The sequence below is a fragment of the Carassius gibelio genome, chromosome A18 (assembly GCF_023724105.1).
Source record: "Carassius gibelio isolate Cgi1373 ecotype wild population from Czech Republic chromosome A18, carGib1.2-hapl.c, whole genome shotgun sequence".
Classification (NCBI taxonomy): domain Eukaryota; kingdom Metazoa; phylum Chordata; class Actinopteri; order Cypriniformes; family Cyprinidae; genus Carassius; species Carassius gibelio.
This window is the reverse complement of record NC_068388.1, coordinates 24,803,263-24,864,210: the sequence shown is the minus strand read 5'-3', so window position 1 is coordinate 24,864,210 and position 60,948 is coordinate 24,803,263. Positions and strand designations below refer to the sequence as shown.

The following is a 60,948-nucleotide window of genomic DNA, read 5'->3' as shown; positions in this document are numbered from 1 at the left end:
AACAGCTCACATCATGTGTGTACTAGACATTATTAGATCATCATATGTGCCTAAAGCTGTCAAAAGTCTCTTATAGTAAAATATCAGGAGAATTTACCTTTAATTACATTCAAAAAGACATAATATTTGTCTAATAAATGAATGAATAAACAACAACAACAACAACAAAATATCTAATGATTTCTTACTTTTTTCTAATTATTTGATATACTACTAGTATTATTATTATTTCAAATATATCAAGTTCCAAAATTTAATCTTTATATTTGTTGTTTATGTTGTTATGTTTAAATGCACTATAAATGTAGTAGTTTTACGTTTTAGTCCATTTAAAAATAACAACATAAACAACAAATTTAAAGATTACATTTTGGAACTTGATATATTTGAAATAATAATAATAATAATAATAATAATAATAATAATAATAATAATAATAATAATAATAATAATAATAATAATTGAGTTGAATTTTTTTTTTTTAAATAAATAAAAAATAAATAAACACACACATATATATAAGAGCATATGTATCGCTGCACACTTGTTAGACGTGGAGAGTCCTGAAAGGTTTTGGAGGGGCGCAGTGATTGGAGAGGGTGGGACTCCAGCAAGTGCGCTTTATCCTTCCTCTCCAGAGACGAGCCAGGTACAAACAGCAGCTGACAGCCCACCGCCGCCAGACTCCAGCGACTCCAGCAGACCACGGTAAGAACAAAGATCGTCTCTCTCCTCTGAGCGCGTGAGCTGCACAGAAACTGAAGTTACTCTCGGGATCAGGATGAATCGAGGAGCGCGAGGAACCTCAGTGTGACGAGAGAGAGAGAGAGAGAGAGAGAGAGATGATAGCGACGGGCAACAATCGAACTTTTCATGATGAGTTGATTTTGGAATATTTCGCAACTTTATCGCTTTAATATGACTTTTAAATCCATCCTTCTGTTTTTTTTTTCTTCTTTTTTTCCCCCGTAAACTATTTGTAAAAGAAGAAGAAGAAAAAAAAAGCTTTTAAAATGTTTTCGGTTTTACATTCTGCATTATGTGAGATCAAAATAACTACGTCAGATTAATAAACAAAGACAAATGTATATAGTTTGTAGAAAACAGAAAAGCAGATTATGCTAATTATGATTATTATTAATAGTATCCTATTAGTTGAATTGTGTTCTTACGTGCTGTTCGGAATGGTGAAGTGCATTGTGCTGGATATGAGAGTGTTGTGATAACCTCTGGAAGATCTGTCTGTGACAGTCACCTCAACCTTTGACTCAGAGGAACATCAGATGCCACTCTCTCTAAGCACTTCAAGATGTTCTCTCTCTCTCTCTCTCTCTCTCTCACACACACACACACACACACACACACTGCTGTTTTAGGTGAATCCTCAGTTGTTGGTCAGCTTGTCCATGTGTACATCATGAAGTCGCTCCAGAGACAGAATCCTCACAGCTGGGCTCCAGCTCTCTCTCTCTCTCTCTCTCTCTCTCTCTCTCTCTCTCTCTCTCTAATGCCTGCTCTAGTAAACAATGATTAAGGGATGGCAGTAAGAATGAGAGGGAAGGGTGGAAAAGGAGGAGTAAGAGACAGACGCCAGACTCTGGACTGTTTCTGAAGAGATCAAACTTTATTGCTCTGTATTTTTTTAGTTTAATATTCTTAGCTTAGTACTACTACTATTTAAATAATAATTAATTGAATTGCATTGATTAAATTCTAAGCGTAAAATAAATCCTCCAAAATCTGCCTTCATTCACTTCTATTGAAATTGCCTCACTGTCTCTCATGCTCACTGATGAAGCAGTATCAGCTGACTACTATATTTAATAAAGTGTTCTTATTTCACAGAAGTAAACAATGAGAGTCAAAATCATGCCATTGATCTGATCAGCACCCAGTCCGGTTGATTAAGACACACTTAAACGATATAACACTGCAACAGATGAATGCTCTATCGCTTCTCCATCAGTTCATGCCAGCTTTAGCTCTGAGTGGCAGGTTATTACTAATCCAGGACGGTGGAGCCTCGTCTCTGGAATAAACAGTGTGTGATTGATCGAGGTCCTCACCTCTCGTGTGTGTGTGTGTGTGTGTGTGTGTGTGTCTGCAGGCCTCCATCGCTGCAGCTCCAGCTCGTAGAATGAGTTACTACTTGGATCCAGTTTCCTCCTGTCAGGCTCTTCAACCGCCTGACTGTCTGGGTGTAATGGTAAGACCTCCACCTTCCACTGTAAATCACTCTGAGCTGCCCACACTAGCCATGTGTAAGAAACAAGTGAACACACAGCCATGAGTGCTGCAGCATCAACATCAACGGCATTTGTGGCATAATGTTGATCAATACAGAAATGAATGGGACAAAGGGCTAATAAAAAAAAGCATATATTGAATGCATTATAAGTCGCTTTGGATAAAAAAAAAATAATAATTAAAAAAAATACATAAATGTAAGGTTTTCTTTAGAAAATACTGACAATGGATATGAATGGGGCAAATCCATACGCATTAAGATACTCACGGTTTTGGTAGCATAGCTGTAACCCTTTTTTATTTTAATTTTTGGCTTATTAACTTCTTTTGTAGAACAATATGTCAAATTTTACTTCAAATTTTGCCATCAAAAGCGTAATGCAGTAAACGCTGAAACCATAAAACTGTAAAAATAATTTAAATACAGCTAAAATAGTACAAAAAAGTCTTACAAGAAAAAGGTAGTGTATGTATCTGTTATAAAATTGTAAACTGGACCTTTTTTTGTAATCAATATAATGCCACAATTATTAATATGTATTATTGTATCCGTAATTAAATATATATAGAAAGAGGCTCGCACAGATTTGGAAGAACATGAGAGTGAGGAAATTATGCCAACATTTTTTGGGGGTGAATTAACCATTTTGGCATCATTAACTCACTCTCATGTTCTTCCAAATCTCGAGTCTCTTTCTTCTGCTGAACACAAAAGTACCCATTGACTTCCATAATATTTTTATTTATTTATTAATTTATTATTATTACTATACAGTATATATATATATATATATATATATATATATATATATATATATATATTATTTTTTTTATTTTATTTTTAAAAAAAAATTGGAAGTCAGTCGCTGCCAGCTTCTCTTACCCACATTCTTGAAACTATCTTCTTTTGTGTTCAGCAAAAGAAAGAAAATGAATAGAAATAAATTAATTAAGATTTGGAACAACTGAGTGATTTTTACATTTTTGAGTGATCTATCCCTTTAAATATATATTAAATGTAGTGTATATATAATACTGTCCATTGACATATCCTTTATTTTGTTCTGTGCCACATTAGAATAATATCCCAGCTCTGTGACCGTGGTTTCTTGCCTCCAGGTGTTTCATATACATTTGCTATTGTCTGAGCAGATGCAAATGCTGTAGAAAGGTGAATATCAATGTGATTTCAGTGCTATTAAATGGATGTGAACCCGGGGGTGACAAAAAATCCCCCCCTGATACCAAAACGTTGTTTACACACAGAAAGCTGCGTGTGACTGGAGAGCAATGGGCTTTTCTCGAAGAGAACAATACAAAGGGTGCGGAAGAATTAATATGAGGATGCTTTTAACCCCTTCCACCCTGTCTAGAGGTCAGAGGGGTTGAGGTAGTTTGTTGGGCGCTTGTAAAAAGAGATGGTTAGGGGCGTATTGGGATTCTGCCCAGGTGAGTGTCTGATAAAGAGTCAGGCATCAGTATGCACAGACAGGGCTGTTAGTGTTTGAGCCGGAAAGGGTCGCATGCTAATCCCCACCCGACCCGGCCTCGTCCTCATGCAGGGACTCACCGTTCTGTTATCTGCTCAGCTGACCTCGTGGCTTTGGAAATCGAGACGCTTGTCAAAGGCTAAGCAGACGGGGCTTCCCTCCCGGTTCATTAATTTACATGCGCTGAAGAAGAAAAGACCTTCTGTGATCTCATCTCTTCCCCTGAACATCTCCTCCACCTCTCGCTCGCTCACGAAGACCAGTGGACCTGAGGAAGACGCACAGATAGTGTCTGTCATTAGCACTACAGACTAAAACAGCAAGTCTGCCTAGTGTTGTATTTCCTGTTGACACCACACACTTATTTTTTTTTTCTGGAGGGTTGCAAATATTATCTGACAGTGATTCTTGCATTACTTTTTCAACAGTGCTGCATCTACAGCATGAAACATACAGAGCAACCAGTGCAGAACAAATGACTCTCATGAGCTGATTCTTTTGAGTGAATCAAAAAGCCTTAAGCACAGATAATGTAGTGATTCCAGAATGAATGACACCTATGAGTCTGTTCTTCGTAGTGAATAAAACATTGTCTCTGTGCCACCAGTTTAGTCCAATTCCCAAACGAATGACTTTTATGACCCTTGTTCTTTTCAGTGAATCGAACACATCACAACACGCAGAGCTTTAAATCAGTGTAGTTACTGATGTTCACATCACAACGCCGTTAAATATGCTCAGTCTGTTGTATCGTAATTTAAACAAATGAAATATTACCACCCATTTATTAAGTTTCAGTGCATTTTATGCATTTGGCAGATGCTTGTTTTGAAAGCAACTTGCATTGCTTTAGAAGATAGCTCTACAGATTTTATTAGTTTATGTAGTTAATGTCAGTTTTTTTTTTTTTATTATAGCGCAAAGGTTTGATTTAACACCGTTTACGATAATTATTTTGCATTCATTATCTCATTAAGAAATGGAGTTGCATTAATTTTCTTCTGGATATTTATGGTTTAAAATATATTAAAAGCAGACGTACTGGTAACGGTAAGGAATCAGAACCAGAATCATTCAGTAATCTCTAATTCACAACCTGATGTGGTACTGCTAATTTGATATCCCGGCTCCCTGATGTTAATGGGGGCAGGGGTGGCATTGCCCTTTGTATGGGACGGGAACCTCCTGTACCCCATAAATCCTACAGCCGTCCTCCTTTCTGCCTCCGTCTCTCCCTCCACCATCATCAGTTTCTCTCTCTGCTCTCGACTGCTTGTCTCCACTCCCCATGACTCCAGTGACAGACTTTCAGACACCCTAACCTCGATCCCGTCCGAGCCCCCTGCCGATCCTCCAACGAGCACAGCTCTGTAAAGCTGATAACCACAGTCTTAACACGACAGCAGGTTTATCGGTCAGGCTGCGGAGACCGGCCCTGGAGACAGACAGGAGCTCAGACACAGTTCATAACCTCTCTGTTGTCCTTTCAAGAGGAATATCTGTGTCATCCTGTAGGGGTTGCACAGTGTTACGGAGCATCTCTTAGGAATAGTGTAGATTCAGGAATAGTTCTAACTATGAACTAGACTTATTTTGAAAGTGGACTGGGTCTGTCAAGCACCAAAGTGATTAAAAAAGCAGCAAGAAAGTACCTCAAAAGTGCTCCATGTGACTGTAGTCCAAATCCTCTGAAGCCGCATGTTAGTTTTGTGTGAAGAACTGATTGAATCTCTGTGGCTAATCATGGAAAATCTTGACATAGTGCACAATAATCTCCTCCAAACTGAAGGCCCGTTACGCTTTGGTCTCAAAAACAGCATTGTTTCATCAATCTTAAACACTGGATTCAAGAAGTTTCCCGAGACTGTAATCAAGCCGGGGACAATGCCTGTATACTGTACACATACAATCTTCTACACAATTGTGTGATGGCATGTGCTTCTGGCCAGGGGAAGTTGATTCAATGGACCTTTATCTGTCACAAACTGGTATTTTCCCTCAGATTGAGGCTCAGAGGCCGTTCTCAGAAAACATCCCGCTGATGAAGGACTGTTTGTGGATCTGCTGGACTCTTAGACGCAGATCGCACTGATTGAGAGGTTAAAGCTTCTGTCTGTATACTGGCTCTTTTTTTTAAGGCTATTAAAATGCCAGAATTGATCCTTGATCAGATTTCTTTTTGTAAAACAAATTCAAACAATGACCTCTGATCGCAAAGTACTGATTGATTTTTAATCAGTAGTGTGTCTTATAAATAATCGAGTATAGTACGAGTTCTTAAAGGGGTCAGATTGTGAGAAATCTAACTTTTCTCTGAGATAAAAGAGTTTATGAAACTACCATGAAAACATACTTAAATGTTAACAACGGGTTAGATTTTTTTTGCTTGTTTGTTTGTTTATGTGTATGTGTGTGCCACATTTTTGTATAGATTGTAAAATAAATCTGTCACAATTTGCAAAAAAAAAAAAAAAAAAAAAAAAAACACCTGACTTTCGCATGATGTAAAAAAACTAAATTAAATTTAATTAAATTAAATAAAAAATAAATAAATAACAAAAATAAAATAAAATAAAATAAAATAAAATAAAATCTGTGGCAAAACTAAAATATGACTATTTTGGTCCTAAACTTTACTAGCACTATAAGAGATCTTCATGAAAATTAAAAATAAATAGGTATGGCCCTTTTAAGGAACCAGTTGACTCATCAAAGTTCTCTGCTAGTGTCTCTTTTATTTATGTTTTTATTTTATTTCATTTTATTTTCTCACTGTCTGACTTCCCCTCGTCCTGGCCTGACGTCAGAGTCCCACCGAGATCAAAAGAATAAAACTGCTTCTCAAGCACTTTGCTGAAACTCGAGCTGCCTCGGGCCACACAGGGAATTTTATGTGTAAAATAGTTGCCGTTTACCGGTGGTACGCGGTTATGAATGAAAGACAAAACACCTTTGACACAAAAAGGGTTTATATATTCTGTGTTTAAAGTGATCTGCAAATCATCCAGTCATCTCTGTGGCTTTCCGAGGTAAAACCATCATCCCAGCTCTAGCTTCAATAGTCTGTGTTGTGTTTGCTCTGTAGAGGTCGAGTGGTGGGATGCCAGTGACTCTGGTTCCTCACATGCAGCCCCCCGCCGTGTGTCACCCACAGAACCCAGCTCCACCCAGACCCCTGTACGGCCAGCACACCCCCCTGCAGGAGGTGCCCAACGGGCCAGACTACAGCCCCAGAGGTAACACAGCAGATGTGTGTGTGCGTGTTTGTGTGTGTGTGCGTGTGCATGTGCGTGTGAGTGTGTGTGCATGTGTGCACGCTGGGACGACTGATTGAGGGATATTAACGAATCAAGGCCAAGTTTCTTCATGTATATCTTCTGATTTATAAATAAATTATGTTTGCATACTTATAACTGGCATTTTTTTATACTTTGTCCAGTATTTACCTTTCCCTGATTATACAATTGAAAATAAACAAAATAAGCATTATTTAGAAAATCTAAAATAATCATAAAATAAACAACAACAACAACAATAATAATAATAATAATAATAATACAACTACTAATAACAATTACTACTACTATATAAAAAATGTAAAAAAAAAAAAAAAATATATATATATATATATATATATATATATATATATATATATATATATATATATATATATATATTAGTGCTGTCAATCGATTAAAAAAAATTAACTAATTAATCGCACAATTTTTTAAAATTAATCGCGATTAATCGCGATTAATCGCAATTAAAAGACTGAAACTTTTTGGATATGTAAATGTAAAATGTAAATAATTAATGTAAACTCAAGACAAAGAAACTATTTAAATTCAAAATATGATTGTTTATTGGAATTTTTGTTTAACTTGTAACACAGATTTTCTCATGTAAACAACATACCTGCAATAAACCATCAATTTCCTCCAAATTAACTGTTGGCTTGAAAGCCATATTTATTACAGAAATAAAAACACAGGCATGTAAGTACCATTTGAATTTCAAAACAATCAATGCCAATAAAAAACAAAAATTATTTCCATGTTGAATTCTAAGTGGACTGCAAAAAAATTCCAAAGTATAGTCATTGCCAGTGCTTTAAGTGGGCCAGTATGCACCAGTACTCATTACCGCCACTTCCAAATATAGCTCGAGCGTACCGCCACCTCTCCGTGCGCCCAGAACGTGCTTGTTCTGGACATCTGTTTTAATAGAGGTTTTAATCTTTTACCTGCACTGCCGATTTTCAGAGCGCCCTTCACAATGCAAGCTTCCTAATTCATCCCACCCAGAGCAGAAACTACATTACCCATTCACCCTTAAGTTATACAAGTGAACAGCGCATGTGTCGCTTTTCCCACTGTTAAGTGTCAACAACTCAACGTGGCCGGAGAAGGTGTGTGAAACTCGTTATGAGTGTACACAACGCTCGGTTCGGTTAAAAATCAAATACAGTTAACAACAACACTTAATATGTTTTCTTGGCTTCAGACTCTGAATACTGCAAGAACAAGACCAGAATCTGATGATTCGCTGACTGATACCTCACCAAATTCGAACCCTATCACTGCAGGTCAGACTGAAGCTAATGAAGTAATGCGGGTCTTTCAGGAAGGGTGACCAGACGTCCCGAAAAATTCGGGACAGTCCCGAAATCTAAACTGTTGTCCCGACTCCCGAATCTGGCCCTAATTGTCCCGGAAGTTATACTAAAGCAAAATCTTGAGTATTTATTGTCTGATAAACATTAAAAACTGTCTGCGGAGGTTGAGTCGTCCTGCAGCCCCCGCTGGCTGTTCATTGGCTGCAGCATCTTTTTTCTAAGTTCTAAAAAAATACCGTAGACGGCAAGGCACAAATTTAGATATTCATTTATCTAATTAATCTATAGCCTATGCACAAAGACAATATGATCTTTTTGTCCCCTTTTTGTTTTAAAGCTTGATGAAGAGAGAGAGCGCAAGTTGCTGCAGCTGAGGAGGACAGTGATGCACGCGTACAGGAGTGATTGACAGTTCGCGGCACTGTGTACAAAAAACACTCCGCTACACAATTATTTCCTTATTTTCGTTTAAGCTTATTAACGTTAGCGTTACAGAAAGGTCTGATTTACGCACTGTTACAGTCATTGTTTTTTTTTAAACAATGACATTTGAGTTCATGATTTTAATGTTGCTGTTTCTTGTGGCAGACTGAATGAAGAATGTTTCTTGTGGCAGACTGAAGAGTAATCCGGCAGAGTTTTATACTGAAACCTTCCGTCTAAAAGTCCTTTCTTGGTCTTATCCATATTTCTTTGCACGTTGAACACACATAGGCCACAACTGAAAAAATTTTTTTTAACGCGTTAAATATTTCAAATTAATCGAATGCGTTAACGCGCTAATTTTGACAGCACTAATATATATATATATATATATATATATATATATATATATATATATATATATATATATATATATATATATATATATATATATATATATATATATAACCTAATAAAGTTTATTCTTACTGCATATTTTCTGACATATCAATAAATGATGTTTGTACAGTCAACATTGACAAATTAATTTACCTTAACATATATATATTTTTAAATAAAATGTATATCTATTATTATTATTATTATTATTATTATTATTATTATTATTATTATTATTATTATCATTATTGTTATTATTACCAATATTGTATATTCCCTTTCTTAGATTATGAACAAATATTTTCAAATATTTTAAATTATATTATAAAACTAAAATGTTTTAGTAGTAACTAAAAACATTCCATCCAACACTTTATCTCACAAAAAAATTAGTTTCACTCAGAAATGTCATATTTGAGACGTAAAAATGTTTTGTGGGCAGAAAAAAATGCATGACTCAGAATGAGGTCAATATACTCTTGACACAATATAAAGTTGAGGCCTGTTTGGTTTTAAACAGATCTTTGTGTGTGTGTGTGTGTGTGTGTGTGTGTGTGAGAGTCTGTGAAAAGTGCATGTGCGCAAACACACGCTTCACATTTGAGGAGGAGGAAACTGCGATGCATCTGGTAAAAGCATCTCTTTGGGGGTCAATGTCCCCGTCGTCCCCCAGAGAACAATGTTTTCTCTGCCACACTCAGTGTGTGTTTTTATTTGTGTGTGTTGGATCGAGGAGGTGACTGCATGCTCTGGATTTTTCTGTCCAGGACATTTTTTTAAATGTTTATTCAGAATAAGAACATTCCTCCCAGTGTTTGACATCAGCCTCCCTGCTTTTCAAAACGCCAGAAACAGCGTCGACATGCGCCATCTGTGCGTGCATGTGCATGCTTGGATAGATCCAGCTGTGGCACCAACTATTGCTTGACACCTCCCCAATTGGGACACAAGGCCACAAGGGTACAAGGGCGCAAGGGCTCAGCAGCGGCCGTCCTTTTCCCAAGCCTCAGGCCCCGGGGGGATCGGGCCGGGTCGGGTTTGATGGGATTTGCTTATGTTTGTTGCTGGAGCAACTCACTGTATGAATATATGTCGCACCATCATAAACATCTTCAACTGGAAAAAAACGACCTGTTGAACTTTTTCCTTGGAGGTGATGCATGAGGGTCAAGCACTGTGAACGCTCTGATGTTTGGGGTTTTATTTAATACGACGGGCCGTGAGTTTAGAGAGATTTTACAGGCCGGCAGAATCCAGAGATGCTGTTTCTCGGTCGTTTCTTTAGTCATGGCTCAGGCACGGTTTAGTCAGATCTAAAGTGAACGAACTCGTCTGTGTGAGACGGTAACCTCAAAACACACTCTTGAACTGTCATCCAAGCCACCGCGTGCAAAAACCGTTGGACTGCTACAGCTGTTAGTCAGAATGAAACGGGACGCCCTCCTGTCACACACAAGCCCTTGTCTTTAGCAGTTAGAATGACTTTTAACCTTATTTCAAAGACAATAGAAGTAATTAAAACTATATGAAGTCCTACTTAAGTGGGCAAAAAATGTTAATGGAATTGCATTTAATATAAGTTTAGGCTAATACATTTTCATTTAATAGTAAATTGCATGCAATTTGTGTCCGAAAGTTTTTTTTTTTCACAATGGAAATTAGCCATCAGTAAATGACATAAAAGATTGGTTATCATAAATGCTTGTCAGTACATTCTGCAGTAACTTTAACGATATTTCAAAGACAATATAAGTAATTATGACACTACATAAAGAAGCACTGCTAAAGTGGGTCAAAAAAGTTCATGCATTTGCATTTAATATACATTTAAACTGATGCATTTTAATTTATTTGGAAATGACATGCAATTAAGTGTCTGGAGACAGGCAGAAGTCTCCCAGTTTATCTGAATTCACCGCTACTGATTTTAAGAGAGTTTACTTCTATTCCCAGCCACAGCCTTGCTAGAATAAAATGCATTCCTCATTTGCATAATGTTTAGCATTTTGCAACTCTCTGACACACTCACTTGATTTTCGCTCCACTGTCAGTCCCACAATCCCTCACATAATTGGCTGATTAGTTCCCACAGAGAACCAATGGGAACCGCCGCTCTTTAAGCATGACTTTATGATGTAAAGCTTTACCTCAGAGTTGACAGACTCAGTTTTTCAGTTCGGGATTATTTCAGTTTTTCCGTCCTTTTCACAGCGGCAAAATCTTTCGGAAGGACGTGACCAAATGTAGTTCTTGGTCTAATTTTTTTGACTACATGGTTTGGCTTTCCAGACGTCATTTTTTCCTCTGTCCTTTTTTAAGTACTATCCAATCACGTGCAAAAGCTTATGATGTTTAACAAACCAGGGCATTATTGCTGCAAATGAAGGTGGAATGTTTTCCATGACTGTTAGAACAGCAGGCCGGCCTTTGGTTTCCAGGTGTGCCATGAAGCGTGCCTCTTGACACACTATAACACACACAGACATGCACAGACGCCCACATGTTTTCAGACAGCTTCAGCGGAGCTGTACGAGTCCTGCATCTGGCGCAGGTGCAGTCAGTTAAACCAGAGACACGCTAGAAACGGCTTTTGCATACTACACATATGGGACCTGTGTGTGGAGAAGGAAAGCTTGTGTCAGTTTTCTGCGACGTGGCACACTGTTGCTCCTCTAGTCCATCAAGATGTAATTATATTTCACAAAGAACATGCATTAGTAGACTATACTTTTCTATTTAACATGCATGCAATCATGTAACAAATCTACTTCTCTACAGTCCAGATGTGAATGCTGCTTATCACATGCTTTCCAAAGAAAAGCCATGCAACCATTATGCAATGAGACATTATTCTGGATAAAATGCTGGGAAAATCTAGAGATTTAACAATGATAAAATGCTTTTAACTCTGGAGAGTACTCTCTTATCATGATCAGCCCTTGTGAAAAAGAACCATGCTGAATTGTATTGTATATATATATATACATATATCATGTGTTATGATATGTTCAGTTTGGGTGAACTATACCTTTAAGTACTTTTGAAGAAAAATACACTTGCATGATGCTTCTTAACACCCTTTTGAAAAGTGCACTTTAATAATGTCATATTAAGTTTTACTCTAAAGTACATTATAAATGATTAGTTTTTTAATAACTAAGTATACATTTTCATTAAGTCATGCAATATTGTAATACCTTGCTTTTAAAAGTAACTCTCCCCAGCACTGCCAACAGCATGCAGGCCTTCTACATAATCACCCAATCATGGCATGCAAGAAGGCAGGATCTGCAGAGAACAGTGCAATTCAAATACATGTGCATATAATGCATGTGCTGCAAAAGAACAAGTCAATAGGAAAACTGGACATATTAGGAAATTTAGAAATCCTGGTCAGGATTTCTGGGAAGAAACGGATGAATGGTCACCCTATTTTATAATATCATTTAGAATTGTTACCTTTCTCCACTTCTCTTGTTCACCAGACTTCATTGCTCAAATTTCACGTATACAGAAAGTCCAATGACACAAATGCACACACACACATAAATACATGTTCCTCACAGCTCCATCCATTAAAATCACACAAGCACTGTAAACTCCCACATCACACACACACACACACACACACATTTGGGCCACACTTGACAGCTGTGTTATGCAGCTCTGGCACCGCTGGCTTACATTTTACGTTATTTGACAACTGGAAAGTTGAATTGAGGAGAAACTGCAGAGCTGAAATTGAAAAGTGTGTGTATGATGTTGTGTGGAAGCACCTTCCAGTGTCTGTGTGTGTGTGTGTGTTTGGAGGAGAGTGCTGTCTCTGATGAGGGGCACGTCCTCGCGGGACAAGGCCCATTTTTTTCTGGGTTAAAATAAACAGACAACTGGCGGGGGTCTGGGGGTTATGGGAAAGGAGGAAACAGTGATGCTAATCAGTCCTGCACACACTTCCCCCAACAATAAAACACAACGAGAGAGAGAGAGAGAGAGAGATCATTTAAGCTGTAAGTGCACATGAGTGAAAGTTTAGGACTACAGCTCCACTTAGCAAGGTCAGGTGTCAAAACTAACTCTCCAGATCATTTTATTTATTTATTACGGTTTTCACAAAGGCCATCCATGTTACATGATATTACAAAATCACATGTATAGGCAACAATTACACAAGCTGAACAATTCAGAATTTGTACAATTAAAGGGATAGTTCAGTGAAACATGAACATTTTGTCATATATTTTACGTAATATATAATATGTGGAACAGAAAAGATCTTATTTGAAAGCATTAATGTACAAATGTCAGTTTACATATGGAAAGTGCACCATAAAAGTATCAGAAAAGCAATCCTTTCAAGTTGAGTGCTGTAAAAATGCACTTAATTGTACTGAAAGTGTATTTGTAGTTTGTGTGTGTGTGTGTGTGTGTGTGTGTGTAATGTTACTGAGACACTTTCATGACTATATTTCATAACACACTTAAGTACACTTTAGAAAAGTACACTTAGTGACAATGTCAAAGTAAAAGTTCAAATACATTTTAAATCATCATGTTTTAAAGAAGTAAACTTATTTTTAAGTTGACTAACAGAAATAACATTAAAATATTGTTTAGTTTATCATGCTTTAAATGTTAGTCAGCACATCCAGCAGTAACATTAACCATATTTCAAAGACAAAAGATGGAATTATGAAATTGCATATAGCGATTTACTGAAGTCCTATAAGCGGGTCATAAAACACACTTTTAAGTTCAATTAATTGCATTGAAATATTCCTATAATGCATTTTCATTTAATTGTAAATAACAAGCTGTAAGGTGTTTCAAAGATTACATTCAGTCCACACCAAAGTATATTCTTTTAAAGTTTATCATTTCTGTAAGTACTCTTTTTTTTAAAGTATGCTAATTATTTTTCACAAAGGCTTGTCTGAACTTGTGTGGGGCATCTTTAACTCAGCAAAACAAATTCCTTGTATGCACAAACATACTTGGCAATGAAGCTGTTTCTGATTCTGATAAAGCTCTTTCGGGAAGTCATGGCCTAATGGTTAGAGAGTCAGACTCCCAATTGAAAGGTTGTGAGTTCGAGTCCCGGGCTGGGAGGAATTGTGGGTGGGGGGAGTGCATGTACAGGGCTCTCTCCATCTTCAATACCATGACTTAGGTGTCTTTGAACAAGGCATTGAACACCCAACTGCTCCCTGGGCGCCGCAGCATAAATGGCTGCCCACTGCTCCGGGTGTGTGCTCACAGTGTGTGATTGTGTGTTCGCTGCTCTGTGTGTGTGCACTTTGGATGGGTTAAATGCAGAGCACGGATTCTGAGTATGGGTCACCATACTTGGCTGAATGTCACGTCACTCTTTCTGATTTTGAGAGTGAATCTAAGATCTATTTTTGTGCTGCACAAAGCAAGAAAGTCATACAGATTTAGAATACCATGTGAGTAATTAAGAAAGACAGGATAATTAATGCACATAGCTCGTGTATTGTAGCATTCCTGCAGTATATGATGGATTGAATAAACCAGCAGCCCCTGACATGTACGATCAATGGACAGAAGTGTGTGTGTGTGTGTGTGTGTGTGTGCCTGTAAAAGACAGAACGTCTGGGGGGCAGAGACGCCTAGAGAGGGGAGGAGAAGAAGAGGGCAAAATGGAGAGATGTAATGTAATTTGCCACACAATGGGGTGAATAGCAGGCACGTGGTGGAGCTAATGGAGGAGAGATATGTCCTTTTTAGCAGTACTAATTGATAAGAAAGAGCTTTGCCTTTGTTCAAGCAGTCCCCCTCCTCTTCTGTCTGGGACACCATCAGTGAACCCCCATCTGCTGTCCAGGGTCCTCATGAACTATTCACCACACACAAGTGTCTACTTGCTATATGTTAATGTGTGTTTGTTGCTGTGTGAATGATATATAGTTTAATAATCAGTGTCACTGTCAGACGTCAGTATAATAATCCCTCAGTGTTACTTTATGTTATGCATATTTTATTTTTGCTGAAATGTGTTAGCTGATACTTTGTCTGACCGTCCATAAGGGTTGACACTGTTGACATATTGGTTATTGGCTAATATTAGATTTTTTTTATCATTATATTATATTGATATCGGGTGTTTCATTTCCCAGATGTTTATATTTTATATAAATTTGACTTAAAGTAAATCTTCAAAAACACAAAAGATTCAACAAACTTTAGAAAATCTATCATTTCAAAATTCATATAATAAAAACTATATCATGTTGTATTTTTAAAATGATAGATTTTTTTATTTATAATCTTATATTTATTGATATATATGCACACACACACACACTTTTTTATCTTTAATAATTTAATTATTATAATTATTATTACTATATGTGTTGCATAATGTGAAACTGTTTCTGCAGCTGTGCCAGACTTATCATTCATTTAAGTATTTTTTTAATACATAAATGAATTAAGCATAACACTATGACCTTTATGAATAACTCATGAGGTTTTTGCCCACTCCCAGTATAAATGCTGTTTGATGTCATGCATTAGCTCTTCCTGTTAGCACCCGTGGCTCGATTCTTGATGGTAGTCATTATAGAGTTGTTGCACTGCATCATCTCATACCTCATAACCATCGAAACCATGACAACAGCACAGTGGCATCAGAGAAGCGCTGTCTGCGCCGGGGTCTTCCTCCTTAACACAGTCCTGATTCCCCTCCTCAGGGTAAATTCCCATTCAAATATGAGCAGTTCTGAAGCAAAGCACATGCTTCCAGTAAGTGTGACGGGTTTTTCCTTCACTGTATCCTGGAGACTGATTGTTTTGGGGAGTCAACAACTTGCTTGCAGCCCAAGTTGGACAAAGAATGAATTTCGGTTTTATGAATCAAAACCAAGACTCCCCCGTGTTCATGCAGAATTTCTTATAATTACAGAAGCGTTGCCTGCATTGAGGAGGTTTCTGAGAAATCCTGAAATTCTGAGTAGGATGCCTAACCCAGGCTTCGCTGGTTTGTCCACAACAATTTTCCATCTTATAATAGAGCAGCCAACAAAACATGGGAACATTAAGAATATACACTAGCCGCTGACGGAGGTGTTTGGCTGTTGGCCAATCAGTCATACTACAACCGAAACAATTCATGGATCTAATACACAATGTGAATAATTTAAGATTTTTAAATGTTTTGAACCAAGTCTCTTCGGCTCACCAATGCTGCATTTTCTTTGATTAAAAATGCATTAAAAATAGTAATATTGTGAAGCATTATTACATTTTACTCCAGTCTTCAGTGTCACATGATCCTTCAGAAATCATTCTAATTGGCTGATTTCTACTTTGTCGGACATAGACGTCCTTTCTTAAAAGGAGAAAAAGGGCCACTCAGCAACCTCTGGCTCTGATATTAGTCAGCAACCCCATTAGTCTTAATGGCTGTCTCTCGGCACAAGGGAGCCTGGGCTGTCCTTTTAAAAGTACATATAAGGAGCTCATTAAGACTTAAAACAAAGCGGAGCAGTGAGATGGGGTCAAACGAACGAGTGAATGAGCGAGTGACTGACTAACAGAAGGGGGAGGAGTGCGAGATCTCCTCCTTCCATTAAGATCCCTTCCTCCTTCCAGCTCTCATTGACGGGTTCCTGTGACCACAGAAGCCCCATAAAGGCTCAGCCATTTCCATAATCGCTCATATCTGTCGGATGAAACACTATCCAGACAGCTTAATGGACACTCTGAAGAATCCCTGTTTAAAAATCCATAGCTGATCAATACCGCTGGCTCCCCGGCCTCTCAGCAGCGCTCGCAGATGTGCGCCACCGTACTCGCAGCCTAGTATTGACCCGGATAATAGGGTTATTCTGAACACAGAGACCTGTGCTGGTCACATGTCTTACCTCAGCTTTCCATCAGCGAAGCTCTTTGTGGAAAATCCGGGAGGTCAGAATTAGTTTTACGGAAACGCACGAATCCCCAATGTGTTCTAGGCAGCCGTTCCCACAGCTGTCAAAGCCGTTGGGCTTCACTTAGGAAACGAGCTGATCAGCACATGAAAATTGCAAAAGCATGGCAACTAATTAAGTTAACGCAGTCGCAGGCCCTCATCCCTCCACCTCCATTCACCTTCTTTTAGACGCCAGTCAATCTTTGCTCAAATCCATAAGCAGGGTGATTTGATTTACAAAATTTTATTTGAGTTGTTCACAACATGAGTCAAAACCAACCAGATATACGTTCGATGACATTTTAGCGGTTTCCATGCATATAAAGTAAAAAACACTAATAATAAATGAGTAGCAAATCATCATATTAGATATAGGATCATGCGACACTGAAAACTGGAGTAATGATGCTGAAAATTCAGCTTTTTAATTTACATTTTAACAGATATATTCAAGTAGAAAACCATTATTTTAAATTGTAACAATATTTGACAATATTTCTGTTTGTACCATACTTTTGTTGACATAAATGTTGCCTGGTGAGCATAACAAAATTCTTTTAAAAACATTTACAAATCAATCACACGTGATATAATAGAAACGTAAAGAGTCAATCTTTGCTCAAATCCAGTGATTCAGTTTATAAAATAAAATTTGAACTGTTCACAACATGAGTCGAAAGCAACCAGATATGCATTTGTTGAGGTTTGAGCGCTGATTTAATGCAAATAAAGTGGATTATTATTATTTATTATTGTTATTTTTTTAATTATAGGTGTTTAACGTGAAAGGATCCTCTGTAAAATCCTAAATTGGGTTTGTACTGATCTAGTCAAGGTGGGCAGGAAATATTCTGAGGTGTTTATGAGGGCTGGGTCGTTACTTTCAGATCATTTTCTGTGTATTAACCAGACGAGAGACGTGTCTTTTTATCCTCTTTTGTTGCTCGTGTGATTCCTCCGCTCCGGTGAGAGTTCAACTGAGCGTAGCGTCAGCCATTCACGATGACGGATGGGATACTAAAACACGAGCCAGTGCGGATTACACTGTTTATCTGTGTTTTTAAATAGACTGGACAGTTTTCTTGCCCTTGACAGCCTTTTCTTGAGAGAGCGATGTGTGTCGTATTCCTCATTCGGAGGTCAGCGTTTCTCGGATTTTGAAATCGCCAAAGTACAGCACATGCAAGTACATGAGTGTTTGTGAGCTATTATGGCAATATGACACTTTCAGCAGTAGATTGCATCAGTGTAGTTAGGCAACATTTTTCTCTTGTTTTTATTTTATTTTTTAGTCTGAAGAAATTGCTCAAGAATATTCGCACGAATAATGGACCAAGATGTGACCTCTGTTTCTTTGTGTAACTGCTCTGTTTGTCAACCTCAGCTTCTCTGTATTGAATAAGGCCCTTACATTTGTTAAATGTCTTAACAAATGGGAAGTTCCCATAACCATTCAAGTGGCAATTGTGCCCAAGAAATGACCAAACTCGTTTCCAGGTCAGATGCTATCACAACTTTGTGATCCCTGGTGACCGTATTTTAAAATTCAATGCTCGGTTTTATTGGTGGAGATTCATTTTGGAACAAAACAAGGGGTGTGGATGCCAAGGCCACATCTGAAATGTGTTTACACTGATTTTTCAGTGGTGGCATAACTATATTTACATACGACTCATACATTGTGGGAAACCATGTATGGTAGTCTTGTGCACAGCCAATAGAAAACAAGAAGGTGTGTGCTGATTGGAATGACTGTTAAATATTCATCTGGTTCTTAAAGATGCAGTGCAAAAAAAACAAAAAAAAAAAAAACAAAAAAAAACAAACAAACAAATGGTAGACTGATACTGAAGAGTCACACTGTAAAACAACAACAACAAAAACAAAAAATATGACATTTATGGTAACATACAGCTGTGGTTGCCAGACCTTCATTGTAAAAAATATATATAATTGCGACATTTTAGGTTCACAGACTTAAAAAAAAAAAAAAAAATTGTCTTTAACTGATGTACCACTGTAATACACTGATAACCATCAAAAACAGATGGTGATAAAAAGGTCACACGATGAATCAAAGCTCATCACAAACAGCTGAGAAGTGAAATGCTTAGCTTATATATAGAAGGAGCACTGTGTCATTCTCACAAATACTAAACACCATCATTGTAACACCCTGAAATAATGCAAAAAACAGTCATTTAACAACATTAGATGTACACAACTGATGAGAGAGAGAGAGAGAGAGAGAGAGAGAGAGAGAACACTAAGAATAAACATTTATTTTAATGAAAAAACATCAAATATGAAGTGTCATGCAAGGAATTTTGGGATTGTAACTCTACATTTTATTTTTATTTTTCACTGCAAATTATACAATGGCGATCTTTTTCATTTTCATAAACTGTAATTTTAACAGTATTTTACTGTTAAATATAAAGTTATTCATTTTTTTTTCTAATTAATGTAACCACAGCACCCCATATTGACAGAATAACACAGAATTGTTGATATTTTTGCACATTTATTAAAAAAGGAAATATGAAACTGAAACTGAAATATCACATGGTCCTAAGTATTCAGACCCTTTGCTCAGTATTTAGTAGAAGCACCCTTTAGATCTAATACAGCCATGAGTCTTTTTGGGAAAGATGCAACAAGTTTTTCACACCTGGATTTGGGGATCCTCTGCCATTCCTCCTCGCAGATCCTGTCCACTTCTGTCAGGTTGGATGGTAAATATTGGTGAACAGTAGGGGTGTGCAGCGAAGCCAGTATTTGTATCAGTATCAATCACAACATTTTGAGTTTCAAAAGTGGCTATTTGATTGGCAGTCGTGTTTGATTTGCGCTCTTTTCATTCATAGTTCACGTTCATTCACTTCACACACTCATTGAGTGAATTTAGAGGTTTGTGAAAAAATATTGCCAAAATCCCCTGGCCCACCTGTGAATCTAGTAATCACCAGACTGTGCTGCAGCCTCAGACGAGTATTGGGCAGAATTATTCGTTATCTGTTATTCATTTTTGAAGCCATCATTCGTGACTTTCCGAATAAGGTATTCGGCTTCGAGCACACCCCGAGTGGATAGCCATTTTCAGTTCTCTCCAGAGATGCTCAATTGGGTCTAATCATATATATATATATATATATATATATATATATATATATATATATATATATATATATATATATATATATATATATATATATATATATATCATATATATATATATATATATATATGATATATATATATGAAAAAATATAATTATATAGGTTAATTACACCAATGGATTTCCGAAAAAAAAAAAAAAAGTATTTCCTTCATTTTACTGTAGCTGATCTCACAGCTGAATTAGTGGACGTTTTGAAATGAAATGCATCTTCAACCTTGCAGAGCTCTGGCAGCGCGTGCGTCGCGTCGTCGGTCGCGTCCAGGGAGAGACAGCAGAGTGGAGTGTAATTGAATTGAATCAGCGTGTAACGCCGCCCCTTTACGCGGGGATCAGCCTCTTCCGTGCCGCACACAGAACCGCCCTGGACCGGGGTAACTAACAGAGGGAGGACATGAAAGAGTGATTGAGATAGAACGGAGAAAGAGAGAGGGAGGAAAGAGTCGCTTCAATACTTCAGAGATCGGATCTTGTTAAGGGAAAACCTGTCATTTCTAAGAAACCCCTGGCACACAGACAGACTTTGGAGGACACATTTGGGACTAAAAACATCCAAACTGACTTTCTGCATTGTATGCGTGACAATGACGGCAGCTGTCGATATTAAGCCGTTAACTATAATCAAATCTGAAAAAGTCGACGGTAAGTGCTCTGTTCGTTTTCTCATCCTGATGATTTTAGATTATTGCAAAACGCGTCTTCGTCACTTGTCCAGTCAGCTGTGAGTAACTTTTGTGTATATTGAGGCAATGTCTGTGTGAAATGCATTGAAATCGAGATAATGTAACATACTGTCATGATTTGATGTCAGACAGCAGTTTTCCGAAAGTCTTTGCAACATCAACTGGTTTTGATCAGCGAGTGATAGACAGGTATGATGACAGCCTGCACGCGGCGCTCCAGATGTGCCAGTCGCTGATTTAATGCTATACAAATAATCTTTATTATTTAACCCGTTGGTTTTAACACAGCTAACTGAGCACATGCAGTTACCTCCTAGTCTAATTTCATCAAAGATAGTATGCATGTTTTATATGTGATCACAATTGAAACCAGTGAGGACAAATCGCTTAGTTGTTCAATAAGATCCAACAGAAAGTTGCATACAGTAGACTAAGATAATTTTGTATGATCAGCCTATTGTAGGAAAAGGTATCGATTAATACAAGAATACTTATATTTTAACATTGTTACATTTGTTACACCCTTTTTTTCTTCCACTTTTATTATGGAAATTAGCCAGTTACATATTGGGAATTATTTTCTTTCTTTCTTTCTTTCTTTCTTATGTCTTGTTCTTCTTGTTCTTGTTCTTCTTCCTTGGTTTGTTTTGTTTTGTTGTTTTTTTTTTTTTTTCCACTGGCCACAAATGTAACCACCGACATGTTTGCATGTATTGTGATCATGACACAGCAATAATAGACTGCTTGTATACTCTTTAAATGCTATAGGAATCAGATTTGTTGTGTATAATGACATGTTTTCCATGCTTTCTTTTACTGAGCTTTCAGATTGGAATTAAACAGCTCTGGTCATGTGACTACTTCTGCCAGTCATGTAAAAACGTTTTAATGGAATGTAGTCATACTCATTTATAGTTGAAAACTCTGTAAATGTATGTTGCAAATGTCACCAACAGGATTGAATGGGTTTAATACTGTGATATTGTATAAGGGAATTCAGACCATATCATTGTTTTTCAATAATTTGAACAGATATACTGATAGTATGTGCAAAACTGGACTCTTTTATTGCTACAGTGCAAGGTTATTGCAGCAAATACTGTACATGAAGAGTAATGTACTGACAAGAGATTGATGTTGAATGCCACACATGGCCTCTCATGACTTGACACACTTTTCCGCTTTACAGTCATGTTTCATTTCATGCATCACCAGCAGGCTTGAATTTTAACTACATGAGTGATTATTTTTTGTGTTCAGCTGACTTTTAAAATATTGCGTCTTCTAATGCACTTGTGCATTTAGTCTAAGTTCATTATTTGGTCATTGTCTGAGCCCTGGGCTTTCAGTCCTTTAATGCAGATAGTATGGGCCTCCTTGTTAACGCGTGATTAAAGTTTCATCTTTCTTTTCTTTCTCTTTGCGTTTTAATGTGAGTGTGCTTGTGCAACCTCATGCATTCATGTCATGGCAGGGAATTTCCCTTTTGGCTTAAGAGTGGTCAATCTGAACTGAATGAAGTATGTCATGATTCTGCTTCACTGTCCATTCATACCACATCCATTAACCCCCACCGCTGACCCAGCACGGCTCAGGAGGGGGTGCATGCCTGACCAGGGAAAAGGGAGGTAGAGAGGGAGGATAGATGCCATGCTGGTTAAGCAGTCAGCAGTCTCACACTCCCTCTCTGTACTCCTGAGGACTGGAATAAAGTGACGAGTATGCAAGTGGGATGTCAGCACATGCCTTGGCCCGGTGGAGTCAATATGGGAATATGACCCTTTTCTTTGGCCCGGAAGGGCAGGGAGAGTTCAGTGGCCGCTAGTTTCCCTACGATAAAATGCTGACTGGCTTCGACCACAGCTGGTGGTTGTACACACAGAATTCTGACTCCCAACCTCTCAAACACACACCACCAGCTGTTAATACATCATGGAAAAAGGCATTCACCTTTGCAAGCATGACAGAATGAAAGCTAAAACATGATGACTCCAGAGCGATGTGCAAGATGTGATATGAATCATTACTAGGTTTGCATATTATTGCATGCACAAGGGCCTGCTCTCTTTTCACACACCGTTGCAGAGTTTACATTTACAAATGCACTGGCACATGAACATGCACAAACACTCTCCAACACACATGCACAAGATTTCTCGTCGGATGGAAAATCAGTTGTGTGCTAAGAAAGTGCTGATACTTGTAGCGGGGGTTGCCAAAATATCATGCTATCTTGCTAAACAATTTCTCAAGACGTGCTCCCTCGAGTTCAGCTAACAGTGAATGTTCAGGCCAGGGTGAATGGAGTGCACTGGGAAATACTGTAAAATCCACATAAGACTTGTTTACTGGTGGTCTGCTGCTTTCGTCTTTTGGAAGAATGGATATGTGCACCTTGCTGGTGCCATTGTTTAGCACAAAGTGCTTGTAAGAGTGTAAAGCTCTGGCAGACTGGCACAAATGATAGTTTCTAGCATGTATGCGTCGTTAATGCGGAGAGGCCGTAGCCATTAAGCACCTGATCCCAGTTTGTATTGGGTCTTAAATCAAGACAAGCGAGCTGTGTCTTGAAGACAATGGCTAGTACAAAAACATGCCCACCTTCCCCTGCCCCTCATTTGCTTTTGACTCTGTTTATACAAAAGTAATGAATGGCTGAATTCAATCGAGTCACACAAAAGTTGTTTAGAGTTCAGTCAAGATTATCTGATTTACCCCGGAGACACGTAGTGCATGACGAGACAATGGGACCTACACAAGAACAGGATAGCTTCGATAAACTCACTTAAGTTCATTAATGGAACTGCTAAAATAAGATTGCATATTGAGTTATCACAAAACAATCTCGAGCAACCCAAAAAGATTGACCGTGCAACCTGCTAAAGAGCGTACAAGTCATTCACAAGTATGAATCATGTGTTGTGGCACAGCACAGATCTTAAAGCGGCCTTACGGTCAAAGATAAACCCATGTAACATCTGCTACCAAAATGGATAATGTTGTTCCTACCCAGGCAGTTTTGCTGTGCCAGAAGTATTCAGCACTTTCTTTGAGCTTTGCTTCGAAAGGGGCGTAGTCAAAATGCTTGACAACAGGGTCAGTCCTTTCATCTTTGCCCAAAGTCTACTTAGCAGTGTGAAATGAGTCAGCAACAACATGAGAAACAGCCAGGGGTTACCTCCCACTCATTTCGGACTAGAGAACTAACCCTTGATGTGGATATCTGCTCTTCCCTTTCTCCTTCTTTTTCACTCTTGCCCTGTGTCCGTCTCAGGGTTCAGTGAGTGACAGGAATGTCTGAGGTTTGGGTAGACTGCCTATTGCCCACCTTTATCTGATTAAGACACTGCACTCTCTCATCTCGAACCCCTGCTAGGCCCCACTTGTACACCCTAACTTTAGATACCCGCACACTGAGCACTCGTGCAAAAGCAGTATCCAAGCATTATCAGGTGTGTTAAGAGATGATAATTCAAGCAGGCAGTCATCTTCAAGGGTGCATCTGAAAATGGCCTAGATTCCCAAGTTACATAAGAGATAGGTTTCTGTAATATCAGACTCTTTGCACTTTCGCCAGGCTCTAAGTATGCCTTGCTTACCTGACAGCTGTGCAAACACGGATCTGGGTAATCAAGGTTAGTATGATGAGGGTCTCTGATTACAGCTTTTATAATTTGTTGAACAGTGTACAAGTCACTTAGAAAATAATTTATTAATGGGAGGTGTAGGGCATGCTTAAGGTTTAGAAGTCACTGGATTAATATTTGATGCTCAAAACTGGTTCGCCAGACTCAGGCCTCAAGGCTAAGATGAAATACACTTAGATCAGGGCTTCTTGCCTACTGTTAGTGAATGACTCCCCCTTCACATAATGTCCAATGGCTACATGACTCCCCTGTCAAAAATGATTTCTGGTGAACACAGGTTTTTATTGTTCCCTTTAAAGTTTAGTCATCAAAGGGTGAAGGGAGGTTCAAGTTATTGGCACAGGCTAATGGCACAAACAAACTTTTTCAGAATCCTTAGATGCGTCAGAATGACTGAACCATACGTCAGAGCTGTTTTCTCTGTAGCATACTTGTGAAAGCCATTCTGACCCACTTCACTGTTTTGCAGTTTGAAGTCTTCCCAATAGTTATCTCTTGCCCTGCTTCTCTGAAATTCAAAAGAACAAAACAAAAGCAAATGACACAGCATGTCCCAGAGCAGGGAAAAAATAACAACCCCAGTGTATTTTTTCCAAAATTTTACAGGATCCATTTTCTCCCCTGTGTTGCATGTCTCTTTTTTCCCCCTGCGTTTGTCTCTCTACCGTCTGCAGGCCACATGGGCTCTTTCCTTGTCTCCCTGGCCCCTGATGTGGCGTCTGCCTAATGTTGTCTTCTCATCCCGACCACGTGCTACAGGCTAATTTCTGAGTCACAGCCCCTACCCTGCTGACTCCAGCACCCACCCCTCCTCCCATAAGACATTAGCCCAACCCAGTCCCTCTGAGGCTTTCTGGTGGGCTCCAGACCACCTCCTGGGTGGTGGGAGGCCCTTGAGGTGAGTAAGCCAGCCAAACCGGTGCCTGCCTTTTCATGCCACACTTGTTTTTCACTGTGGCTGTTTTGCAGATGTCTACCGAGTACAACAGAGAGACACTGAGGTTGGCGTTGGATCTTGAATTGAGAGGTAGAGGAAGACCTGTTCCCAGATTCCACTCTCCCATCAGTGTATGCACTTTCACCAAGTCACCTGTTTTAGGGCTCAGTAGTCGGAGCTGGTTTTGTAATTATCCTACTTTTGTCTCACCTCTTTGAACACAGTTCCTATCTCAGAGGCATATTGACAGAACACTTCTGGCGTCCAGTCCAGTTACATATGAGATCTTAAGCTGTTCTCAGGTGTTTGGATGTAGCCAGCTTTACGGTCTCTCTCGGTTTGTGAGTGGTACTTGATGTACAGCTGAATAGAAGGCACATGATCCTTGGCAGTCACAGGAGCAGCTACAGCTGGGACTCCTTCTCGTTCAACCTTTTTCCCTCTATCTACATATTTCTGACAGAGAGGCTCTGCTCGTGTGATTTAGGGACGAGAGCAGTTAAAGGCTTTTGTGTAGGTGTCTGGACCGGATCCAAGAGGCGGTCATAATAAGGGCTAGTCTTTGACAGTGTTCACTTACACCAGTTCAGCATGGTGGGATCTGGCAACTCACCCCTTTCGCATGAAACCACAGAACATGGTTAATATGACTTTTTTTTGTTAGCTTATGCGAGTGTTCAAATGGAACCTGTTTAAAGCATGTTATATTATTCCTTACACAGTTTAGAACTGCAGAGATGTAACTCGTCATGCCTCTATGCTTTTCACTTCTTCTGCTTCCTGCAATTTGATGTTGATATTTGTCACCAGAGAGGATTTTACTAAAATTACGTATCACTTTATTCACTTGTGCTCTACAGTCCGATGTGGATTTCAGAACAACTTCCAGCCATCCATTCATCCCCTTTGGGCTTGTGAACTCTTTTCATTGCTACAGTTGTGGTACTTTTCTCTGCGTACAGTTAATTGTGTAATTGGTGCATTTAGAACTGAACTCAAAGGCGCATTGGTTTTTAGGTCACAGATACAGAACAAACTCACACAAAAATCCTGTCCACATTAGCGACTGTAAAACAAGGCAGGAATGTGTGGCACGATACATAAAAACAATGCGGCCTGTGGGGAATTCATTTACAGAGAAAGCATCTGTTGGCCATCGGCTGGTTCCACAATAGCAGAAACCATTAGCTTGCTAATTGCATGCAGAGCTTTCCTTCCTTCATTTCCCTGATACTGAAAGCTTCTTGCTCATAAACGTAGCTCAGGCATGACTGACTACTCTTGTATGAAGTTGCTTTGATCAGAAATGCTTTTGGACATATTTATATCCAGTGATGGAAACATGTCTTTCTTTTGCCCCTTCTTGAAGTGCTGCAATTTCAGGTACGCTAAGAGGAGGTTATTGGAGGTTTCTAAGAAGAATATTGAATGAAGAGTAAACTGTTTGTCAAGATATGCATTTGTTTGTTCAGAAATCTAAACAGTATGATTCACTGATACAAGTGCACACATGGTCTTTTAGAGGTGTTCACTCCTGCAATGCACGCTCTCAAAATTTGCATGCTGCAAACCGCCTCCGGTTTACTTTGCAGTATGCATAGTAGCATCACTATATGTATCTCTGTAATGCTTAGCATGACAATTGTGGGCAGTTGAAAAGAATAAATGCAGAAAAAAAGCAGTTGATCAGCCCTAGTCTCTTGTAATGCAAACAGTTATGTTTTGTCAGCAGCAGATCAAGGTACAACAGTGGTTGCCATTTCGAGCCTACCAGATTGAACATTGAATTGTACAACTCAATGAGCAAGAACTTGCCAAATTATGCCCATTTTGAAGTCATTCCTGAAGGTCATTAGGATTTGAATGCTCAGTTTGACACATTGATGGTATTGTGTGTGTGTGAGACCATATAGTAAACCCGGGGAACCCACTAGCTGGGTCTTTAAGAATTGCCACAGTGTTCCAGGGCAGGAAAGCCCCCGACGCTTGACCCCAGCACGGTGGATGGACCCTGCACTGCCTTTGGGAACTTAATCGTGGGCTGCTGCTATTCCTGTCTCGGCCCGACCCGATCTGCGTGCTTTCAGATGGAAATCTAAACAGTGGGCAGAACAAGCGCTTCTCTCACTGGATTCCCCACCCTTGACCGTGCCTTGTTCAGGGTGGACCTGCTGTGTGAATGGCCCTCCTTCATGTGGGCCAGGTTTAACAGCCTCACTGTCACACGCTCTGAGAAAGATAGAGCAAAAGATAAAGAACTGAAGGTGTTTTGTGGGCTACCCTGACACCCTGCTGAGACACAGCTGTCAAAGGGCAGAACCCAAGTTTTTTTGCAGGTTTGGTGATTCTTTTGTCCTTTGTACTGAGCTCTACATCCTCAAACGACTTTATTTTCAGACTGGAATTTGATGGCGTATGCAACTCTGAATTGAAACAGAAAGAAAGCGAAAAAGGGAAACGCATGTGGGGTAAAATATGCTAATTTGACATACAGACACAAATATACCAAGCACAAAAAAGCATTCAGAAGCTCAAATACCATCCAGACTGTTAAGGGACTTGAATGAGCTGTTTGGCTTTTATTACACACCCACTCACTGTCTCTCACGCACTTAAGACAGACCCCTCAGACACACAAATACAGACACACACTCATTCTTTGAAGTGTGTCTAATTTTACAATGGACCATTAACACTATCATCAGTGTGTGATGTGTAAGGCTGAAGATCGGCCCTGGATAGATGTGTGCATGACATTAAATACTATGGAAAACACTGAATGGACTTGATGGGCGGGACCTGTGGTCATGCCAATGGTGATGACTTCCCTTTGGGGACTCCATTCATGTTGTCTGGGATGCTCTCACATCATGTGACCAACCACACCCGACTACATGAGACCACCAGGGCCTCATGAACATACTCACATTTTCACAACCCCATGACTAATGCACAGAGCTCACACATGTGAACTTATACTCATCCACACCGCCCAATCCACACCTGCACTGTTTCCATATGATATGAAGGTTTTCTAGTTTGGACTGTATGACTCAGACCCAAGATCTTTTGGGCCTAAAGCAGTTCAGTAGACAGAAATATCATGGCTTCATATTTACTGCTATTAGCAATGTTTAGTTGCTATCTATGGAAATTAATACAATCCTTGTTTAATTATTTTTACATTTTTCATTAAGGTAATGATTCATTTGCTTCATTAAAGAAGTAGAGAAAAATAAAAAATAGGTTACCAAATTAGTTTTCAAGGGAACTTTATGTTTTATGTTTTATATGAATGTAACTCTTGAAATTAAAATACCTAAACCAAATTCTGAAATATCGTGATGTACATTGAACTAAATATTTACCTTCAACCAAGAAGACACAAAGGGTTAAAATGAATTGGTGAATAGTTTATTTGATCAAATTAATTGTATGTTTGATCAGCAAGTCATTTATTTACAGACAAATTAATTAAAATGAATTGGATTTCCAATGGAATATGAGAGTAGTGTTTTATTAAGTTTGTCATACTGTTTGATGACTGTGATTGGCCAATGATAATGTCAGCGTTCAAATTCACAGAAAGCCTCTTCCAGCTCTTTTGGAGGCAACAGCGGGCAGATTAGATCAGTTGATGTAAAGCTTTTCTATGAAAAAGGCTCACTACCCTTTCACCTCAGGTGTCCTTGCAGATTTTGATAAGTGAACATGGAACTTAATGCAAGTGAACCACACAGATACTTTACACATTAACAGAATCTTGACGTTTGTCGTGATTTTGGCTTTTTGTTATTTTATCTAAATATACAACCATTTGAAATCACCATGCTGCTTTTTCTTGTTAAGAAAGCACTTTGCATTTGTTACTAATGTAAAAACCTCACTGCAGTTTGTATGCTTTATTTTGTCCAAACGCAACGTGATTCCCTTACGAAGAAAAAAGGAACATTCGCACTTGACCAGGGTCTTCCGGTGTCTTTCTTGCCAGTTCTGGCCTTGTATCACCAAATGTGAAAATGGCCTGTTCTGCAGTGAATGAAGCTGCTGATGTCCAGCTGGTAGAATGGCCTCTCTAATGTGCAATTAAACACTGTAAATGGAGACTGCAGCATCTCGCTCTAATCGAATCACACAAGAGCACTGCATTGTTCTTCTCCATTTAGACGCTCCGCATAATGCATCACCGCAAGTCCTTCCCTGTTTGATTCAACCAGGGTTGCAGATCGGGAGAAGGAGCTGGAAGGAGGTTAGGAGGGACAGCTGTTGTGCATTCCTGGCTGGGTTATGTCGTGATGTGGATTGACAACAGCGAGCGCAAACCCTTGTGCTTGAGTCACAGTCGGCCATTTTTTGACGGCCACCAGTAATAGAATAATCACCCCTCACCTTGTGTTTTTGATCACATTATTGTCCTTTCTTCTTCACTCGGCTTTGTGACATTCTTCAAACCCTCAGGGTTTTTTTTTTTCCTAGACCCTCTTCTCTCTCGAACCGCCACCCCGACATTCCTAATTGGATCAGTGGAAGTCACTGGGCACTGTTTAATTCATCAAAGCCCTCTCTGTGTCCTGCTGGGTGCCCACGAGCAGAGAGGGCGAGCTTTCCAACACTGAGCTGTCTGTTCGATGCCCTGCAGCCTGGTGTGACATCATCACCCGTCTACCACGACCTCTGACCCCTAACTATTGACCCCTGCCAACAGAGGCCCCTGTGTCTGTGAATGGAGATGGAGATGGGGCAGCTTGCTGGGCGGAAGGGATTGTGGGAAGGTGTTCATTGATGTAGAATCTGACCTGTGACACACACTCTGTGTGTTTGCAGACTGTCCTTGGCTCTGAGCAGCAGTCTAGGAGGTCCGGGTGTGTGTAGGACTGCAAGACAACTACATTTCACTGTGACGCTAAGAATGCTGTATTTAGTTTTGCTGGATATGATGATTTAGTTTTTGACACCAATTAACTTTTTTTCTGGAAACTAATTTTGTGGAAGTCAAATTCCAATAAATAAATAAATAAATAAATAAATAAATAAATAAATATTGGAATTTGACTTGGAATGTAGGATATCTTTTGTTGTATTTTTTATTTTATTATTTTTTTTGTAAAATGAAGAATATTTAGTGAAACGTAATATGTGTTTTAATTTATTTGTCTGGATTTATTTTATTTTACTCATTTAATTTAAAGTATTACATCTAATTTTATTTGTATTTGAAAAGCATTTTTATTTATTTATTTTTTAATTTATATTTTGTGAAGTAATGCAGTGTTTTCTTTGAATTGACATGGTTTGACTTGATTTTACTTAAATAAATATAATAGGTAAAATGATCATAATTTGTTACTTGAATTTATTATTTTATTTTAGTAAAATGTATATCTTATAACATTGGAGGATGCTTTTTTATTTACTTATTTTGTTTTACTTTAAGCAAAAACGTAAATAAAATGCGAAAAAAATAAAAAAATAATTTTGTAAATTAAAAAAAATGTGTGAAATGTTTTATCTTCAAATTATTTTATTTGACTTTTTTTATTTGTATTTCTTTATTTGACCTATTTTTCTTTTCTTTTTTTCTTTTTGTGTGTGTGTGTGTTTTCTGAGATTGTGTGATGACATTTTGTCTGTGTTTGGTCCAACAGATCTTGAGTGTGCGGATGTTCCATTATTGACTCCAGGAAGTAAAGAAATGATGTCACAGGCTCTTTTGGCCACATTCAGCGGCTTCACCAGGGAGCAACAGCGGCTCTCCATCCCAAAAGGTGCAATTCTGCAGCACTTACATCTAAATAAAAACTCTCTCTAATAGAATAAATACTTTCTAGAATAAATGTTATATCCATAGATCTGTAGCTCTCTCACGCTTAAGGGAAAGTTTCTGGCTCAGTATTCTGTAGCACTAGGCTGTTATTGAAATACCACAATCAGATGGCCTAAAAAGAGATCTTGCTAGATAGGCAAATGGCACTTTGAAGCAACAGAGGTTATGAATTATGTTTCCCAAACTATGGCAGACCGCAAGATGGCTTAACTTGCTGTGTCTGGAGAGGCTGAAGTCTGTGTCAGGTCTGCGTCTGTCTGGAAATAGTTGTGGAGCATGTGCACAGCCGAGAGAGAAAGAGAGAGAGAGAAAGAGAGAGGGAGGGTGTCTAGGTCTGTAGGCTAAAATTACAGCTGTTTCAGTTCCTCTCATCATAGCATCAAATGTACATTGAGATCAGCTGATAATTTCACATGAGCCACTGGACCTGGGACTAAATACTGTATGCATCAGCACTACAAGTTCACCGTATTAGTTTCTTTAGAGTTGCAAATGCACGCTTACTTAAACATTCCTGTAGTTGATTATGAAACAAAAACTTACTGTATGCTTCTTTAATTTAATGCGATCTGCACAATATACTGTATGTCATACTGTCTATAAAATACAAATTCGATATGCATGTAACACTGAGATGAGACGTGTGCCTGTCCCCTTCTCTTCTCTAGACCCCCGTGGGTGGACAGAGGCCCACGTTAGAGAATGGTTGACTTGGACGGTAAATGAGTTCAGTCTGAAGAATGTGGACTTCCATAAGTTCAGCATGGACGGGGCCCACCTCTGCGCGCTGGGAAAAGAGCGGTTCCTGGATCTGGCACCAGACTTTGTGGGTGACATCCTGTGGGAGCATTTAGAGATGCTGCAGAAAGGTAGAGACCCTTACCTCCTCACTGCAATCAGTGTCATTTTACTATCATTGAGATACGGTAATACTTTTTCTTCATATTTTTTTTGGGGGGGGATATTTTTTGTAATTTTGTTATTTTTATGATTTTTAAAAATATGTTTATATATATATATATATATATATATATATATATATATATATATATATATATATATATATATATATATATTTTTTTTTTTTTTACGCTTTATGTTATTTTAGTACTTAAACTACACAAAAAATAGAAATGTTGTGTTGCCATTTAGATCAAATAAAACCATTTTTTTAATATTTTAGTTTTTCAGTAAATTATGATTATTTTTTAATGACCGTAATCTGAATGTTATTGTTAAATATATAATTTTTTTGTAAAATAATATATGAATAAGAATAGTATTGATAATTCATATATTACAATTTAACTTATTTAGTTACTTAGTTATACCTACTGTTGTTCATTAATCAAAATTAGAAACTTGCATTAAATCACAAAAATGCATTAATATTGTTATATGTATATCTGTATATCCAGAACTCTGAATGCAGCACATCCCAACATAATTTTGAGCTGTAATGTTATCTATAAAGATATTTTTACAAAAGTGTATGAAATCATCTTTAGCATATTTTATAATCTTTGCTGTGATTTTGTAATGTCAAATGCTGGAAGCATGCAAGAGGTTTCACATTTTAAAAGTCTGTAAAGTAAATTCCACTCTGATATGCATTTCTGTTGCACAATCTAATCTGTTATCCACCACGTTCAGCTTTCAAAGTGTGCATAGGTTCAGTGATGTGTGTCATTTTCTTCAAACAGAAGACCAGAAGCATTATCCCGTCAACAGTCTGACCTCCAGTTTACAGGAATGCCGCTACCCCTCAGACTACTTGTTCAGTGAGTATCAATCCTTGGTGTCAGTATCTGAGCACACGTTCAGCACTTCAGTCATGACTGTACTAGATGTCATCGGTCCATGAAGGCAGTTGAAGAAATCCTTTTTCACTTAACGCCTGCATGAATGGAAGAGTTCATTCATAAAATGTCTGTATTAACTCACCGATATGCCATTCAAGTCTAACCTTATTTATAGAGAAATTTGTTGATGTCAAGCTAAGAAGTATTATATTTGCTAATAATCATATACTTGCATAGTGACAGTGTTTTTAAATGATTAGTTCTGAATTTAATCTTTAATCTAATATTGACTGATACAATAAATGGTCGCTCATTTTAGCCGATAACCGATAATGTGTACCGATATTGTAACCGATATACCATGCATCCCTTAATTTAAAGTCTTCTGAAATATACGTTTGCTTTCTTTTTGTCTTCCTTTACTCCAGATTATGGCATAGAACATCCTCAGTGTGTCCCTCCGTCAGAATACTCCGAGCCGAGCTTCATCACCGAGTCCTACCAGACCCTCCACCCGATCAGCTCAGAAGACCTGCTGTCGCTCAAATACGAGAGCGAGTATCCCAACGTGATACTGCGAGACACACCTCTCAACCCGCTGCAGGGAGACTACTTCTCAGTCAAACAGGAAGTTGTGTCACCTGACAACATGTGTGTGGGTCGCATTAGCAGAGGTGAGTATGGGCCAAAGGTCATGTGTTTCGTTGGAAACGAAACTGAGTTCATGCAAGCTCTAGATTAACATGGTTTAAATGTTTGGGAGATTGAAGCTAATTCCTTTTATCTTAGATGCACGTTTATGATCTCCCATCGGGGCTTAAATTGATCCCCATCGCCCCCACAGTGATCAGCAGTGTGTGGTCTTCACAATGCTGCGTTATGCATGCATTACCTGGGAATGAAGTAGACCGTTGGGTTTATTTGTGGTTCTATCTTACACCATCTTGAGGTGCTCTCAACTGCGGTGGGGAAAAAGGAGAGAAAAACAAAGCTGTTTGCTTCAAAGTGAGAGATGTTTGAAGCCACAGAGCGCTGGAAGCCGTCTTTTGTGTCAAGGCGTCCCATGTGAGGTTACGCTACTGGGGTACAAGGTGTTTTTTTGTGAACCCTAGGTTCTCGTAAGGAGCGAGAGTAAAGCGTGAAAAGAGCGTTCCGGTTTCTCATGAAGTTTCTTTACCTCACGTATGTCTGGTTTCGCTCCCACTCGTCGAATAAACAGCCCGCCTGTCTAACCATCATGCAGCAGAGCAAATGATCAAGATTTGGATTGGATGTTGAGATTTGTTGAAGTCGCTTGTATATTTTTGAAGAACGCAGAGATTTGGGTTTATGCCCTGTAGGTACACACAGGCTTTCTGTGGAGTAAATCCCAGCTTTGGCAACGGCGCTCTTTGTTTTTTCTGTGTGGGAAAGCATTTGTGGTGCCACCAAACTTACATGTGGCTTCAATTTTTCAATTGAAGATTTCGGGATCAGACCCAGCTCTTATATTATCTTTCATTCTGTAATTGACATTCAATCGAGACCAGCCTTTTATCTCCAGCTTGGCCAAAAATAGAGAAGCAATTTGTTTTCCAATTAGAGAAAACCCAAATATTTCCACATGGAAATCGTGTAAGAGAAAGACAGTGTGGTGTGGAGCGGTTCTGGATTTTTCCACGTGGTTGAGTCTAGACCGCTTGTGAACAACTCTGGCTGTCGTAGATGCAAAACTTTGCACCCTCTATAACCAAAGGCCAGGGGCCTCATTTATAAAACACATGTACAATCAGATTTCATTCTTTTGCATCAAGTGAAGAAAACAATCAGCATCTATGAAGTAAAAAAAAAAAAAAGGCGTGCAACTGTTTTCACTCTTTGTATACCATTAATTAAAATAATCCAACAGTTAATTAAAATGTCAAGATAATATGCATTAATATTTGCAAATGGGCAACTGCTTCCTAATAAAAACATCACTGAAATGAGATAATAACTTAAATATAATTTCCTGAAAAATTACTACTACTAATGACATTTTTTGGAACTTTTTTAGAAATTGTTGTATGTTCATATTAAGGAAACGTTCGGTGTTATTTTAGCATAATTGAAATACTAAAAAAGTGTCTGTGTGTGTGTATGTTTATATAGTTTTTTATTTTATTTTCAGTTTTAGTCATTTTACTACATTGTTACATTTATTTTCTAAGTTATTTTAATTTAATTTCATTCATTTATTTTTTTATGAATGTCGTTTTAAATGAATACCCTGATCTTTAATGGAAAAGCCTGTCAGTTAAAAAATTCAGCATGCTACTATACACTGTTCTTTTTTACTGTGTAGATATTTTGAAGAATTTCCATGCTCCTCTTTTCCATACAACATGCATCCGATCAAAACACTGTCTGTTTGAATATGTGGAGTGAAAATTGACTGTTTAATAACAGTGAAATCTCTGTTGCAGGTAAGCTGGGAGGTCAAGATTCGTTTGAGAGCATTGACAGTTTCGAGAGCTGCGACAGACTGACGCAGTCCTGGAGCAGTCAGTCATCATTCAACAGCCTACAGAGAGTTCCCTCCTACGACAGCTTCGACTCGGAGGACTATCCCACTGCACTGCACGGACACAAACCAAAGGGTACCTTCAAAGACTACGTACGAGAGCGCTCGGACCTCAGCAAGGACAAACCGGTCATCCCGGCGGCTGCGCTCGCTGGCTACACAGGTAATTAACTCGAGTTAACCTGAATTCAATCATTCACACTTCACCTACTCACATGCATTAAACCCCAAATGAGTCAGAATTCAAATAAACACAAGACAGAAGCCAGAGACATGAGACATAACCTAGTTTCACAGTCATACACAAGGCAAACAGGGACAATAACAACAACTTTACTGAAAATATATATTTTTTTTTTTCTACCATATTATTACCATGGTATTTTTGGAAGTACCATGTAAATATGATATCACATACCATAATATATATAATTTATGATATGAAATACTATATCTAAAAACATGATATGTTTTTCTATACGTCATAAATCATATTATATTGTATATCATATAACACACCATGTTATATACAGTATATCCTATATATCATAGCAACAACCATATGATGTTATTGTATGTATCGTATCATATCATAAATCATGTCATATTAGATACCAAAACCATGCTATTTACCATATCATATTAAAAACCATGTTATTCCTTATATGACATTATAGATTATATTGTATATCTTATTGCATACCATATCATATTAAAAGCCATGCTATTCTATAAATCATATCAATACATATTATATTGTATATGTCATTTACTGTATATCATTATCATATAGTGCATGTCATATCATATGCTATATACCAACAAACATATGCTTTTCCATATATCATATTTTAGATAATATTGCATGCAATTTTATGTACTTAATACCATATCAAATATTTAAAAAAGAAATCTTATTAAATATATTTCTCAATAATAATGCATGCTATATATGTTATTGCATACCATAAAAAAGGAAAAAAAAAACAAGTGATATGCTATTCCTTATATCATAAATCATATTTATATATCACATTGCATGCCATATGGTATAAAACAAATATTATGTTACTTTATATATCACATAACATCATTTAAAAAAGCATATGATGTTATTCCAAATATCATACAGTATATATATTATATCATATGTATGTATGCATACAGCAGCAAAAGAAATGAAATCTGGGTGATGATCAGCAAGCATTTGGAATCACACATTTGTGCATGTGTCCTGCTAAACGAGGTGCATGGTCTCGTGTCACTGGGACAAGGATCGGTGAAAACGAGTCGTGCACCAGTTCTGAATGCATTGGTGCACTTGGTAACCGCAGAGTCATGCCAGTGTTTTTTTGAGCATGACTGCAGCAGCGGCTTGTGCGAGCGGTTCACATGAAAACACAGGCAGACGCTCGCTCGTTCCCTCACGCTCCCTCCCTGTCTCGTTCTCGTCGCTGCCACCAGCTCTCCGTTTCTTTCTCTGCTGTTTTCATCTTGTACTCTTTATCTGCGGCCCACATCTCAACCCATTTCCCAGGTCGTCTTGGCAACAGAGGGTGCAGCACAGAGTGATAGCAGTCCTGTGCACTTAAGATGAGAGCTCCTTTAATCGGCCCATCTTCGAGGGGCTTTTTTAACCTTGTGCTATACGTCTCAAACCTACCTGCTCATATATCTGAAAATGCAACAGAAAAGCACTTCCCTGCCATAAAAATAATGAACATGCACGCCCCACTCACTATGTGTGGCTCATTTCATTTCTATTTTGGGAAGCTAAGGTTTCTTTGAGCATATAAAGGACCGTTTTGCTTGTCTGTCATCTTCTCCATACTAGATCCCAGCTCAAAAACGAGACGTAATAGCCATATTTCACGTGTGAGACTGTAAAATATGTTTTTGTGTGTATTTTGTTTGTGCACATGCATTTATATAATTGACAGAACTACCTGTTTTTTGTTTTTGTTTGTTTTTTTACAAGTGTTACCGCAGTGTCAACACAACAGCCTTCAGAGTTCAGAGATGAGGTTGATAAAGACAGCAAGTGACAGAAAAGATCTATTTGCTCTCAGAGCTCTGAGGTTTTCATGTTTGTCATCATTAATCACATACGCACGTACAAATCCATCAGATCTGTGAGGAGAGCAGCACAACCACACTACCACAACACTTTCTTCAGCGACGGCTGATTTTTAACTTTATAGGGCAGCTTCATTATAAAGACGCGCACACACACACATTAAAGGGACAGTTCACCCAGAAAATCAAACTCATAGACCACAGAGGGACGTTGAGAAGAATGTTCACTCTGCCTGTTTTATATATTTTTTTTTGTTTTTTTTGTTTTTTTTACATACAAAGAATGTAAATATGGTCTGATTTGACCAAGCTCCAAAAACAACAAACACATAAATAAAATAAAAAGCACCACAGAAGTGGCGTAAAAGTAGTTAATATCACTATGTATGGCAGTTCAGTTCTTCTGAAACAATATGATAACTCTCTGATTTCAAAATACTCAAGGATCAATGACATTAGCCATCACTGGCAGCTAGTTTGGTAGCACTTTACAATAAGCTCCCATTAATGCATTAACTAACAAAGACGATATTAACAATTCGTTATTAATCTTTGTTAATGTAAATTAATAAAAATGCAACTGTTCATCATTAGTTTGTGTCAGCTCTGGTCCATTAAATAACTTTTGATTGTAATAATGCATTAGATGTCAAAATTAACATGAACTAAGATACTAATAAATAAATAAGTATTTTTCATTGTTAGTTCATGTTAATCAATGTTGTTAACTAATGGACCTTATTATAAAGTGTAACCATTATTTTGTTACTTTTTTGGATATTGGTCACCATTCATTTTCATTTTATGGAAAGGTGCAGCGTGAACATTCTGCTAAACATCTTCCTTTGTGTTTTATGCAAGAAAGAAAGTCATACAGATCTGGAATGACATGAGGGTGAGTAAAAATGTCAGTCCACGCAAAAACTATTTGTTTTAGGGTTAACTATCCTTTTAAGTTCAGTGCCAAAAATCCAGGTTGTTTTCAGAAATCCTTGTCTTTGCTTGTGTGATGTGCTGTAATCATGCACTCACTTCGAGTAAAGTGGTCTTAATGTACTTTTAAAGCTTTGCTGAAAGTCTGCGGTGGATTTGTCTGTCAGTCTGAGGGTTTGGTTCAGGCGTGTACGGTTGATTTCTGTTTCTTTGGGTGTAATGAGGGTGTGTTACAGTAGCGAGCTTATGGAATGTGATTTAATGCATTTACCTACATAAACAGATTACTACATTGATCCAGATGAGTGATTGTAGTGATTCATATGTTTAGACGGAGACAGAGAGGCAGGCAGACAGAGGGAGAGAGATGGAATGAACTGTTGAATTGTTGATGAGATAATCTGTTTCAGAATTGCATTAGTGTTTTATTGCATTATCGGCAAGGATATTTTTAGCTGGATGTAACACGCAGTGGGGAATTGACTAAGAAAGAATTGTGCCTGCTGTTATTGTCATTTATTTTGCATGCGCGTTGCTTTCCTGCCTAATTCACCAAAGGAATAATGCAGATTAGGTAACTGAATGAATGCAGCACACAGTCTATGCTGAAAGTAATAATGTGACAAAAATAATATGTCTTCTGAATAATGTGCTACTCTAAAATAAAACAAAAAAATAAAAATAGGGTTGCACCAGTATTAAAATTCTGCCTGATTACAATATTTATTTATTTTGCTGATGAACGATAAATGGAGAAGATTAAAGTTATATACTACTGTTTAAATAACTGAAAAATAAAAGTAGCTTGAAATGCATATATATTACATTTCATATATATTTCATTTATTTATTTATTTTTTATTTTATTTTTTTATTTTTTTATTTTTTTTACTTTATTTTATGTTTATTTATTTTTTTATTTGCTGATAACCAATAAATTATCAAGATTAAATTTCTACATACTACTTTGTTTAAATTAATAATAAAATATTTTTTGATGTGAATTATTGAATTTAGGCATCACAACATTGACTTATACAGAATGAAAATGTGCATCACTAGACTTTGAGGACTTTTGCAGGGAGAAGGAGTTAGAGTCTCCCTCTTCTCTTTGCTCTTGTCTTGCAGCAGGTATGATATGAAACAACAGTTGGTTTTAATGCACACAAACCACAAGATGAAGAAAAAGCCAAGCTTATCTAGCCGGGTGCATGAGCTGCTCTGCTGCTGCCTACACACTGTGAAGTCCTTGCACTACAGATCTCGCGCTGTAGGTCAACACGACCACATAAACCCTACACGCTAGTCCTCAAATTGCTTCTCACAATCAAGTGCATTAAGATGCACGTTTGCAATTTTTACATGTCTCCTTAAATATCTAACCGTGCAGAAAGGTTAAAGTCTTTAAAGCTGACCCCAGCACAGTCAAGGGCAAATGCAAAATTAAAGCCTGTGAGAAAAGCCTGTCGGTTTGCAGATGGCCACCAAGGGCTTCACTCTCTCACACCCACACAGTCTTTCACACACATGTCGACATCACACACATGTGTGCTTTCAGATACACCCAGGCCACATACAGACATATACATCATGGTCTGCTTGACCAAACACATTTATCCGCCAGATATTTAGCCTTGGGGCAAAATCCAAATGATGTCAGTGCTTTGGAATTCACATAAAGAGTAGGACACGCAGTCTGAGCAGTAGCCAGTCAGTGCTCCATTGTGTCTCAGCCATCTCTGATTCACACAGAGTGACATAAAGCTAATGGCATGTGAAACTCAGTTTGGACTGGGGTCCCAATACTAACTTAACAGCAGGAAGTCTAGAACCGAGAATTCTAGAATGGAAATAACATGGGACTTTGATATGTCGTGCATGTAGATGGTATTGAGATTTTGTTGTGAGCATCCTCCACAGAGCTGTAGTAAGTCATGGTGTTGCTTATCTGTTCAGGCAGCGGACCCATCCAACTCTGGCAGTTTCTGTTGGAGCTCTTGACGGACAAATCCTGCCAGACCTTCATCAGCTGGACTGGAGACGGCTGGGAGTTCAAGCTCTCTGACCCTGATGAGGTGAGCGGTTATACAGTCAGTGGACCACGTGTAGTTGGGGAGGGTTCGATTCCAATTTTTTTGTTTATGAAGAATATATATTACATTAAATTGATGCATTTAGCAGACACTTTTATCCAAAGCAACTTATAGTGCATTCAGACTAAAAGTTGTTACCTAACACGTGTTCCCTGGGAATCAAACACACAACCTTGCACTTAGTTTAACTTGATGCACTAAAATAACGAAAACTAAAATTTTAAAAAATACAAAATATATATAGACATTTAAAATGAAAAGTCTAAAAATGACAAAAACGCAACAGATTTTCTAAAATATTTAACTAAAACTAAAATGACAACAGGAAATACAAAAAAAAAAAAAAATCTCATTCAAAATCTCATAAAAATTATTATATCTCAGTGATGCTATAATAACACTGGCATTACAGTAATGACTGGCTATATCTTAAAAATGCATTAACATACTAAATAAATGTGTATACAATGTGGAAATCATTTGGTGTTAGAGATTGACCGCTGATACAATAACAAGCCTTTTTTTATGCTTATATAATAACACAGTTATGTGTGCCCCTCTGACCCACACACATATGTCAATAACATGTCGCATATAGATAGTTTAAATGATAAAGTTAAGATTAAAGTTAACAAATGCCTCTAATTTTATTAATTTAAACAGGCCTTTAAAATTTGGGCAAAAACTCGTAGAAGTTATGTGTTTTCATGCATTTTATTTTTGCATATGGTGATTGTGAAACGTGAATGTATTTATTAATTGAGTAATTTGGCCCTCCATACAGAGCCAGTTTGATTCAGCTTAGATAAAAAGAAGTAAACTATCATTAGAAAAATGTATTGTAAATGAGTTACATGTACTGTACGTGTATAGTAGATAAATTCAGGTAAATTCGGATATTAAATAATGCATGTTGCTGGCTGCTGTTCATCACACGCTTACCACACAGTGCCATTTATTGTTTGAAAACCAATGATCTCTAGTGGTATCTAATCACTATACATCGGTCCCAGCACTGTAAGAAAGCGAGCAGCATGCTTGCACACACACATGAATCTCATGAACAGACAGATATTCTACGAGCGATCTTTGTGTGTGTTCGTGATCCTGACCGGTGTCTCCCTGACCTCTAGGTGGCACGCAGATGGGGCAAGAGGAAAAACAAGCCCAAGATGAACTACGAGAAGTTGAGTCGTGGTCTGCGCTACTACTACGACAAAAACATCATCCACAAGACGTCGGGCAAGCGCTACGTCTACCGCTTTGTGTGTGACTTGAAAAGCCTGCTGGGATACACTCCCGAAGAGCTGCACACCATGTTAGACGTGAAGCCCGACATGGATGAGTAGACTTCAGACACAAGTTTGGAAACAATAAGGCTGAAAAAGTCCCTTACAGACTCTGGAATAAAATAAAAAAACAATGGGGCATTCAATCACATTCCATCTTAACACTTAGTCGTGGTCCAGTCTTGTTTTGAGCTCACAGGGGACGAAAAAAGAAAAAAAAGAGCAAGCGTCAAAACATTCACCAAAGTTAGGAATCCGTAGACTTTGCGCCTCTGTGTTGTTTGTAATTCTGCTGGAAGGGGAAACTCTGCGTTCAGGTGGAAACTGTTGTTTTGACCCAGTCGCACAAACACCAGGAAGGAACAGAGGACAATAAGATGGACATTTCTTGGACTCATCGCTCCTGTTATTAAACACGTTGCCAAAATTAGAGACAAGAGGAATATCGCAGAAATATTTACGATTGAGTTACGCACTGTTTCTCTCTCCTTGCATACACAACCACGAGGAAGAGTTCTCAGCCGGACCGAAAGAACAAAAAGTGTTTTATTATTTTTTTATTTGATAGTTTCTTAAAGATCTATATGTGTCAGTATTAATTTGTCGTATTGCGATGCTGTCCGGACAGAGATTGCACCGTTTTGTACATTTTCATATGAAGGTTTCTTGAAGTCAAACTGTGCTTAGATAGTCTCTCCGCTTCTTTTAAGGTCACGGTTGGTTACGGTTTGCTCTTACCACAGTGTCCATAAGCGCTGTTTTTGATCACCAGATCAGAATAGATACCAGAGTCTCGCCCTTTTCAGTTGAAAGAGACGTACCTCAGTCAAACTGAAAGACGCATATGAAAGCGGCCGTTGGCTTCTCAACGGTGACACGCTTGTGGTGAAAACGAGGTGTCGTTTTATCACTCGTATTAAGACAAGAGACATCAAACATTTCTTGCCTCGGTTTCTTTGTATGTGAATGGTTTTTGATAAAGCTTTGCCTTAATATAGCACATTACATTTATGAACTCGCTGTGCTTTCTCAAGGTTGACTGAAACGTGTGGGTTGGTGACAACTGAAATGTCACTCAACCGGGCCTCAAGCGGTTTGCTGGCAGCGCTAGACTGAACCGAAAACAATAAAGCGAGGCCTTTTAACCTTGAGACAGACGTGGCGATGTTAGCCATGTTGAAAAGTGCACACTTCAGCATGCATCTGGATTGGCTAAGTACGTAAGATGGATATCGCAGCAGAAACCAAGGATCTGTTGGGCTGCGTTCGATTTTCCTGATGGTTTGTGAAAGTGTTAATGTTAGCGGCTGATGTAATGGTAGGATTGAAGGAAGACCAGATCATGCTGAGACTTTCGGCAGCTTTAAAGATGATGATGTGTGCTACTACTGGCTAACAAGCGTCAGAAGATCAGAATCATAAAAATGGGAGCAAGTTCGTAATGCTTCGTTTAAATGCAGTATCATGGACACTGAACTATTTTAGTCATTGCAGGGTGTAACTTAAGCCAGAGTTATATTATAGTGTCCATGAAATGAATAGCGTACTTTAAATTGAGCTACTTGGAGTAACTGCACATGAAATGTCAAATATGTTACCAGTATTTCCAACACTTTACAGGTTAAAAAGACTGAATGGTTTTCTTCAGCACAGCATTTCAGTCTGTGGGAAGGGTCTCGAGAACCAGACCTTGTGGGAAAAGCCAAAGTAAAGAAGATTCATCTAGAAAAACAAACCTTGTTGTTTACAGTGGCAGAACGCTACCCATCCTGACTGGTGTAGCTTTGGAATTGTCTATTTTTACAGATAACGTTTCATAAAGTGGCTATATTAAACAATAAACTGGGAGCACATTCAATATAAAAGTATTTAATTCAGAGATGAGCTGCTTTCAGTCGCAACAACCCCAAAAAGTGCTACGTCACCCGAACAATCAGTTTATAGTGTTAAAAAGTCTCTCTGGAATAACACGAAGAAAGCATGAGTTTGAGCCAGCGTGACTTTATTTTTTAATTGTCATTATTATTTGACAAGGTCCAAATCCGAACGCAGTCTGTCCTGATTGTAAACGTTGCAAAAGTGATGCATTTGTGTGAAAATGAACACTTTTGACAGATGCATAACTTGCGTCTTTTTTTATTTCCCCACAATTTTGCCTTGTTTTGTATATTTTATATTTCTCTATTTTTTTGAATTTTAATGTATTTAGTTTCACAAACATTTTGATATTTTTCAATAATTTATATTTTATAAACTTTGAAATATGAGATGCAGACAGCTGGTGCTTTCGTGGGGGGAAAAATAATAAAACGGTAGCGCAGGACAAAATGTAGCGAATTTTCTTTTATATGAAACGAAAAAAGTCAAATTTACGGATTTTAAAGACCTGTCTGCTTCTACGGTTCTGTATAGATAAGGCTGATGCTGGCCCATCATTATTTCCGCTGGATAGTTTTATAAACAGTAGCTTCTATTTCTTATTGTACTTTCAATTGTTATGTTATTAAAATATATGTGGAGAAAATGATTAATGTGCGTCCTCGTTATTTCAATGTGAATCTTTCACCAATAATGCTGAATCAAAGTCGCATGAAGGAAGACACACCCATAGCAAGCCAACGCTCGCACAAACACAGGTATGAAGTTACAAACACATGCAACCATCACCTTGCTCTCTCTGCAGCGCTGCAGGCTTTGCGGCAGATTTGTGGTTTTGTTTATTATGAGTCTTGGTTAAATGAGAAGCTCATTTCTTTCATTGCTAATCATCATGAATACCACAGCTGCAGTTTTTCATCGAGCTAAAGTTGTCATATCACGGAAAGACATTGGTTATTACCTTTGATTCTCACACTTAAGATAGCGTGTGGTGCCTTTGGCTGTCATATGTTGGGGCTTTACATTCACCACGGGCTCTTCTGAGGAAGGAGATGGGAATATGTGATGCAGCGACAACCCTTGATAAAGGCCTTGACGTAAAACAGGCACACTGAGCCTATTCATGTAACCTCACAGTACAATAAATTACAAGAGCCGTCTCTTCTTTTTATGACTGTCTGTCCTCTCTGTAAAGATCCAAATATGCTTTCTTGACTATATAAATATGTATTTAAATTGCCAAAGCATAAAAAAAAGCATCACATATACAGTGGGGTCCAAAAGCCTGAAGCTACACACTGTAAAAGGTACAAAAGCTGCCACTGGGCTGGTATGCTTTTAAACTATGTGCAGCTTTAAGGTATTAATATGCATCATTTAGCGGTAAATAAAGTACAAAGATGTACCTTTTAGCTTTCGGACCTTAGAGTTTTGCAACAGTGAAAGCTTTTTTAATGTGTGCCAAAATTAAATTTTAACCCCAAATAAAGTGAGTTTAATGATTTGAAACAATGTAAAACAAAGAAATGTGACATAAAATGAAGCAATATTTATGGGTCGCTAATGTGCATGTCACTGCTTCATACAGATGTTCTTGCTTACCTTGCTTAGTAAAAAAGAGAGAGAGAAACCAGATACTAAGACTTTTTGAAATGCATGTTAATGTTATAATTATGCTGTTTATAATCTGCATTATTTGCATGTATATGAGTAGGTTATGGATATGCATTGCATTGCAATTTTTCTTCACACACATTTCGAGAAGGGCACTGTGATTATTATGAGTTTTAGAAATGTCTAAATTTTATCTGGGAAATATTCTTACTTTTCAAAGATTTGTACCTTGAGTTTTCCATACTCGCTTTTCAAAGTGTTCCTACGCTGATGCATTTGAACTTGCAGGGGATTCACCAGACACGAGAGATGGATTGCACAGTTTAGCTGAAATTCTTTGTACGGGTCTAACTTCGGGTCTGTGGAAAGAAAGAGTCAGTGGTTTGTGCATAATCAGAAAATCCACTTTTTTGACCTGTGCTCTTTGTTATTTTGTGTGCACTTTGCATATACCGTTGTCTTTTGGTAACTAGGTCTGGAAATGTCCGTCTTCGGAGTTGATAAATAGTGTTAGTCGGTCACAGTGGTCAGATAGTGTGTCAATCAGCATTTTCTATTCTGACACATATCATATTCCAGTATGCTCTGTGTAGATGGTTAGGACGTGGGGGTGATGGGGGAACCAAAATACTTGGTCTTAGCAGTTATTTTAGCAGTAATATTAGAAGTGCGTCACTTGTCAAGGCAAAACACTGCAGGTGAATAGGGACAACTTGTTAACTAATAGATAACTTATTATACATGCACTCATTTTCATTCATTCTCAGAATAGAAATCTAAAAACCTAAAGCAAGTTTCAAAATCCATGTTTCATTTTGTTAACATTAATGGCATTTACAGATGGGATTCAACATCGTGAAAGAAGTAATGGAAGCAAAACTGACTAGTGCAGAAAAGAGTTTTTGGCTGTAGTTTCTTGTCTTAAATGCAACTGACTACACACAAGCACACAATATTGAAGGTCCGTGCGTTCTACACATCCTTCAGCAGTTGTACGTTCACTTTTGCAGGTGGTTCCTCTCTTGCCTTCACCTTTGTCTGCTTAAGATCCGCATGTCATCACACGCTTCCCCCATACACACACTAGTGCACTTTACCTCATCACTCGTTTATAAAGAATAAAATAAAGCCTTAAAATAAAGCCTTTAATAGAAACATTCAATATGCACAGAATTATAAATATAACATGAAGTAGATTTTTGTGAGTGTGTTTGGGAGGCATTTCTCTCTCTCTCTCTCTCTCTCTCTCTCTCTTTTTCACTATACAGTTGAAAAATGCTGAAAATGGTTGTCAGGTTACACAAACACGGTGTATCTGTGGGTTTGAAGGCACCTACAGTTGGGGATTTCAAAAGGGTAATTTTCATATCTGACTGAGGTAATTTTCCATTACGGTTGAGTGAAAAAAACGAAAGAAAGGCAGAGAGAGAAAAAAAAAAAATTGCAATTGCAAAAGTGTCATAAGTGGTGAAGTTAGGTGATGTCCTATGCTTGCAGGCTGTTGAAGAATTTCTCTCGCTCGCTCTCTCTCTCTAGTATGCACGCACACACACACACACACACACACACACACACACACACGCACACACAGAGCTTTAAGTGTCCTGTGCAGGAGATGTGTGAGGAGTCTGAGCAAAAATATTTATGCTAAGGTCTACGGCTGTCTCCTGTATCTTACTACCATCAGAGCACAAGCAGACAAATCCCCCAAAAATCAAAATAAAGTGAGGGAGTTTCTGCAGCATCAGCAGTAAACAGAAATGCAAGTATAATGACTATTTTTTTATTAAAGTTTCAGTTCGGAGTAGTGGATGCACATAACTGGAAACATTACAAACAAACATAAACAAATAAACATAACAGGTGCCCGGTCAAAAATAATCAAAATGTAAGGAATGATAATAATAATTTTAAAAAGCACACAATTTTATCTTATAAAACTTAAATGAATTATAATTACAATTTTCCCCAAACAAGGCCTTCGTCAGCTGCCTTGTTTGGGTTGAAACATAATATATTAAATAATTCGCCGAAAATTTTTTTTTTTTTTTTTTTTTTACATTATTATTATATTTTTTTTTTTCTGAAAACAATGATTCACTGTCAGACCATCTACGGTGTAGATAAGTTTGTTTCTTTATTGGAACAAAGTTGGGGAAATGTAGCATTCACTTTACTTGCTCAGCATTGAATGCTCTGCAGTGAATGGGTGCCGTCAGAATGAGTCCAAACAGCTGATAAAAACAACACAATAATCCACTAATAAATAATGAACTAATACACACCACTCCAGTCCTAAAATTCACTTTAATGAACTCTTGTTCATAAAAACAAGGAAAACAGGAGACTGACTTGTTCTCGGAGGAAAAACTTGTCTTACTTGTGGATTATTGTGATGTTTTACCAGCTGTTTGGACTCTCATTCTGACGGCACCCATTCACTGCAGAGGTTCTGTTGGTGAGCGGGTGATGTACTTGAGGTGGCTCTGGTAATATGATCATGGCGAGTTTCTCCAGTTCTGATACTGGATTGGATTCAGTGCATGTAAACACATCTAATGACATCTGACTGGACTTCTGCATCATCTGGTCCTGTCAGTGGTGATGTGAAGATATCTGTTCTCCAAAACCCAATCTTATTGTGACAAATTAACTCACAAAACACGAAATGTGCCATGTGTCCCCGTGAGGAGCTGGAGAGAGAGATGGCCCTCCTGATGCATGTGAAGCTCCTCTCACTGGTTCCATTACGCCACAGCTTGTGAAACACGAGCCCATTCCTGGTTCCCCAATGTCCTCTTCATAACAGCGTTTTCTATTCTGGGATCATTGTCCTGAACGGTCAAATCTGGTTCGGGTCAATATTACCAGGGATCAGTAACAGTGTCTTGGGAGTTGATCACAGCCCCATAACTGAGCCTATTGGACTATCAGTGTCTGATCTATCTCTGTTCTCATGGTTTCAGCAATGACTCATGATCTGCTAGCAAATGATCTTTATTTTAACCTTTTTACTGTAAGCCAAGGGGTAAGGGTGCCAAATGATATATACAGGAAATATCTGTTCACTCAGAAATATGATAAATAAAATAATTTTTTATATATATAAATAAATAAATACATAAATAAATGCATTAATGTCTTTAAATTAACACAATAAATGCATTAGCTATTATATTCAAATGCAAATAAGTGTATTTATTTATTTGTTTATTACAAATATGAAAATGATTCTATTTAAGCATTGGTAAATGCACTCAATTACATTCACATTCACATTAAATACATTAGTTATATTATTAGTCTCATTGGTTTTATATTTAAATAGGAAATAATGGAAACCTTATCAATGTAATTTCAGTCATTTAGGGTGTTATTTTATTTATACCAATGTGCAACATACCCTAATATTTGCTATTATAAAAGCAAATAATAGTTGTTTTAATTATTTAATTATTTATTTTTGCAAAGTGCAGGTGATTATAATCAAGACATCTCTGGTAAAATTGATGGATGAATGGATGGATGAAACAAACAATCATACATCTTGGCATTAATGGGTTAATACACTCGTTTGTGAGGCCAATTTGCATTTACTGTACATTTAAATCAAATGCAAATATTTCTGAATTATAATATATCATTTAGAACACATTATTCTAATAAACAAAAACATTGGGCATTAATGGGTTAATATACTCATTTATTTTCACAAATAACAGATTTTTACTATTATGAGGCCAATTTTACATTTAAATATGATTAAACGGGAAACAACAAAGACCTTATAAATGTCATTTCATGTATTCAGCGTCTCACAGACGGTTTGATTTTCTGGCTCTTGTGTTTTTCAGTCTGCAGTGAAGAAACGTGACCCAGATTTAGCCACAGGTGGAGGTGTATTATGTGGTTTAGGGGGTCAGGGCTCGGGTCGCCCAAGTTTTACCTGTGATTTGCATTTTTATTACACTTGTCCTTGTCCAGGAATCAAATAATGTGCTCACATGGACCCCTCCACAACCCCAGATGAGAGCGCCCTCACCGGGACCACACCGTATTCATGAAGGGCCAGATGCTAGGGACCTGGCATTCGAGACAGGAAATGGAGACATCTGAAGATGGTAATGAGGATTTTCCATCAAGAATGCTGAGTGATTGTTGTTTCAAGGCATGACAGCTTATAGAAGACAGGTACAATGAGAAGCGAGTGTGTTTGTTGGAGTAGAGCCAAAGATGGTAAACGGAGGGTCAGAGGACGATCTCCACTGCATTCAATACCTGACACTCCAACACTAAAAGCTCACAATGAAGTGCATTTATTATGTTACCAAAAGGCAAGCGCTGGCCTCTTGCTGCACCTGCAAAACCCACATCAATAATGTAATATTTGGTATTTACAAGAAAAATGGTGCTTATGCAATCGTCCTCATCTAGATTCATAAACCCGAGTGCATTTCTGCTGGCCACAGTATGGGATTCCAGGCACATGTTTGCACAAGTGTGCTGCGTGCATGTGCGTATGCAAGTGCAGCTGGTTGAACACGATCTCTGCTCTGGAGCGAATGTTTTCACTTCTCATTTACTGGGCTTCGTTTGGGAGTCAGCGCGCCTTTCCCAGGACATCTGCTCCCAGCGCCCACGGTCAGCCTCTCGACCAATCAGGACGCTCCTGACGCCTTTCAAATGGGCCGCTGATGTCCTCTTATTGGTTGATAGAGGCAGGGCCCAGAAAGTGAAAACTCAGGCCTGAGAATTTTCCGAACCCCCCCCTTCCTCTAGGTCTTTTTCGGGCCGACATCTGCTTCCAATCACAGTTTCTCCAGAGATCCCCCCTCAGCCCAGTTTTCAAGGGCCCCCGCTGGAGAACTGTTCTTGGGATTCTCCTAATGGACTCTGGTCCCGCTCTGACTCCAACAGAGGTTCTCATCCATACATGAGGCTTTACAGAAGAGGCATCTGGATAAACGTAACACTTGGCCTGGAGTGATTCAAACACTTGCTATGGTAGATATACTGTGGGGAAAAGCTTTTTGGTGGGAAACTCCATGTAAACGTTTTAGTGGCCTCATGAATGAATCAACAGAAATGAAATAAATGTCAAGGCCATATTAACAGTATATGCAAATAAAAACTATTATCTGTCCAAGAAACTGGAACCCATTTTTGTTTTCTCATTTTTTTCAGTTAAAAAACTAAACGTAGATAAAAAATGTAACTATTACACAAAATAAGCTATCTGACTTGAGCAACTAAGCTTATTTTATATATGAAATATTTTTTGATAATAATAATACATTAATGTTTTTTTTTCTATTGTCAAAAATATTTTAATTTATATATATAAAAACATTGGATTAAATTACATTTAAATAAAAAAAAACATTTATAATAAATGCAAGTATTAATAATAAATGTATAATTTATTATTCATTATAAAATCATTCATTTCAATACATTTTCTGACAAAAATAATATATTATGATGTATTTAATAGAAAAAAAACATGCAATCTATAATTTTTACTACTTATTTTCTAAGTTAAACTAAATGATTTAGCAAAACTAAGTTTTCACACCATTAAATTATCTATAATATTACATAAAATAGTATTTATAATATATATATATATATATATATACTCCATTATCTATTTTTAGATAGATAGATAGATAGATAGATAGATAGATAGATAGATAGATAGATAGATAGATAGATAGATAGATAGATAGATAGATAGATAGATACTTAAGTTATAATTTTATACTTTGATTAAAATTAAGAATCAATAATTTATGATACATTCTCTGGTCACAGGTCTTATCTTAGACTTATTTTTATTTTTGACAGTGCTTAGATATTTTTTTTACAAAAAAAAAAAATGCTTTACTGACAAAAACTATTGAAAATCAGTTTATTAATTTTAGAAAGCTGAAAATGCAATTAAGTGCAATGCACTTTACACCCAGCCAAAAAAAATGTGCTCCTTTGTTTCACGACTGACCTTTGTGCATTCAAAAAACACAAAACCTGCAAGGCCAGAGAGAAGACGGGCCTTCATACGTTAGCTGGATGGAGATGAGTCTTGCTGCCTCACATGCACATGTTTGAAGTGGTTTCTCGAGGGTTTGGGGAGGGCTGCTATAGACCACCAAACTGCTGCAGTAAGCATGCTCTCCCACGACATCTAGAGCCAGCGAGGCCAGGGTCATCTCTCTCTCTCTCTCTCTCTCTCTCTCGCTCTCTCTCTCTCGATTGTCTCACTGCCCTTTAATACCCATCAAACACAATTTTCATGTGTGGTCGCTTGTGCAGTTTTTCTCTGCATGACTTTTAACTGCACTAAGAAAATAAACATCTGCAAAGGCTAACAATAACAGGAACTTACCGTAAATATTCACAGCTAAGATTCGTGATCACTATGGCTAAAGCAATCACACAAGAGATGGAGCTGCAGCATGGATTCCCATTACCATGTTTTCCAAGAGCTTCTGCAATGATCGGATGCTGGCATCTGGAAAAGCAACTCTATTTTGGCGATGAAAAAAGAAAAAGAAAAAAGGGGGACATAAACATTGATGATTAACAACCGAGCTTACTTTCTGTTTACCAGGGTAATACGAACGAATCAACTCCCTCCAAAACAAAGAAAGCTGTAAAAAACAGTTAATCCACAGGTGAATCATGATCTCTTTCATAATGTGCCCTTTCAGCGAGTCATACGGAAAGACAAACTCAGTGTTAAAATGCCAAGACAGCTCAATGAAGATCACCTTTTCAGCAGACTTGGTTTCAGAAATATGCTTCCAAACCATTTTCTTTATAGGTATTATTATTATTATTATTATTAATAATAATAATAATAATAATAATAATAATAATAATAATAATAATAATAATAATAATAAACTTTATCAGACATCTGATTCTCAAAAAATTAAAAAATTAAATAAAATAAATAAAAAAATAAAAAAAAACTATATTTAAAAGACAAAAGCAACTATCTTTCACAAGGCACTGAGCAACATCTTCCGTGAAGCATCACAAATCATTCAGTCTAATCAGTTATGATGATGTAATATAAAACTATTGACTATGAATTATGCATACAATCAATTTATTTGACATATGTTCAAACATATGCAGTTATAAAGTGTCTTTTAATATGCTTTATGTGAGTAGTGTGGACACATTTTCATGGTAGCAGTGATTATTATTAAAATTAATAAAAATGATGCTGAAATCATATTACTTGTGGCTTTTACAGAAGCACATATCATTGCTTAAAGATGTATTTTTTAATGGTTTATACATTACTTCTAAAACGTATTTAATGGTGAAAATCGATAGGTGGTTTCTTCTAGAACCTGTTTATCTGTACATTATGTCAAAAGAAGACAGAAGAAAAGAGCTTGTCCTGTTTTGGAGTATGAGCTTCCTTCCTGTAAACTCTCATAAACACTTATGCCATAACATTTGATCTAGATCTGATTTATTGGCCTGTGTGCTGACTGCACTTCCTTTATACATTAACTTCACATGTGAGGAACATATTCTATGGCCTTTACTTCTCTGTGGAGCTATGCTATCTTTGTATCTATTTCTATTTCTTTAAATCAGTGAAGAAATGTACTTACAGCACTACTATAAAATAAGCAAATGAAGCTTATTCTCATCCAATACATGTTTCTTTATAGCCTACATGAGAAAAATAATAAATTAATGTATAATATATCTTGTTTTCCCCTCTTGATTCATTTATTCAATACATAAATAGGATACATAATATTAATTCAATAATATTAAAATACCTAAACACATCAAATGAGATACATTTACTTTTACAAAAAAGAAATGAACACACAAAAAAAATAAATGTACAGAAAAATAGTGACACGTTCCAAAAAAAAAAAAAAAAAAAAAAACAGCCCTTCAGACTATTGAATAAGTATTGCATGAACAGAGGAAGATAAAGATATGACTAAGAACAAATAATTCTAGCCACTTTGAGATTTTCCATAATGAATCATCTTAACTTGCTTCGCAGATTCTCTGTCAAGTTAAAACAATCAGATCTCAAAGGACAAGATTACAAGCCTTCTTACTAAATAACGCTCTCATTTAAAGAGTGTGATCATCAAATTCCTTTGAGTTAAAAGTGAGTTAAAAGACAACAGATGTGTTCATAGGGCATTCAGAGCTGTCATGGTGTGATGATGTGTTGTCTGTGAGATGGTGCTATTATTAAAACTGATAAAAGTCTAACTTTTGACTGAAATATATTGTATTCTATCAGATATATATGCAGTTCTGTGCTTCAGGCGTAATGTGGTCGAATCACGTGACGGATCCCTCATTATTTCCTTTTATGAGCACGTTTACATCAACTGACTCATTCTTTGGTGGAAGTGGCATTGGCACGGCAGATCCCAGCTTCAGTCGGGAACCTCCATTAACTCATTCCCCTTCAGTGACGTCAGCGGGTCGATTAACGATGAGAAAGAGTGGAGTCACAAGATGAGCCAGCAGACGCATACACATCTACATCCTGCACATCCCAGCAGTCCTGACAAGGTTATGAATAAAACAAATGAAGAATGGAAAAACGTATGAAAACGGGAATTATTCTCAAACACTGAGCATGATATGAATCAGAGATCATGGACTCCGCCCTCCTGGGTCAGATAGGGTTACTTAGTTTAGTTTAGTTTATTTGTTTAGCACAAGTACAAAACTATGCAAGGAGAGAACGAAGCCACTCTAGGCTTGTACAGAGTTCCACTCCTGCTCATATTAACTCATGAGACATGCAGACTAAACACTCAAACAAAAACAAAACAAACAACAAACGAAACAAAGCAAGAGCATAAGCAAAAAACAACAAAACAAAACAACAATACAAAACAATAGTTCAATAACATAAAAGATTTTATCTAGCAAGTCTAGATAAAAATACAATAGAAAACAAAAAAGCAAGCACTACCTAGAAAGGACTACATAAAAGCATCAGGCTAGCAATAGAAGTCTCTTCAGATGCTTTTTGAAAACCGAATAAGAGGACATTGATCGCAACGATGGGCTTAACTCACTCCAGAGCTTAGGACCTCTAAAAGAAATACTAAATTGATGTCTTGTAGTTCGTGTGTAGGGTAAGACAAAAGTATTATTGCTATGTCTAGTTTGAAATGAGTGTACATGTGAAATAGGGATAAACAAACTCTGAAAGGAGTCTATTAGCACAGTTAAACTGAATTACAAAAACAGTGACAACAATGTTCCCTAAACAATGTACAGTATATGTGTGTGTGTGTGTGTGTGTGATTTTATCCCTTGCTAAAAGCTATCAATGAAACTCCATCTTTCTGCTCTCTGGACTCCAGTAATGTCTAGACTGATATTTTCCCGCTCTCGTCTCCTGACTGTCTTTGTGTGTAGTTTTGTCATGGGTGGCCCTGCTCAGTGCCCAGCAGAGAGATACTGGAGGTTTGATTCCCGCCGTCGGAGACTAAACAGACTGCCGTGTATTTTATCTATTAAACACGGCTCCTGCAGACCGCATTATCACAACCGTGCCAAAAACTGGAACACGTTTGGAGTGTATTAAAAGACAATTATAAACACTTACATGCGCTGAGGCTACAAGTGGAAATGAAAGGTCATTCCGTGACCTAAATAAAATGAGTGACTTGGTAAAAAAAAGGTAGAAAAAAGCAGGTAGAAATACGCTTTATATTCACAGAAGTCAGGGTTTATCTTTTTACCCGGCTGGCTGGGATGGTCTCCTCTATCCCCTCCTGAATATTCCAACATTGGGAGTGTCCACGCCGGTCTCCAGGGCCGGGAGGCTGGGAAAGACAGCAGCCTGGTGTTCTCACATTCAGTCCAGGACGCTTGTTCATTGGCCAGATGTGTGGATGAAGAAACCAGCTCAGATGTGTTCAGATCAGCACAGCCAATCGCTGAACATCGACACAAACCTGCAGGGAGACATCAGCGGATTACTGGACGTAGGGATGAGGTTCGACCACGAGGAACTGATCTAGATTGATTTCATGGAAAAGATGCTGGAAGAGCAGAGGGGGTCCAGTTTCATGATGGGTTTGTTTTTAAATGTGTGCAAAGCAGTGTTGCAAATAAAATATGAAAACTCGAACATATGGGATGGTTAGTGTTTAGTAACTTAATCATTGCACTAGGTTTGGTTTTAACATTTAAACATCTATTTACAATCAGACTACCTACATTTCTGCCCACACAGTGAAATTGCTTGTTTCAACTCATTTGTTCTTGTGGTTTAGAAATTATATTTATATATGTATAAGCATCTATGCACTGCAATAAACTGAATGAAACATGAACATATCTTGTTTTGTGTTCACCACTGACCTTGTCCTGGAATCAAAAACCCACTGACTTGAGATTGATGGAAGCATAAGTCATCCCTGCAGCGTTTAACATAATTGGTGTTTGATGAATTTATTAAAGGGGGGGTGAAATGCTCGTTTTCACTCAATATCCTGTTAATCTTGAGTACCTATAGAGTAGTACTGCATCCTTCATAACTCCAAAAAGTCTTTAGTTGTATTATATTCATAAGAGAAAGATAGTCTGTACCGATTTTTCCCGGCTGGAGGCGTGATGTGTGGGCGGAGCTAAAGAATCACGAGCGCCAGTAAGCTTTTGCGTTGAGAGCGTTTGGAAACTGTGACATTACCGTGAGGAAAAATACATCCAAAACAAACCATGGCTAACAGTCAGATTCAGCGTATATTTATGATCCAGAATCAGATCCAGAGGCTGAAATTTAACAAGAGCAGCATCAGCAAAAGCGTCTCTATGTGGTATGTACTGAAACTGTACATATTTGCGGTTTTGGAAAATGACTAAGTTCCACTTTATGTCGTCTTTTTTTTTTTTTTTTTTAGCTGTACATGTGGAAAGTGCAGTTTGATGACAACATCACATGTTGTTTACTTGATGTGCTTACGCGCCGATAGCTAAGCTAACAACACAGAGATATTTGAAGCAGTTTTACTCACCGCCTGCGGTTCCAACACACGATCGTGACCCTTTTTCGTTGGGATTGCATCATCCTTAAGAAATAAACGATGTGCAAATCCGGCGTCAAACTGGGCCTTGTTTGTAAAACAAGCATCTTTGAAATGCAGGGAACAAACACAAACACTTGCACAACTCCGTTGATGCTCTGTAAAAATAAACTCCATCCACTGGTCCCTTAATGCTGTTTCTCTTTTGGTAATCTGTGCAGGGTTGTCTTTCCCTGGCAACCAAAAACACACTTTTTTTGTGACATTTCGGTCTCTCGCTCTGATCAGTGAATGTCTCTGCTCTGCAGAGCAAAAAAACTCCTTCAAACGTACAACTTAATATTTGAAACTTTGTCCATGTTTAGCATGGGAATCCAACTCTTTAACAGTGTAAAAAACTCAGTATGCATGAGATAGCATTTCGCCCCCCCTTTTAACTATCCAAGTTTTTTTTTAGCTCTCATTCATTTTCACATTAGGTGTGAAAGCGAGGCTCTTAACTCAAAACTGTAAAAACCTTAAGGTTTATCTAACTGACTACATCACAGTTGATCAAAGACAGTATCTCTTTATAATGAAAAACATGTTCTGAATAAGCGTAAATCAAGCGTTATCTGCACAAATGGATCACAGGACAACAGCAACATGGCGGATGAGTATATATATATATATATCTATATATATCTATATATATATAGATATATATATATATATAGATATCCTTCTGGCACATTTTAGCATCTGGATAAACTGGCTCATGGGTGTTTAATGAATAAGCTGCAGGTTTTATGATAAAATAGTGGGTTCAGTGTATTTTTTTGTGAATTTACATAATAGTTTCGAAAATATATAACTACGATTTCTTATTAGTCAAGCTGCATCTTGTCTTATCTGCAATGAGGACAAACATGGATTAAAAATAAGTCAGAGAGATAAAGATGGGGTGGTGAAGTTTAACAAACTGCAGACTTGCAAACCGCAGCTTGTACTTTGATAGAACACCTTTCTTCCCCCACACTGTGAACTAGTGCAAGATGAGTAGGCGGCAGCACGGCAGATTAGAAAGAGAGAGAGAGAGAGTTTCAGGTCACTGACTCTGCAGCCGCAACATACTCCAAGACTGCAACCGAAGGGCAGATGTGCGGCGTCTTCTCTGGACTGACCGGAGGAGCCCGACCCCGTCAACCGGTTCTGTTTCCACACTTTCCCTTTCAGCTGTCATTGCACTTTCACAATCTCCACCAGCAAAATAACACATCAACAGGAAACCACTTTATCAGGAGCACAAACTTTCTCAGAGAGCCATCACACATTAAACACAGATAGAAGGGACTAAAGCATAGTTCAGCTTGACGAGCGAAACACTGGGTCATGGGTTCGACTCCCAGGGAACGCACTCAAGTGTGCATTCAGTGCACTTCGGATAGACTAAATATAGGATTTGGACACGTGACACCTCTGAAATGCTGGTTTTGATGTTTTGCGTTGTTGTATTCAAACATGCTAAAATCAGTATGAGAGACGTGCTGGTATCTTATATAAACCAAGACTGCTGCCAATAAACACCCACGTGCTTCTTTGATTTGATCTAAAATAATAATAATACAATGAAAAACAAACAAAGCAGAGGAAAGTTTTGTCATTACAAGAAAAACACTAAAACATTCATTGGTATTTGATTTAGACGAACATAAAGACTTTATCATCTACTCTAAACCTGAGAGAGTGCATGGTGTAACTTTTCTGTTTGTTTCCATGTCTAGAACATGGTATGCGTAATGTGTATTTCATCAACTTACTTGTGTAGCACAGACAAATTACTCGCACTATTCACAGACTCTAGGTCACTGACTAAGCGGACTTAATTCGTTACGAATTAGCTGACTGATCGAAATAGTTCATTGCAAAGAAGTGTTAACAGAAGTACAAATCAGTAGATTTTACCTCCACTCACAGATTGAGTAAGCCGTTGAAGTCATTAAAATCTGTTTTCTAAATGCTTGTTATTGTGGAAAATGAATTAGTGCATATGTTTCATTTGTGCTTTTTTTTGACCTTGCAAATTTAATCAAACTTTACACATCTTCCTGGGGAAATTCTGAGATCTTCTATATCTTCCAGTCAGCACAACGGATTTCTCCAATCAAATTATTGTCTTAAAATCCACCCTACAAACTTTATTTTCGAGTGTCACGCCCACGTCCCATTATCCAATCAAAAACTGGTGAATATAACCAAGCCCCACCCTACTTTTTTTTTTATTTTTCTTTCTCAGATTTGAGTGAACCAATTCAAAAAGAATGATTCGTTCACAAACTGGACATCACGTTTGATACTGAAAGGATCACTTTGCAAAAACATACATGCCAGAGTTTCATATGTTTCTAAAAAAAAAAAAAAAGATTTTGTTTCTGGCTAGAACTTGTGAAATACTTGTATAGATAACCTGATTTTATTTAGCTCAAACGGATATGACCTCTGCAAATGAGTCTGGACACAGAGGAAGAAAAAACGAGTGGAGGTATCAGTCTGTGCTCAGAAAGACATTAATGAGACAATTCTTGTATTTTTAGCTGAGAATGAGTCTCTCTTTTACCTGCAGATGCATAGAGCTATATTTATTGGTCCCTGTGTTTGGCCGGCCGCTCCAAAGTTGAATTAATCAGGTGTGAGACACATGGAGCCTTCAAACAGACAGACATGGTAAAAAGAGGGAGGGACGACGAGAAGAAAAGAGAGATTGCAGACAAGGGAGGGGCAGTATGAATCAAATTGGAAACATGTGCTTTCAACATGTCCAATCTGGCTGAGTGTATCTTATCTTCAGGTGAGAGACGATGATCCCTGCAGGGTCGGAGCTGATCCTCGCGCTGTCCTTCCCTCGCTTGTTCTCTCTCTCGGTGGCTTTGATGTACAACTGGTGCATTTTAGGCACGCTCTGTCACTGAAGAACTATTTTTATCTGCTCTCAGGTGGAATTGGGTCCAGATGGGACTCCATGGGTGTGGATTTCAACATGGATGTTGTTTAAATCTTTAAACATCCCAAATGGAAATTTCGATTATTAATTTCGAAAATGTATTATCTTTCTGAACCAGACCTGCATGACTTGAAATCTTCTTTGGAAAATAGATTTACCAAACAATAGAAGTCAGTTAGGTTCAGCAACCCTCAAAATCCCTTTTAATGTTTGTGCAGCGCAGAAGAAAGAAACTTCAGGTATAGACCTTAAACACCTTACTGACTTTAAAACAGATGAAAACAAGGCTAATGACACGCATTGTATACGTATACTAGATAATAACTTTCAAAACTGTTTTATGGAGTTATTGTCTATTGAAAGTCTTTAGGAAGATGTTTCATCAGCTGAAAAATCGCTTTATTGTTAAACAACAGTTCAATACACTGAACACATTGTACTTCAGTCCCTCCTCATTCTCATTCCTGACAAAATTGAATATAGCGCTACCCTGACTAAGGTCAATGTTTGCAACAACACATTAGGACGCTACTCTTACTATTTCTTAAGAATTCCCCTTGAGCATGACACACTCACACTGAATACCCATCCCACAATGCATTGCATGCAACTTTATCTTCCATTTCATGTTTGATTAACGAAAATAAATTGTAATTATTATATGACCGGGCTGCTAAATGTTGAGTACATTTAAGTTTTTATTTAAACAGGCAAACTCCTCTCGAAATATCGTGAGTTCTGAAAGCATGAATGACCAAGCAATGTAATATTTACAAGTGAGAACCTGATCATTTTAAATGATACAAAGGTGCAGAGTTGTGACATTAGAAGCAGTGTGCTGATTTGCAGCATGGTGGAAACAACATCTATAATCCAGATAACATCATAGTATATCTACAATCTCTTTGAGGGGAAAGCAATTCTGTTGCTAATGATGTTAATCACTGAACTTTCATGGTTTGCTTCACATATAGTTGAGACACCATGCAAGTAAATGATCGAAATTAACACTTTGAATTTGGTAAGAAATTTAGGTCATATATATATATATATATTTTTTTTTGTTTTTTTGTTTTTTTTTTTTTGTTGTAGGAACATGTTTTGGAATATTGAAAAATGTCGATTAGAACATTAAAGGTTACAAAAACATTTCTCACAATGTGGTACTGGGCTTACTTTCACCCAGAAATATAACATTAAATAAATGTTTATTTTTAATATTCTAAAAGCATTAAAATGTCAAGTTTTCTTGTCGTGATTGGAATGTTATTTAAAGGTAAACAGAACATTTCTTAAACATCCTACAGTTTATTTATTTATTTA

At 37.7% G+C, this 60,948-nt stretch overlaps 1 protein-coding gene across 2 annotated transcripts; it reads left to right on the top strand.

The window, feature by feature from the left end:
* Positions 1–560: 560 nt before the first annotated feature.
* On the top strand, positions 561–44,635 carry LOC127934191 (protein c-ets-1-B). Of its 2 annotated transcripts, XM_052531412.1 has the most exons (10): positions 561–708; positions 2,108–2,206; positions 6,823–6,973; positions 31,195–31,314; positions 32,042–32,242; positions 33,077–33,154; positions 33,604–33,849; positions 35,620–35,880; positions 40,683–40,801; positions 41,953–44,635. In XM_052531412.1, the coding sequence occupies exons 2-10, from the start codon at positions 2,138–2,140 to the stop codon at positions 42,166–42,168; spliced, it is 1,461 nt and encodes a 486-aa protein (XP_052387372.1). In that variant the 5' UTR covers positions 561–708; positions 2,108–2,137; the 3' UTR covers positions 42,169–44,635. The 2 variants fall into 2 exon arrangements, with proteins under 2 accessions (XP_052387372.1, XP_052387373.1); XM_052531413.1 differs by lacking the exons at positions 561–708; positions 2,108–2,206; positions 6,823–6,973 and adding an exon at positions 20,637–20,924.
* Positions 44,636–60,948: the final 16,313 nt, after the last annotated feature.

Coding starts and splice junctions, on each gene's coding strand:
- LOC127934191 (XM_052531412.1), top strand. CDS start 2,138: ATGAGTTACTACTTGGATCCAGTTTCCTCCTGTCAGGCTCTTCAACCG. Junction 2,207..6,822: donor CTGACTGTCTGGGTGTAATG/GTAAGACCTCCA, acceptor TTTGCTCTGTAG/AGGTCGAGTGGTGGGATGCC. Junction 6,974..31,194: donor GCCAGACTACAGCCCCAGAG/GTAACACAGCAG, acceptor TTGGTCCAACAG/ATCTTGAGTGTGCGGATGTT.